The sequence below is a fragment of the Apium graveolens genome, chromosome 9 (genome assembly GCF_009905375.1).
Source record: "Apium graveolens cultivar Ventura chromosome 9, ASM990537v1, whole genome shotgun sequence".
Classification (NCBI taxonomy): Eukaryota; Viridiplantae; Streptophyta; class Magnoliopsida; order Apiales; family Apiaceae; genus Apium; species Apium graveolens.
Genome location: NC_133655.1, coordinates 285,681,618 through 285,753,706, shown reverse-complemented (window position 1 = coordinate 285,753,706; position 72,089 = coordinate 285,681,618). Strand labels below are relative to the sequence as shown.

Genomic DNA, 72,089 nt, shown 5'->3' with positions numbered 1-72,089 from the left:
TATCATCCGTTGAAGCATTAGACATCCGTTGAAGCTTTGTTTCTTATCCGTTGAAGGTCTTCAATATCCGTTGATACTTTTTCACTTATACAAATTACAAGGCATGAAATTATTACAATTAGCCCTCCTATTTGTATATCCATTAGTAGTCAACATGACTGATAGTTTCCTACAACACTAAGAATTACAACTTGAAACCAGAGAATGAAATGTGCTACAATACTAAACTTATTGTTAAGTAAAGCTACTCCTTCAACGGATAGCCAAGATGTCTTATCCGTTGAGGCTACAAACCTAGATTTCTACTTAAGTGTTTTGCTTAACTTATCATCAAACTAATACACATATTCCTAACATATTGTTTTTACTCTGAGATAGCAAATCTTGGTTTTAGTCTTAGACCCGTTATGTCAATCTAATCCAGCTAATTATATTATTTTTTTGTTTAATTTTATTTTAGTCTGGAATTAATATTATTATGTTTTATCCGAATTGATACTATGTATATTTATTTTAGTCTGATGACATTAATCTCCAAACGAATTTACTTTCAATTTATTTTGTTTTAGCACGTTATTTTTTATTTTGCCTGATGACATTATCGACTAAACCAATTTGGTTTCAAATTTTTATTAGTATTTATTATTTTATTTTAATCTGAGCCTGCAAATCTAACTAATTGTACGTAATTTTTATTTTTTTTATTTAGGATTGAATCAATAGTATAATTTTAATTCATATTTATATATTTTTATTTAAATCAAATCATTAGGTATATTACAATTCTATTTGTATTTATATAATGAGAGTGTATTATTTTAAATATTACTATAATTACGAGACCAGACCGACTACCAACCAAAGTTTCATTATTTCGTCTTTATATAATAGTATATAGATATATATATATCTTATAATTTACTTTTGCGTGTCTTTTAATTCTCCTAAACTTTTGATTAAACCATTGATTCCTGTTATACTTCTACATGTATTATGATTCTATTAAATTTTATTTTATTTTTGTTATCTTATACTTCTACATGTCGTATGATTCTATTAAATTTAGTTTTATTTTTGTTTCCTTATACTCTACCTATATTAAGTTTGGTTTTATTTTTATTTTACCTTTTGGCTTTAATCTTTGCCTTATGTATTACAGTGTATATTTTATAATTATACTTTTGTATGTCTTTTTTTTTGCCAAATTTAAATCAGATTTTCATTAATAACTTGAAAGAGATTCAATCGGATAACCCCCAACTGATCATACAACCAGGTTGAAAAACAATAGAGCTAAATAATTAGCCGTTTTGTTTCCGGATTGCTTAACAAACTGAATACAATATTCTGAAAATTAAAAATAAAGGTAATGGTTTTCCCGGACAATCCAGGATGCATCTCCCCCGAAAATAGCAGTTTCACAATTGACCCTCACATTAATTCGATTGATAGTGCAATGTTCAGAGGACTCAGTTGCAACAACTGAGTTTAGAGGCCTCATGTTATGAACAAATATTTTTTGTGAGAGGTAAGCACATGTGATTTTCACCACCGTTCCAAGCGCACCCCAACTATCTACCTGCCGGACACCAGCTATAGACCTGCCGAAAGTGTTGTTGATGCGAGATATCCAGATCTCCCAATGCACCATCAAATTCATTTTCAACAAATTCAAACTCAAAATCTCAGAATTAACAACAAATTGTAATATGTTGTTAGGCGAGAGATTTTGAATCCAAAAACTGAATTTTATTATTATAAATCCAACTCTTACCTTAGTAGATCTGAAAACTAAAGTGAAGAACTGTAATGGATTTTTCGAGTTTTGTAAAACAAATCTCGATTTTATGAGGAAAAGGTAAATAAAGGAGAAGATGAAGATGAATATGGAGGTAGAGATGGTAGAAAGGGTGAAAAAGGAGGTTGGGCGGTAGGTTAGGATGATGAATACATGACGGCCGACTCTCATGCCAGAGAGAAACGGTTTACTTTTGTATGTCTTTTAATTTTACTAAATTTTTTATTACACCATTTATTCCTGTTGTACTTCTACATGTATTATGATTCTATCAAATTTAGTTTTATTTTTTTGTTATCTTATATTTCTACACGTCGTATGATTCTATGATTTAGTTTTATTTTTGTTTCCTTATACTTCTACCTATTAAGTTTGGTTTTATTTTTGTCACCTTTTGGCTTTAATCTTTGTGTATTTAATTCACTTATGTATTGCTAATTCAATATATTATACGTGTTTGGTTTCATCAATTTATGATTTCACCCTTTTGAATTTCATTATAACTCTAAATGTATTATTTTTATTCTTTTTTACTTCCGTATGACTTATATGTTATATGTATTTTTTTCCCGTTTTTTAATTGTAATTTTTATATTGATTTCAACTCAGTAATATTATATATGACTCAGTATTATATTTAATGAAATAATAAATTTTTTGAAATCATATAATAATTATAATCTTTTATTATAATCATAACACCGGTACTCAATAGTTCGGTTGAATTTTGTGAGTAAAATTTAGAAATTTTGACATGACACTTATACTATTATGATTTTTAAAAATTATTTAAATAAATTAATTCGGGCTTAGCACAGGTTATCAACTAGTAATACTAATATACTATTATGTCTTTGTTCAATTGTTCGTTTGACACGTTTTTATCAGAATCTGCTCTAACAATTACATTCAAAGTTGTCAAATATTTAATCAAAATTAGATCCGAAATACATGTCTTTAGTAGGTCATATAACAATGTTTCTAGTTTGGGAGGCTGAAAAAGTTGGTTATTTTGGTTGACGGGATAGCCAACAAGAGTGTCATGGCACATGAGACTTTAGCACTATTTTCGACGTCCTCGTTGGAGATGCTCTAAATAGCGTGTACTCCTTGATTTTGATCAGCCTACAACTTTACATACACTATTTTGTCATTTATTCTTCATGTTGATTATATATGCCTTTTTTATTGTTCGTCTGGTGATGAAGTTTGGAATAAAATCTAAAGGTTATATTGCTCGTATATGAGGTTTCTTTGTAATCTAAATAATTACTTAACTCCTAATTAACTTGATTCTTATACATATTCTTACTTTACTTGTCACTAAATTATTGGAATCAGACAATTTTCTAAATTTATCTTGCTTCACCTGTCAGCAATGTATGAAACTTAACAAATTGGGTTAACTACCTAATTGTATGATGTAGCTCATATAAATAGATGCAATCAGTTCTTTCAGTGTGCAGTGTGCATAAACTTCACATCTCCCTCTCTCTCTCTGATCTTTCAGCGTGCAGTGTGCATAAACTTCACATCTCTCTCTCTCTCTCTCCCTCCCTCGTTCGGTGTATTCGTTTCATATATAGATGGGAGAATTGAAACATTTTCTTCATGAGCATAAGCTAATACTAAATGAAGCCGAGCCTGTTGTTTGCAAGGATGTAGAATGTGATATGTGTAGACAGCCAATAAACAAGCTCATAGACGCATTTTATAGCTGCAACATCTCCCTTATCGATGATAGTTCATCAAGTAACTGTGCAGGTTTCTTTTTGCATAAACTTGTTCTGAGTTGCCCTCCACGTTTACACACCCTATGTTCCCACAACACCCTCTAAGCCTCCTTTCGCGTCCATATAAAAAAAATTATTATTATAAGTGTTATGCTTGTGTAGGTGTTTCTCAGGGCTTTATGTATGTTTCCAACAGCGAAAAAGTTTGTCTGAAATGCGTAAAATCTGAACTTAGATCTCTAGAGGGACGTACCCATGATCATCCAGGTCACAATCACCCATTAACCTTAGTCCAAAGGCCAGCTTTGTTCCTTTGTGATGCTTGTAACACGACAGCTACAGATTTGTCCTATATCTGTAACAAATGTTGTTTCTGGATACACAAGAGTTGTGCCGATGCACCCATCACCTACCAATGCAAATTTCACAAAGAACACACCCTAATCTTGGACTACTCTCTTCCCCAAGAATATCGTGAATTTTTCTGGTTGTGCGGCATATGTAGTAAATTTATAAATCACAGCTACTGGGTTTATTATTGCGCAAATTGCAGATTTTTTGCTCACGTGAAATGTGCTTCATTACCTGAGATGTTGAGGTTGATTTACCGTTTCCTCTTACTATATCTGATATCATGATTTTGATTATCTATCAAATAAATATTTAGTTTTCCAACATTGTTTGTTTTACTCGGAGTTATTCTGACTGGGGTTTTGTTCTTCTTTTGGCATGTTAAAAGTGACGAGGATAGCGGAGAGTCCAATTGATGCACTTTCCAGCGCATGATGAAGCATCACTACATAAAATGATGCGCATTGTATCATGAAGGCAACAGATGATGCTCTCCTGCATAAGTTCTGCCACTACTGCGGAGCCTTCGTCTTATATCAGCATGGGCGCATAAACACCAGCTGACGCTCAAGAACAGAACTCAAAAACTTTGACCCTTGACTTGAATCATAAATTAGAAGATACTGATTGCTAAGTTGCGATGGTGCGCTAAGCCAATCTCCTGGTTGATGAAATATTCTATGAATGCAAATCAGTGCATTTTTTCTCCACGATCATGCGCCCTGTTTCCGGAAAAGATGGAGCATCATCTAGCAGCACCAAGTCGATGATATTTCACTAGTACGAGAGTTCAATGAACTAGGTTGTTATACGATGCCAAAGGTTGCCAACATCCTTGGTAATGGGATTTCTTGTCGATCAATAAGAACAACTTTATTTGACATCGGGTGTGCTTCATTACCGAGAATAATTAAACATGAAGGTCATCGACACCCTCTTAACCAATTGAAGTATCCAGACGATGACTTTGCAAAGCATGTTTGTTTGAATATGCATTACGTAAAGAAAAAATCATGTATGGGTGTGAAAAATGTGGATTCTACATAACATGTATGGTGTGCCTTAAGACCACATATGATGAAACATCGATGGGATCCGCATCCTCTCTACTTGATTCTGTTTGTCAAGAATGTAGCTGATCACCCTCACGATTTCGATTAGTGGAATTTTGCTTCCGAAAATATTGACCCAACCACTTGGTTTTATCACTGCAATACTTGTGATCTATCATTTCATATCCACTGTATTGATCCATATTATCTGTTTCAACATGAAGCTTGGTGCTACTAACATTTGTTGTGACTCGCATCCTCACCCGCACGGCCTCACATTGTTCTAAACAAAAGAAGCGAAGATGCAGCACATGCGGTGAAGATGCAACCGGCGTGCCAGTTCTCGAGTGTTCACCATGCAAAATTGTAGTGCATATTCACAAATGTGTAAAATGATAGAGAGGAAAAGTAACAAACTCTATTGAAAATAACAAACTGTATTTACATAATGATATGAATATTAAGGATTAAGGGAAGTATAGACTTTGACTAAGCGTAGCATTAGTCTTCTTGTTGTTGAATACCTTCTATATATCAAAAGGGTGTATTATCTTCATCAAGAGAATTGAGAAGCACTGTAGTCGTTTTCATATTTTCATATTGATTTTCACAATATGAAACATGCAGAACAGAGAGAGTTACATATACAATTAAGTAGTTAATCCAGCTTTTTAAGTTTCATACATCGGTGACAAGTGAAGCAAATACAAAATTGTCTGCATTCGAATATTTAGTAACAGTAAGAATATGTTATGTTAAATTGAAGAGGTAAGTGATGAGAATACATTTAGAAAAATGTCTGCAGTCGAATAATTTAGTGACCAGTAAGAATATGTACGGAAACCTCGGACACAAGCAATGGCATTATATTTTATATTCCAATTTATCACCAGAAAAGCAATAGTGCATGTTAAGATATTTTGATCAAAACCAAGTAGTACACTTATGCTCAGGTATTTTCACTTGAAACAAGTTATTTCACTTGCAAAAACACATGTGGTTGAGATCTCCTGATCCAATGGTTCATGAATTACAGTTTTGGCAAGACAAAAGTGCACAAAAAAATCGAAAAAAAAAAAAAATTCTGAACTTTGCAATATATCTACATTCGAGAAGTGCAGCTCTGGCATCCGATTACATCTTCACTGCATATCTTGCATCTTCGTATCTTTTTATTTACAAGCCATGTGAGGCCGTGAGGGTGATGATGTGTGTAGCTAAAAAATGTTGGTAGCGCCAAACTTCATATTACAGAACAAATATATGGATCGATGCAGAAACTGTGAAATGACAGATCACAAGAACTGCAGTGATAAAACCAGGTGTGGCCTTAAGGCACACCTTATGTGTATGAAGAATTCACATTTTTCGCATCCATACATGATAGCTTCTTGTTTTTTCTGGTTCATATTCAAAAAAACATGCTTTGCAAATATAATCATGTGGATACTTTAATTGGTTAAGAGGGTGGCGATGAGCTTCGTGTTTGATTACTCTGGGTAATGAAGCACACCAGATGTCAAACCTCGTTGTTTGATTCCACATGAACAATCCCATTACTAGGAAAGCTCAACCATGGCATCTGAAAGTAGCGAATTCATTGAATTTGTTTCCATCAGCTTGCCTGCTAGATGATGCTCAATCATTTTCGGAAATTGGGCACATGGCCTGTGGAGAAAAAAACTGCATGAATTGCATTCGTAGAATATATCATCAACCAAGGAGATTGGTTTAGTGCACCCATTGCAAATTAGCAATGCATGATCTTCTAATTCCGGTTCAAGTAAGGGGTCAAGGTTTTGGCATTCTTGTTTCCGAGTGCCAGCTGGTGTTCATGGCCCCAATGGTTGATATAAGGTGAAGGCTCTCCAATGGCAGAAATATGCAGGAGAGTGGCCTTCATGATACATTGCTGCATCATTTCATGTAGTGATGCTTCATCGTGCGCTGGGAAGTGCATCAAATTGGACTCTCCCCCTCCATCATCACTTAAGCTATTCCAAAAGAAAAACATGACCCAATCAGAATAACTCCAAGTAAAACAACAATGTAGGAAAACTAAAAATTTAGTAAAAAACCATAGGAACAAGAAAAATGTTAATAGACATCACACATTAGACATCAGTTATGTTTGCCACTGATGTTAAAAGAATTTATAAGATCATCCCGTCCTTTTCTGATGTCATTGTATTTCGAAGACAACATTTATTTAAGAATCGATGTCTAAAGTTACCAAAAAAAAATTCATTCGCGCCCATCTTTAGATTTCCCCCCCTTAGTCAAAATTTTCACCCAGTATCCCAAAATTTCATCACCCCGCTCATTAGTCAATATTTCGGTTCCCCCCATTATTTTCCCTCTTCGGACATAACAATTCCTCACCATCTCTCTCTTAGCACTCCTCTCTCTCTCATCTCTCGACAAAACACTCCCCTCCCCCCGTTCACTTTCACCTCGACAACTCACTTCACCATCTAAATTCCACTCATCTCACCTATTCTCACCATCTCACCTCCGCTCACCATCTCTCTCTGTGTTCAACATCTCAATTCAGCTAAAGCTCGGTTGTTAAGCTTGTAAGCTTATCTCATCTTTATTCTCAAATCGACTAGTCTTCGATACATGAAGACAAAATTTGTAAATTGGGAATTTTTTTAATCAAAAACCCTAATTTGTTAAATTGGTTTTTTTTTTCAAATTGAAACCCTAATTTGATTATATGTCCGGTGTATGGTGCTTTCATTTAATTCAATATATTTTGGAGTTATTAATTCTTTCAATTTGTTGTATATATACCTGACCTTTTTTTGCATACGGTAGTGGATTTAATCTTTAGGTATTCACTTGTTTAAAGTTGGATAAAAGTTGCGTTGTGTTACTTATTGGTTTATACTTTTGTGTTTGTATGTTATATGATTTAATTTTTAAGTTAAATTGTGTTTGTCAATTTGGGGATAATACGAATGGTGTGTGTCCACATGTTGGATTTTTTAAGTTTTTGTAGCTTTGATTAGACATTTTTGTGTTTTTTCTGTTGGCTAATTATGTAATTTTGTTGTTGTAATTTTGGTTGAATGTGATGTGGAACTGCAGGACCACATTTCAATCCGGAAGGATTGACACACGGGTGCTCCTGAAGATGAAGTCCGTCATGCAGGTGACCTTCCTGAAGATGAAGTCCGTCATGCAGGTGACTTGGGAAACATTATTGCTTGTCGATGGTAATGGACTATTCTGTTGCTCTGTTGCTCTGGTCAGATTGGTTATTACGGACTAGTATTTATAATATACATTCGACATATTAGTGTATTTAACCTTGAAATATCTTTGAGGAAGTCAATTATGTGCCTTAATTAGTATTCCAACATTGCTCTTTATTCCTCGAAACAAATGATAAGAATCTTTCCAGGGCTCTCTATTGTGGTGAAACTAAGATGATAAGAATTATGCTCATGATTAACTTTAAGCACTCATTAGGGTCCATATTATAGATGCCAATCAAATTTTTGTTTATAAACTTATCCTTACTGATACATTTGCCTTCTATGTAATAAATGCAGGTGTGGCAGAAACAACAATTGTCGAGACACAGGTATTTCTCTAGACCTTGGTAATTTGACACTTTGATATGTTCTAATTCATTCTCAGTTATAGTCAGTGTTGTAAAAAGCGCAAATCGGACCTAAGCGGTGAAGTCACCTTCTAGCGCTTAAGCGCTAAAGCGAGCGCTTAAGCGGTTTTAAAAGCGGACGCTTAATCGGATTATAAATAAATAAATAAATATGTATATGTTAAAAGTAATGAATATTTTTTTAAATAAAGAGATAACATTCACGTATTATAATAAATCAATAAAATAATCATTCACAAAGTCATAATCAACTTAAAAAATACAAGTAACATTTAAAAATATCAAATTATACCTTTTTAAAAATAGATTTATTTTTTTCTAATTATTTTTAATTCCCCTTTTAATTGGTCAAAAACCGCTTAATCGGTCAAAATCCGCTTAATTCCGCTTAGAGCCGCTTAAACCCGCTTAAATTTTATTAAACGCTTAAATATCCGATTTCGCACTAATCCAAGCGTTTTGACCTCCGATTCCGCTTAAGCCCCCGCTTAAGCGTCCCTTAATGTGCTTTTTACAACACTGGTTATAGTTGAATGGGATATGTAGATACCGTTTATTGGGCCAAATGTAGTAATTGGAAGAGCCTTGGTTGTTCATGAACTTGAGGATGACCTCGGAAAAGGTAATATTTTATTTTTCCTCGTTTTGAACTTCTGGTTTGCATGCCTGATATAATGATATGTGAATCTTATGTATAGGAAATTAGGAACGGATTTAATATATCTTCCGTGTGCAAAGATTTGTTTATTCCATGTTCTCACTTGCATTTGTTTATCTATTTAGGTGGTCATGAGCTTAGCCTTTCCACTGGCAATGCAGGAGGTAGAGTGACATGTGGTATGTAATAAGCAAACTCCATTATTTCTCATTACAAATATATTATTACTTTTGCCTTGCATTCTCCTTGTGTATATAGTACATGGTATAGATTGTGTTGTGTTATATTTTGATGTAATGAATAATTATGTGTTTACAATAGTTTAAAAAAAGCTTAGATGCTTGGTAGACTACTAGAATTATATATGATAAATCAGTTATGCAGTGAAATTCTTCAATCTGCGTGTTGATATATTAATCTAAAAAAATGTCTCGTTTGTTTTATAAGTATGTAGGGCTGCTTTAAATCTTGCACAAGCTCTTGAGTATTGTACAATGAAGGGACCTGCTCTTTACCATGATCTTAATGCTTACAGGATAGTCTTTGATGACGTAAGTAAACTGTTAGGATTGTTTTGGTCATTTTAAAGCTTTTATACCTTGGTGCTTCTGTTTACTAACTTAATGTATTTCATCATTTCACAGGGTTGTAATCCAAGACTCTCTTGCTTTGGGTTGATGAAGAATAGTAGAGATGGAAAGAGTTACAGCACTAACCTAGCATTTACCCCACCAGAATATCTGATAACTTGTATTTATTCTCTGCAACATTTAATATTATCCTTGTAAATATTTTTTGGAATTTTCCAGTTCTTTCTCACAATATCTAACAGAATTTTTTTGTTGACTGAATTTTGTTTTGTTCCCTCCATCACCCTAGTTATGGTATTATAAGAAGCACTCAGTTATTAACCTATACAAATTATGTAAATAAACATTATTAATAACTCTCAGACTAACCAATAAAGTACACTAATAATTATTGAAAGTCTTACATCAGAAGACATATTATAGACGCTGGCATATTGATCATACTTGAGTGTACTTGAGCATTCTCTATAGATATGAAGTATCTAGATTGCATGAGATGATTAACCTTTACAAGGATTAAGTTTATAACTACAGAGTACACATATAATTTATTTATATTTTGACACCAGAGTATACATAATAATTCTTCTAAAAATATGATTGATACTTAAAACACCTTCTAATGTCAATTTATAAGATTTGGATTTAAATTATTTGATATACTTGTAAATAAACTTGTCTTACTAGTAATCTGTTGAAAAATTAAATTTAAAAAAATCAAGCTTTACAAAGAAAAAAGTTTCAATTTCATATTTTGGTGCAACATAGAGTAAGTTAAAAAATACATGAAAGTTCATTTTGTTAGTTTGGCCCAGGTAATGTGAACATTAAGGATCTCCTCAGACCCTGGCGCTTGAAATCGGTTTCCTGCACCCATTTTCATTTCATTTTGTTATGGGCCTATTAAGATACTTTGATAAGAAATATTTGAAGGAATCACCATGTTCAGTTTTTTCTTGCAGAATTGAATGGAGACATTATTTTGTATGAAAAACTACAAAATTTTCTAGCAATCTTGCTGGTTGAGGTGAAATAATTGGCTAGTGCACATAATGTATTGACAATGTGTTTCTTGGGACCAGTTTTGTTTTCTGCAATGCCATAGACTGTAAAATTTAAAACAAACACGTACTCTAGTTATTTCATATTCGTATTTAAGTGACTATGATATTCAGTTTTAAGTTTTAGCTGTCACTTAATGCTTGGATATTGTGTCATTGTTGTGTGAAAGACATGTATATCTTAAATCATGTAAAGATTTATTTTTGTATGCCTTTAATGTGGTGTTACCTAATACTAAGTGTTGGGATTTTTATTTATAGACGCTGGCCACAGTTTAAGTTGGGATACACAAAATGTAGAGATGCTGGTTGATTTTTTGAATAATTATCAGAACTGAGATCTTTCCTACATAAGGCAGAGGACATCGCATACCAAGCTACTACATATGTTTCGTCCCGAACGACGTATCAGCTTAAACATTTGAATTCTTAGTTTTCTTACAACTTGTATCATATGTCCTGTGCTAGAGTGTATTAATGATGATAGATATGTTAGTTGAATGACAATTAGTTGAATGTATTTTATGAATGGTGCAATGGATAGATATTTTGTGACTGCAAGGTTTTTAATTTTGTTTATGCATCAATTTTCTTGTAACAAAACTGATGTCTAATAATTAAATATACATCACTTTTATTGTGGAAATGCTTATGTGAAAGAATAAAATAGACATCACTTTTGTTGTGTTAAAAGCGATGTCTAAAAATACAATAGACATTAGTTTCTTTGGGTTGAAATTGATGTCTAAAAATTGATAGACATTACAGTTTCTGAAAGAAATCGATGTCTAATAGGCTGAAAGACATCGGTGTATGGCCGATGTCTAGAATAGACATCACCGACATCAACATCGGTTGCAAAACAACATAGACATCGGCCAAAAACCGATGTCTGTGGACATTTTTCTTGTAGTAAATACTAGGAGGAACTTGTACATCAACTTCTCACTTGATGAAGCACATTTCAGGTGAGCAAAAAATCTGCAATTTGCACAATAATATACCCAGTGGATGGGATTGATAAATTTATCACAGATGCCACATGACCAGTAAAATTCACAATATTCTTGGGGAAGAGAGTAGGCCAAGATGAGAGTGTGTTGGTTGTGATATTTACTTAGGTAGGTGATGGGTGCATTGGCACAACTCTTGTGTATCCAGAAACAACATGTGGTACAAATATAGGACAAGTCTGTAGCTGTGGTGTTTGGACTAGGGTTAATGGGTGATTGTGACCTGGATGACAACGGGTACGATCCTCTAGAGATTTAAGTTCAGATGCTACACATTTCAGACAAAAAAATCGATTTTTAGAAACATACATAAAGCCCTGAGAATAACCTTCACAAACATAACACGTATTATAGTAAAGTTTTCTATATGAACGTGCAATGAAGCGTAGAGGGTGTTGGGGGATCATAGGGTGTGTAAATGTTGAGGGCAACTCAGAACAAGTTTTATGCATAAAGAAACCAACACAATCACTCGATGAGCTACCATCAATGACGGAAGTGTGGCACCTATAAAATGCGTCTAGGAGTTTGTTTATCGGTTGTCTGCACATAGCACATTCTACATCCTTGCCAACAACAGACTCAGCTTCATTTAGTGTCAGCTTATGGTCATGAAGAAAATGTTTCAATTCTCCCATCTATGTATGAAACTAACACAAAGACACACACACAAGAGGGATATGTATGTTTACAAAAGGAAAGCATATATGAAAGGTCTGTTTCTACCTTTTTCTATGTAAAGGGAGCTACAAAACACAATTAAGTAGTTAACGCAGTTTATAAGTTTGATGCATTGCTGACAGGTGAAGCAATGCAGATTTAAAAAATTGTCGGCATTTGAATAATTAATTGACAAGTAAGAATATGTACAAGAGCCAAATTGAAGAGTGAAATGATAAGATTATAAAGAAACCTCAGGCACAAGCAATAACCTTAACATTTTTATTCCAATATTAGCTAGTATATAATCAACCTGAAGAAAAAGAAAATGTTGCAGGTTAAGATATTCTGATCAAAACAAATTAGCTAGTACCTGCTACTTATGTTCGTTGCTTAAAAATGAAGTCGGGTATGTTCTTTACCTTAGAAAGAAGTTACTCATTCTTGCAAAAGCACATATGCTTCTGGTATAAGAAGTCCTTACATTCGAGCAATTTTACTAGTACCACATTCCTTACTTTGTATAAATAAGTTTGTATGTGGAGAATCTCTGAACCGATTTTAGAATCATTTGGGTTCGAAAAAAATTACCCAGTGGTATAGTTTTGGATTAAAAAATCGATTTCTCAAATGACAAAGACTATGATGAATATACAAAATCAAGAGTACAGGCTATTCAGGTCTCTTTTGCCTAAAAGAAATGGTTTCTTGAAAATGAAGTCTTGTGCGTCGTTTATCTTACAAAGAAGTTAATTATTACTTGCAAAAGTACACAGGCTTCATCAAGGAATTTTACTAGAACCACATTCCCTTACTTTGGAGAATCAAAGTAAGCTAAGGCAGTCATATGTTTTCTTCTTTTTTTGACACAGCGAAGCTAAACATTCCTTGCTTTCGAGTATCAAAGAAGTGATCCCGTTTTTCTTTAGGCAAGCCGAGACTGCAAAACCCTCAATCTTACTTTCTAAGTACATGGCATTTTATACAGTATGCAGTTGGCTCAACCCTTGCCTATTGAAGTTGACATTTCGTTTGATATTGTTCCAAAAATTAGTCAGAATTGGACAGTAGAGAACTCTCGAAAGCACCAAAGATGAACACGACCTAAACTAATCATCATGAATGCTGTAATTAGCTGCGCTTGCATATTAGCATGATACAGATTAATAAGAAAAAGGTTTGAGTCTAGCAGAAGAATAAATTACTGTGACATTATGAAATGGAACTTAGCATTCAACCTCAATTTGTAGTACCGTGTGGCCTAATTATTGTCGTTACTTTCTTATGCAGGGTCATCAGTACCTATGCCAGAAGCAAGAAGAACGACTCAGCTCCCCCCGGAACCTGTTGTGGAATGGCCAATTATCGGTCACCTTCATCACTTGTTCGGAGCCATGGCAGATAAAGTTGGACCAATCTTCATGTTGCAACTAGGAGGTACTAGATAGCTCGGAAGCTAGTGACTTGGAATAATTTGTAAAATACAAATTGAGCATATGCACACCTGCATATATGTGAATATAATCTGATTTTAACACTTTTGTTTCACTTATGCACTGTTCTTGTTTACCAGAAATAGATTCAAGAAATTATCATGGCCATATCACTGTTAGTACAGCCAGCCTGCAAAACGCACTACTGGTTTAGTACTCAGAGAATCTGTTAGTGGCTCTTTATTCTTGATTGCTGAACTAAGATGACTGCTATTGTTAATGTTGAAATTCTGAATTTCATAAATAATCTATAAAGATAAACAAATTTAAAAGGAAACAATATCGGATGCACTTTATATTTGCATGATGAACATTCCAGAACTGGCTTCCCAGTTACATCTCCACCACATTCCTTGCAACTTAGCTTCTTTTATTCAAAATCAATGTGAGGCCGTGAGGATGTGCATCGCTATAAATGTTAGTGGCGCCAAGCTTCAGATTGGAGAGCCAATCATATGGATCAATACAGTGATTATGAAATGATAGGTCACAAGTATTGCAGTGATAAAACCAACCGCCTGGATAAATCTGTTTGGAGCAAAATTCACATTCGTACTCGTGAGGATGATCAGCTACATTCTTGGAAGACAGAATCAAGTAGAGGGGATGTGTATCCAATCTATGTTTCACCAGGTGTGTCAGCCTTATCGCACACTTTGTATGTACGTAGAATTCACATTTTTCACATCCATATATGATACAGTCTGTGCCTTCTTCAAAGTCATTCGCACATGCTTTGCAATAATAATCATCACCTGGAGACTTTAATTGGTTAAGAGGGTGGCGATGAGCTTCGTGTTTAATTTTTTTGGGTAATGAAGCACAACCAATATCAAAACAGGCTGTTTCATTCCACAAGAAAATCCCATTTCCAAACATGTTGCAACCTTGGCATTTTTTAAAATCTAGTAAATGGACAGCTCGTGCTAGTACTCTTTCATCCAGCTTGCCTGCTAGATGATGCTCCGTCTTTTCTGGAAACAGGGCGCATGATCTGTGGAGAAAAAAATTGCATGATTTGCATTCATAGAATATTTCATCAACCAAGGAGATTGGCTTAGCGCACCCATCGCAAATTAGCAATTCAGTATCTTCTAATTTTCGGTTCAAGTAAGGGGCCAAAGTTTTTGCATTCTTGTTTCCAAGTGCCAGCTGGTGTTCGTGGATCATTTCATGTAGTGATACATTGCTGCATCATTTCATGTAGTGATGCTTCATCATGCGCTGGGAAGTGCATCAAATTGGACTCTCCGCTATCTACTTCATCATCGTCACTTTCACTATATTTCAAAAGAAAGAACAAAACTCAGTCACAATAATTCCTAGTAAACCAACAATATTGGTAAACTATACATATTTAATAAGTAATCAATATCAAAGATATAAGAAATAATAAACCCAACATCAACCTCAACGTCTCAGTTGATGAAGCACATTTCACGTGAGCAAAAAATCTGCAATTTGCACAATGATAAACCCAGTAGGTATAATTTATAAGTTTACCGCATATGCCGCAGAAGCAGCGATATTCACGATATACTTGGGGAAGAGAGTAGTCCAAGACGAGGGCGTGTTCTTTGTGGAATTTACTTTGGTAAGTGATGGGAGCATTGGCACAACTCTTGTGTATCCAGAAACAACATGTGGTACAAATATACGACAAGTCTGTAGCTGTAGTGTTACAAGCATGACAAAGGAACAAAGCTGGGCTTTGGACAACGTTTAACATGTGATTGTGACCTGGATGACAACGGGTACGTTCCTCTTGAGATCTAAGTTCAGATATCACGCATTTCAGACATACATTAAAAAAATTTAAAAATATTTAAAAATATTATCTAAAATACTAGAACTCAGATTTCTTCATTTGGATGTAATATCATTCATAAAAAATGTGTCAAACTCAATATATAATATTTTTAAGAATTTCGACTAACGATAGAGTGATATTTTTGATATAAATTTTTAAATGAGTGAATGATTTGAGTCAGTTTTGTAACCAGTGACTCACTTGATACATTTGGACGCAGTAAGTGAGCTACTTGATATTTAACCCAAAATTTTAAAGAGAAAATCACAAAGAACAATACTTTAAGTGCCTCAGCCGTAATCCTTCCTGAGATACTTGTTAACAGCAATCTGTGTAAAAAGAAATATACGTATAGGTGTGTGCGTGCAAAACAGATAATCAAATGACAGAAAAAGAACGGAAATAGGAAGCGTATGGTGAAGGATATAAAAACCCGAGTCCAGTGCGAAAATGTCTCCTTAAAACTTATTAGCCCACACCGTATTGTGCGAGTAAAAAACCTTTCAGGATAAAACGGATTGCAGTGGCGACGCCGAAGATCGGCACTCTCAGCGAGCTTGAAAGCGAGCAAGAAATTATCACGGGTTAGAGGGTAGATGTTTAGGAACGGCTGTATATTTGTGTATTTAACCCTAACACCCTAAAGGTGTTTATATAGCTAGGGAGGAAAAACTTGTGCGCTACATAATTATCATAATTAATTAAAACGCGTTAATTAATTAGGTCGGTAGGTCAGTGGTCAATTAATTATAATTGATTAATTAATTCGACCGACACAAAAAATAAAAACGTAAGTCAATTTATTTGAGCCCAGGCCCTGCGGAAAATAAAAATTAGCAAAACTAGGTTGTTCACGAACCAAGCCGAGTCGAGTTTTAGTATAAACGAGCCGAGCTTTCATTTTTTCTCTGACGAACCGAGCCGAGCCGAGCTTTTTTACCGAACATAAAAGGGTGTTCGAGCTCGAGCTCGTTAACTAACGAGCCAAACTGGAGCTTGTTCGCGAACACATACGAGCCGAGCCGAGCCGAGTAGCTCGTTAACAAATAAGTAAAAAAACCAACCTTGTTGGCCAAACCTAACCAATTCAAGCCTGTATTTTTTATAAAAACCAATTGAAGCCCAACCCAGTTATCAACTTATTTAATATAAGCCCAACGGAGTGTCATCCAAAAGCCTAAACATGTATTACCAATTCGCGTGCTCTCTGTTCTGTTCTATGTTCTCATTCTCATTCATCTCTCCTTCTTTCTTCCCCGCCTAAATCTCAATTATGCCTAAATATTTATTATGTTGTAACTTAAATGCAATATAGAGAATCATGTCAATAAACTGCGGATTCTATATCAGGATTTTATCAACAAAGTGCAGCTTCAGATTTGGGGTTTTATCAAGAATTGAAGGATATGTAAGTGGGTATTTGAAGATAATTCTTTGGGGTTTTATCAAGGATCGAAGATTATTTAAGTGGGTATTTGAAGATAACTGTTTGATTTGATTGTGTTCCAGATTTAGTTTTAATTTGATTATAAACACCATCATCTCTCGTTATCTCTCTGTGTATGTGTATATCCGTATATGTATATAAATTAAGTGGTGTAAATATAATTAAAAATATTCAGAAATTATTTATTTTTTCGAGCTTTAATGAGCCGAGCTCGAGTCGAATAAGCCCTTAACGAGCCGAGCTCGAGCTTGTTCGCGAACAGCTCGGTTCGTGAACAGCTCTAAACAAAACTAGCCCGGCGTTATTTCATTCTTAAGTGACCATCTTTGGATAATCATATCTCACTCATCTTTTTTTTTTAGTAAATCTCACTCATCCCTTAATCATTTTGAGTGGTTTAAAGTGTTTCGGAAAGCTCTCGTAAAAGAAAACACATTCCAAGCGTCACTCGTTGCATACACGCAACAACCAATCATTCAAGCGCGGCTCAAAATGACTCGACAGTGTGGGTGTGGGGTGTAATACCCACATTTTCTAACAATAATACAAGTCATTGAAACTCTCTACTATGTCTGGTAAAGCTAATTCAAATTTGGTGCGATAAGCAGATGCATTTTTAACTTCAAAGACTCTGTCAAAACTTCGACAATCTGTAAAAACACAGTAGAGCTACATTGGCCACGTCAGAATAAATTAAGAAATACTCCCCTGACTTATCAAGTCAGAAAATATGTAACTCTCTCTGTTTCTGCATTGTTTCATATTGTGAAAATCAATATGAAAATATGAAAACGACTACAGTGCTTCTCAATTCTCTTGATGAAGATAATACACCCTTTTGATATATAGAAGGTTATTCAACAACAAGAAAGACTAATGCTACGCTTAGTAAAAGTCTATACTTCCCTTAATCCTTAATATTCATATCATTATGTAAATACAGTTTGTTATTCTTCAATAGAGTTTGTTACTTTTCCTCTCTATCATTTTACACATTTGTGATTATGCACTACATATTTGCATGGTGAACACTCGAGAACTGGCACGCCGGTTGCATCTTCACCGCATGTGCTGCATCTTCGCTTCTTTTTGTTTAGAACCAATGTGAGGCCGTGCGGGTGAGGATGCGAGTCACAACAAATGTTAGTAGCACCAAGCTTCATGTTTGAGAACCAATAATATGGATCAATACAGTGGATATGAAATGATAGATCACAAGTATTGCAGTGATAAAACCAAGTCGTTGGGTCAATATTTTCGGAGCAAAGTTCACAACTGAATGCGTGAGGATGATCAGCTACATTCTTGACAAACAGAATCAAGTAGAGAGGATGCGGATCCCATCGATGTTTCATCATATGTGGTCTTAAAGCACACCGTACATGTATGTAGAATCCACATTTTTCACATCCATACATGATCTTTTCTTTATGTGATGCATGTTCAGACAAACATGGTTTGCACAAGTCATCGTCTGGATACTTCAATTGGTTAAGAGGGTGCCGATGACCTTCATGTTTAATTATTCTCGGTAATGAAGCACACCCGATGTCAAATATAGTTGTTTTATTGATCAACAAGAAAATCCCATTACCAAGGATGCGGCAACTTTGGCATAGTATAAAACCTAGTTCATCGAACTCTCGTACTACGAAAATTCCATCGACTTGGTTGCCTGCTAGATGATGCTCCATCTTTTCTGGAAACAGGGCGCATGATCTGTGGAGAAAAAAATTGCATGATTTGCATTCATAGAATATTTCATCAACCAAGGAGATTGGCTTAGCGCACCCATCGCAAATTAGCAATTCAGTATCTTCTAATTTCTGCGTTCTTGTTTTTGCGTTCTTGTTTCCGAGTGCCAGCTGGTGTTTATGGCCCCAGTGGTTGATATAAGGGGAAGGTTCTGCAGTGGTGGCAGAATTATGCAGGAGAGCATCTGCTGCCTTAATGATACATTGCTGCATCATTTCACCGAGTGATGCTTTATCGTGTGCCGGAAAGTGCATCAAGTTGGACTCTTCACTATCTGCTTCATCGTCGTCACTTTCACTATATTTCAAAAGAAAGAACAAACCCCAGTCAGAATAGTTCCTAGTCAACAATGTTGGTAAACTAAACATATATTAAGGTTTAATGACGTTTTAGATCTTAAGGTTTGCACCAATATATCCATTAGCTCCGGTGGTTCAAAACTGCTTATTTTTCATCCTAAAGTACTGAAACGTGTCTTTTAATCCTTGGACTAGGTAAAAAATGATGTAAATTGGCTAGTCCAAAAGTAAAAAGATACGTTTTTAGCATGCCAGAGGCAAAAATGTGAGTTATTGAACTACATGGGATGATGAGTATATTGATGTAAAACTTAAGGTTTAGAAGGTCATTAAGCCATCTAATAAATAAATCAATCTGAAATATATAAGAAGTAATAAGAGGAAATGGTATATCAACCTCAACATCTTAGTTGATGAAGCACATTTCACATGAGCAAAAAATCTGCAATTTGCACAATAATAAACCCAGTAGACGGGATTTATACTTTTACCGCATATGCCACATAAGAATAATGTATGGTATACTAGGGGAAGAGAGTAGGCCAAGACGAGGGGGTGTTCGTTGTGAAATTTACTTTGGTATGTAATGGGTGCATTAGCACAACTCTTGTGTATCCAGAAACAACATTTGGTACAAATATAGGACACATCTGTAGCTGTAGTGTTACAAGCGTGACAAAGGAACAAAGCTGGGCTTTGGACTAAGGTTAATGGGTGATCGTGACCAGGATGACAACGGTTACGGTCCTCTAGAGATTTAAGTTCAGATGTTACGCATTTCAGACATACATGGAAATTGTCCGCAGAACCATACAGAAAGTGTTGACTTTAATCATAAGCTTGTCTGAATAAGCTTGTTTATGTTTACGTTAGTTTGTTTTGTATTAACAGCTAGTTATGACTTGGTCATATAGTTGTGGAGTCATATTAGGAGTCTCTTTGAATAATGGTAGATAGTGGAGTAGTTATAGGAAAGTAGTTCCTTCTTTCTTGCATCTAGTTTTATCTCTGTATTCGATATATATTAGTGATGCCGCAGTGAAATAAATATCAAGAACTTAGCTGCACTTTGTTTTTCTCGTTTCAAACTTACTGTTAGCTTTACATATATCAGGAGGGCACTCTTATATTCAAGAATTTGGTATCAGAGCAAGGTTGCGTGGTGAATGCCAAAATATATGCCGAAAGCTACTGAGATGGAATCGAGCAAAATAAAAGAAGGCGGAGTGGGTCTGAGTTATCCGATGTTGGCTAAGAGTAATTATGCTTCATGGTCTATGAAGATGAAGGTGAATATGCAGGCACATGGTGTGTGGGATGCTATTGAACCTAAGAACCCTAAGTCACCGGTCGAAGAAAGAACTGACAAGGTAGCATTGGCGGTCATTTACCAAGGCGTACCTGAAGACATTTTGCTGTCACTGGCGGAGAAAAACACAGCAAAAGAGGCCTGGGATGCGATTAAAACCATGTGTCTCGGTGCGGATCGTGTGAAAACGGCTAGGATACAAACTCTGAAGGCGGAGTTTGAGTCATTGAGTATGAGTGAGATAGAGCCAATTGACGAGTTCTGTATGAAACTCAATGGTCTGGTGACAAACATTAGAGCTCTTGGAGAAGAGGTTCCGGAGAGCTATGTAGTAAAGAAGTTGTTACGAGCTGTACCAACAAAATTCCTACAAATAGCCTCGACGATCGAACAGTTTGGGAACATTGAGCAAATGTCCGTTGAAGAAACTGTTGGGTCCTTGAAGATTCATGAGGAAAGATTGAAGGGATCCAAGAATGGTGGTGGGGGCGGTAGTCAACTTCTTCTCACGGAAGAGGAATGGACACGAAGAGAAGCTAACGAGGGTAAACTGTTGATGACTCGAGAATAATGGTCAAGGAGAAATAACAGAGAAAGTGGTGGCGTTTTCACAAATCAGAAAATTCCAAATAAAGAAGGGGGACGACTGGTTCGAGACAAGTCTAGAGTTAGGTGCTTCAACTGTCATCTGTATGGCCATTTCGCAGTTGAGTGCAACAAACCTAAGCGTAACAAGGTTCAAAGGGCTGAAGTTAACATGGCCCAATTTGACGATGATGAGCCTGCATTGCTATTGACTGAACATGATGACAAAGATGTAAACATGATGTTGCTAAAAGAAGAGAAAGTCACACCAAAACTGAAGTTGCATGGAAGTGAAAAATCCAGTGATTCTGACATCTGGTACCTTGACAACGGTGCAAGTAACCATATGACGGGTCAGAGATCAAAATTCAAGATGCTGGACGAATGTGTCAAAGGCCAAGTAAAATTCGGTGATGGTTCGATGGTTGAAATTAAAGGCAAGGGCACTGTGAGCTTGAAGTGTAAAACGGGCGAGGAACGTGAACTACACGAGGTATTTTTCATTCCTTCCTTGTGCAACAATATAATTAGTCTTGGACAATTATCGGAAGCCGAAAATAAGGTTGTCTTGAATGGAGAATATTTGTGGATCCATGAAAAACAAGGAAAGTTGTTAATGAAAGTTAAGAGATCGACAAATCGATTGTATAAGATAATTATAGAAAGTGGTGAACCAAAATGCTTATTGTCAAGGTCAAATGAAAATGCTTGGTTGTGGCACTTTCGGTTAGGACATGTCAATTTTAAGGCAATGGAATTGATGTCAGCAAATGACATGGTTCGTGGTTTTCCAAAGATTGTGTCTCCGGAGATGACATGTAGTGGTTGTTTAATGTCGAAACAGACTCGAAAGCCATTTCCTACTAAGTCGAAGTACTCAGCTAGTAAGGTACTTGAACTTGTTCATGGTGACATATGCGGACCTATCACTCCTTCCACTCACGCAGGTAATCGTTATTTCATGCTCCTTGTTGATGATTATTCACGTATTATGTGGGCTTACTTGCTAAAGAGCAAGGATGAGGCGTTTGAGGCCTTCAAGAAGTTTAAGGCCAAAGTTGAGAATGGTACAGAGCGAAGGATCAGAGTCTTTCGAACAGATCGTGGGGGGGAGTTCAACTCCAAAGTTTTTTCTGACTTTTGTGAAGATAATGGAATTGTGAGACATCTTACGGCTCCATACACTCCACAGCAAAATGGCGTGGTGGAGCGTAGGAACCGTACTGTCGTTGAGATGGTGAGAAGTTACTTGAAGCAAATGCATATGCCGGCAAACTTCTGGGGTGAGGCAGTGCGTCACGCTGTCTACGTGTTAAATAGGTTGCCCACTCGAGCACTGTCAGGGGTGACTCCTTATGAAGCCTGGAAAAATGAAAAACCCAATATTGGGCACATCAAGGTGTTTGGATGTAAAGCTTACATGAAGGTGCAAGATAAGCTGACTAAGAAGCTAGATGATCGAAGCTTGAAAGTTGTGAATTTAGGCAAAGAGCCAGGAACAAAGGCGTACAGGCTGTATAACCCAGAAAGCAACACGGTGTTAGTCAGTCGAGATGTTGTTTTTGTAGAAACTGAAGCGTGGCCATGGGAAGGACAAAACGGAGAAGAGCAGTTGCAACAAGAAAAGTTGATTGTGTTGGGAGGAAAAGAGAATGACGAAACAACTCAGAGAGAAAGTGATGGTTATGAAAGTCCTGTGAGGGAAGAACGAAGAGAAGAGCTAGACTTTGAGGATGAAAACGTTGATGGAAGTACAGAGCCTAAAAAATATAGAAATGTCACTGAAATTTATAACAACACAGAACCTATTGAGCTGCAGGAGGAGCTATTACTCATGGGAGTCGAAGAACCTGTTAATTTTGGTCAGGCAAACAAAGAAAAGTGTTGGAGACAGGCTATGAAAAACGAAATCGATTCTATAGAAAAAAACAGGACATGGGAACTGACAGAACTTCCAAAGGGGAACAAAGTCATCGGGTTAAAGTGGATATTCAAATTGAAGCGAGATGCAAGTGGTAATGTAGTGAAGCATAAAGCTCGACTTGTGGCAAAGGGTTACACACAGGAACATGGCGTTGATTATGACGAAATATATGCACCTGTTACAAGGCTCGAAACAGTGCGTATGTTGTTGGCCCTTGCTGCAAAAAAATCATGGCAGGTGCATCATATGGATGTGAAGACAGCGTTTTTAAATGGGGAGATATGCGAAGAAGTCTATGTGATGCAACCGAAGGGTTTTGAAAGAAAAGGCCAGGAATCAAAGGTGTACAAACTCCTCAAGGCACTGTATGGTCTTCGGCAAGCCCCTCGTGCATGGTATTCGAAGCTAAACAAGTGCCTGGAGAGACTTGGATTTCAGAGATGCCCATATGAACACGCTGTGTATACAAGGAAAATTGAAGGTAATATTCTGGTAGTTGGCGTTTACGTTGATGATCTTTTGATTACAGGGACTAGTATCAGTATTATCGAGGAGTTCAAGCAGGAGATGAACAAACAATTTGACATGAGTGATCTCGGCAAACTCACATATTATTTGGGAATAGAGGTTGAACAGGGAAACGGATTTATCAAGCTAAAACAGTCAGCTTATGCTCATAAAATTCTTGAAAAGGCGGGGTTGTCGGATTGCAATCCTACAAAGTATCCACTAGATCCCAAAGAACAAATCACGAAGGATGAAGGTGGTAAATTGGTCGATGTGACTCAATTTAAAAGCATGATCGGAGGTTTGAGATACTTAGTACATACTCGACCGGACATAGCTTTTGCTGTGGGCATTATCAGTCGATTTATGGAGCATCCCACTGTAATGCATATGAATGCAGCAAAACGAGTTCTCAGGTACATTAAGGGAACGTTAGATTATGGATTGGTATACTCAAGAGAGAATAGCAATAATGTTTTGACAGGATATTCTGATAGTGATTTGGCGGGTAATATAGAAGATCGGAAAAGCACTGGTGGAGTGGCTTTTTATCTGAACGATAGTCTAATTACCTGGATGTCTCAGAAACAGAAATGTGTGGCTCTATCTTCGTGTGAAGCCGAGTTCATGGCTGCGACAGCAGCAGCATGTCAGGGAATTTGGTTACGGAATTTGCTGAGTCAGATTACTGATGAGAAGGTTGGTCCAGTCACGTTGTATATCGATAATAAATCAGCCATAGACTTGGCTAAGAATCCGATGTTTCATGGTCGTAACAAACATATCGATATACGTTATCACTTTATACGAGAGTGTGTTGATCGCGGTGAAATAGTGGTGAAGCATGTGGCAACAGAAAACCAGAAGGCTGACATTCTAACCAAGGCGCTCACGACAGTGAAGTTTGAACGCATGAGGAAGCTGTTGGGAGTGAAAGAGTTAACTCAACAAGCTTAGATTATGGGGGAGATTGTTGACTTTAATCATAAGCTTGTCTAAATAAGCTTGTTTATGTTTACGTTAGTTTGTTTTGTATTAACAGCTAGTTATGACTTGGTCATATAGTTGTGGAGTCATATTAGGAGTCTCTTTGAATAATGGTAGATAGTGGAGTAGTTATAGGAAAGTAGTTCCTTCTTTCTTGCATCTAGTTTTATCTCTGTATTCGATATATATTAGTGATGCCGCAGTGAAATAAATATCAAGAACTTAGCTGCACTTTGTTTTTCTCGTTTCAAACTTACTGTTAGCTTTACATATATATCAGGAGGGCACTCTTATATTCAAGAGAAAGCCCCGAGAATTACTTCTACAAATACAACAGCGATAAGACTGTTTTTTTTAGATAATTTACACTGAAAGAGAGTCAGAGGGTGTTGCGGGAACATAGAGTGTGTAAATGTTGAGGGAAACTCAGAACAAGTTTTATGCATAAAGAAACCGACACAATTACTCGATGAACTACCACCAGTAGCGGAAGTGTTGCACGTATAAAATGCGTCTATGAGTTTGTTTATTGGCTGTCTGCAAACAACACATTCTACATCCTTACCACCAACAGCATCAGCCTCATTTAGTGTCAGCTCGTGCTCGTGAAAAAAATGTTTCAATTCTGCCATCTATGAATGAAACGAAGACAAAGACACAATGCACACACACAGAGGGAGGGAGGAAGGGAGAGAGAGAGAGAGAGAGAGAGAGAGAGAGAGAGAGAGAGAGAGAGAGAGAGAGAGAGAGAGAGAGAGAGAGAGAGAGAGAGAGAGAGAGAGAGAGAGAGAGAGAGAGAGAGAGAGAGAGAGAGAGAGAGATGTGTAGTTTATGCACACTGCAGCCAGAAACAGAAAGATCGGTATTTATGTATTTACATAGAGTGAGTTACATAATACAATTAGGTAGTTAATCCAGCTTTTTAAGTTTCATACATTGCTGACATGTGAAGCAAAATCCATTTAGAAAATTGCCTGATTCCAATAATTTAGTGACAAGTAAGAATATGCATGTTAAATTGAAGAGTTAAGTGATGAGAATACGTTTAGAAAATTGTCTGCATTCGAATAATTTAGTGACAAGTAAGAATATGTACAGAAAACCGCAGACACAAGCAATGACATCTATATTTTTTATTCCAATTTATCACCAGAAAAGCAATATTGCATGTAAAGATATTTTGATCAAAACCAAGTAGTACACCATACAAGCTATTTATGTCTCGTTAACCTAATAAAGTCGTTGCTTACAAATAAAGTCTTGTATATCCTTTGGCTTAGAAACAAGTTATTTTCACTTGCAAAATCACAAATGCTCAGGTTCAGGTTCGGTCCGGGTGGAGTCGGTTCGGTCCGGGCGGAGTCGGTTCGGTCCCGGCCGAATAGACCGAAAAACTGAATAGTAATTTTTCTTAGACCGAATCGAACCGAAGTTATATTATGGAGCGGACCGAAATAATTCGGTTTGATCTGGTTTTGGATCGAATAGACCGAAATGTTTTTCAAAAATAAAATTGCATTAAAAATTAAATCACAAATTATGAAATTTAAAATATAATTAAAATAACGTGATATGTAGAGTTCTAATACTCCATAAATGTAATTAAAATTTAAAAATTTTGATTATAATTTTTAAGATATATGTAAAATATATATAATACAAAATTATAGTATTTATGATTTGGTTTATTGGGTCTATTCGGTCCGGACCGAAATATTTGTGAAAAGAACCGAACCGAATTTTATTTCGGTCTATTCGGTCTCGGTCAATTCGGTCTGGACCGAATAGACCGAATTTCTGAAAAATTTAGGACCGAACCGAATTAGGTTCAGTTTTTCAGTTTCGGTTCGGTTTTGTTCAGCCCTACGTAGAACCAGGATTCTGAAACAACAGAAGCTAAAGTTTTGGATAAGAAAAATGGTGGGAAATAAAAAATAAGTGTGAATGGAGAAGTATGAGATAGTTGTTTAATGTTGTGAGAGTAAAATTAATGCATAGAATGCAGCAGAGATTCTGCCAGACTAGAGAGAGAGAGTGCTGAATTTACTTTGATTTTTATTGTAGATGCAGTTGGCTCAACCCTTTCCTGTGAGAGTTGGCTCGTCTTAATGTTTTATTGTACATTACTTAGATTTTGATTTACTAAGAAATCTGCTGACACGATCGATTTGTGCTGCTCTATTTCAGTGACTGTGATGGAATGGTTTTGTATAAGATATAGACCCGATTACTGAGAATGTAAAGATCCTGACACTTTTATTTCGGTTACATGCATGCATCTTGTTCGGAGGGGGCGCTGGGAGAGCGCGTGGTGAGCCACCAGAATAAAGGCTCACAAGTTTTGAACACCATGCATAAAGCTCTGAGAATAACCTTCACAAACACAACACGTATTATAGTAAAGTTTTCTATATGAACGTGCAATGAGGCGTAGAGGGTGCTGGGGGATCATAGGGTGTGTAAATGTTGAGGGAAACTCAGAACAAGTTTTATGCATTAAGAAACCAACACAATCACTCGATGAGCTACCATCAATGACGGAAGTGTGGCACCTATAAAACGCGTCTAGGAGTTTGTTTATCGGTTGTCTGCACATAGCACATTCTACATCCTTCCCAACAACAGACTCAGCTTCATTTAGTGTCAGCTTATGGTCATGAAGAAAATGTTTCAATTCTCCCATCTATGTATGAAACTAACACAAAGACACACACACAAGAGGGATATGTATGTTTACAAAAGGAAAGCATATATGAAAGGTCTGTTTCTACCTTGTTCTATGTAAAGGGAGCTACAAAACACAATTAAGTAGTTAACGCAGTTTATAAGTTTGATGCATTGCTGACAGGTGAAGCAATGCAGATTTAAAAAATTGTCGGCATTTGAATAATTTAGTGACAATAAGAATATGTACAAGAGTCAAATTGAAGAGTGAACTGATAAGATTATAAAAAAACCTCAGGCACAAGCAATAACCTTAACATTTTTATTCCAATATTCATCATCAAGCATACAAAGAAAAAGAAGCAGCCGTATATAATCAAGAAAAAAGAAAATGTTGCAGGTTAAGATATTCCGATCAACACGAACATTTTTATTCCAATATTCATCACCAAGCGATACAAAGAAAAAGAAGCAGCCGTATATAATCAAGAAAAAGAAAATGTTGCAGGTTAAGATATTCTGATCAAAACGAATTAGTACCTGCTACTTATGTCCTAGCCAACTTGGATTACAACAAGTTCACCACAGTCCCCCAAAAGATAATAATTTGTCGGTGCAAATAGTAGTAATACTTTATGTTATAAACTGAACAGAATTCCCAAATCTCCTCGATGCGGGACTTCTGTTCAATTTATAATGTAAAATACTACTACTTTGTGCACCAACAAATCATGATCTTTTGGGGGTCTGTGGTGGGTTAGTCGTTACCCAAGTTGATTGCATTTAGGACAGTAGGCTTCGGCTTACTTTCAGAATCGGGATTTGACCCGGTTTTCGAAAAAGACTTGGGATTTGACCCGGGTTGTCACTTATGGTATCATAACCGACTCTCGAAAGCTTGATGCGTCAAGTTGCCGGAGGTGAGGACACGAAGGCTGGTGGTATTATCCCACGATGACAAGAAATCCGTAGGTGGGGGCAATTTTACTAAAAGTCCTTGTACTCGAGCAATTTTACTAGAACCGCATTCCTTACTTTGTATAAAAGAAAAGTTGTAAATGGAGAATTGCTGAGCCAGTTTTAAAATCATTAGGATTGGGAAAAAATCCGATATAGTTCCTTGACATTGTACCAGAGTTCAGGTTGGCAGAGGACTCAAGTTCGATCTCTGCCACCCCCAACATTTCTCACAATTTATGAGGGACACGAAAGGCAAATTTATGTCCCAAAGATGGGCGCTCGTGATCCACTCTTCGACCCATAAATGGGTTTTCGATAGAGGGGAAGTGTTAGAATAATATAAGATCCTCTAAAAGTCATTCTCTAACACCGGTTTTAGAGTAACTGGTTTCTTGACAAATCGACTTCACAAATCGACTTCTCAAGTGACAAAGACTATGATGAATTATAGCATGTGTCTACTCGAATTTTTATAGTACAAAGGTGAGGGGATTACTCCTTACTAGCAATGAATTCTAATCACAGTCAATGTCGAATGATCAACACCTGTATTATGAATTCTGAAATTTCGCTAATTCCACGTGTGATAAATTGTTTTTTTTTTTTTTTTGAATAAAAGATGATTGCATTACTAGGAAATATCATACAAAAGGGTCTCCAACAATATACTTGGAGGAGACGTAATCACATTTGGACAAGTTAAGGAACAGGGTAATTTCGCCACTAGATGAGCAGCCCTATTCGCTTGCCGTTTGACAAAAGAAACTGAAAAACCTGGTCTAGCATCAAGAATACGACGACAGGCATCCAATATGAAACCAACTTCCAGCAAGATTTCAGGGGTAGATTGCAGGGCCTGTACTGTGAGGAGAGAGTCCGACTCGATGATCACGTTGTCATGGTTTCTAGTTAGAAGCCAGTTTAAACCTTCGAGTACTGCAAGGGCTTATGCCTCAAAAACTGAGGTGACCATAAATTTGTTAACTACTTTGCCGCATATAAAGGTTCCTGAATGATCCCGAAGCACTAAACCAACAGAGAATGAAGAGGCTCCCAAGCTTACAGCTGCATCAACATTAAGCTTTAAAGAACCCAGGTCTGGTTTCCTCCATTTAACTGGACGTTGAATGACAGAAGTAGAGTTAGAAGTCTGTCGCCTAGCACGGTCATCCAAAGCCTCCTTCCAATCAGATATGTTTTTAATACTCCATGACATGGCCGTTGCTGCTGTAACACTTTTATTCTCCCAAACTCTTTGATTTTGAAAAAACCAGACTCCCCAGAGAACTCTAGCAATGTTCAAAATTTTGTCCGAAGAGGATGAAGCGAGCTTAGTGAGAAGCCAGGAAGAAGGCGACATCTCCGTGGATAAATCATAACTCATACCCATATGCTGCCAACAAGCCATCGCAAATGGACAAGTAAAAAATACATGCAACAGATCTCCAACCGTAAGATTGCACATAGGGCAGTTTAGAGGAAGACTCACTCCTTTGGAACTCAGTCTGCTCCTTACAGGGACATTATTCCTACAAAAACGCCAAAGAAACAACTTTAACTTGTGAGGGAGATCCAGCTTCCAAAGGTTACTCCATCCATTCGACTGGGAGATGGAACCTACACCAATATTGCGAGCATGCCACAATTGATAACCTGTTTTGACGGAGTACTTACCATTTGTTGTTTTAGACCATGCCAAATGATCTGTAGCAGGCAAAGCAGGAATACGAGTTGATAGGATTAACGAAGCATCAATACCAGAAAACAGATTCCTCACTTTGTTAGCATCCCATTCCCTTGAACCAGGCAAAAATAACTGATTCACTTTCATATTTCTGTCAACATACGGCCGCGTTTGATCAACTTTAAAGTCATTCTTCCCAACAAGCCACGGGTCCTGATTACATTTAATCGTTCCACCGTCGCCTACTACCCATCTATACCCCTGTAGAACCTCATCTCTAGCTGTAATGACACCCTGCCAGATGAAACTTGACCCTACACCTCTCCTAGCATGAAGGATGTGGGAATCTGGGAAGTATTTCGCTTTAAAAAATCTCGACACAAGAGCCTGAGGTTTAAAGATAAAATTCCAGACATGTTTAGCGACTAAAGCAATATTATATCCATAAAGACTACGAAAGGCCAGGCCGCCCTGACTTTTAGACATTGACAAACCATTCCAAGCAATCCAGTTAATACCTCTCCTATCAGTAGACCCTGACTGCCACCAGTAGTTGTTCATCATCACCTCCATTTCCGCACACATGGATTTCGGAAGTAAAAACGAAGACATACAGTATGAGGGGATCGCTGTAGCCACATTTTTGATAAGGACCGTCTTCCCTGCACGAGATATTTTCTTAGCCTTCCACCCTTGCAGACGTTTCCATAATCTATCTTTAATGAATCCGAAAACTCTTTTTTTCGATCTTCCCACCAAAGAAGGTAACCCCAGGTACATGCTATTCTGAAGATCATTGCTGACCCCCAAGATAGAAGATATCTCAGTTTTCATGTCGTGCTTGACATTTGAACTAAAAAAGATTCCGGATTTTTGATAATTGATAGATTGCCCTGACCAACCTGCATACTCCTCCAGAATATTTTTAACAGCCATTGCCTCATGGCTAGTTGCACGAAAGAAAAGAAAAGAGTCATCAGCGAACAAGAGGTGCGAAATCACCGGGGCTGAGATGCTGACCTTGATACCATGAACAACATCTTCAGAGACAGCCTTAGAGAGTGCTAGAGACAAACCTTCCACACAAAAAAGAAAGAGATAGGGGGACAGTGGATCGCCTTGTCTAATCCCTCTTGAAGGAGTAATAGGACCAATCTTTGCACCATTGAAACAGAATTCATAAGAAACTGTAGAAACACATAACATCATCCAGTTTACCCATTGAGAGCAAAACCCCATAGCTTGCATTCGACCCTTCAGATAACTCCAATCCACTCTGTCATATGCCTTAGAAATATCAAGCTTAAGAGCCACATCGCCAACGTTTCCCTGAGTTGACTTCTTCATGTGATGAATTAGCTCAAAGGCAATCATAACATTATCATTAATGCTCCTATCCGGCACAAAAGCAGACTGATTCTCTGTGATAATTTGAGGAAGAATTCGCTTTAACCTGTTTGCTAAGACTTTGGATAAGATCTTGTATAAAACATTACAAAGCGCTATAGGACGGAGATCCTTCATGCAGCAAGCGTTCTCCTTCTTCGGAATAAGCACAACATTTGTGTCGTTAAGATTAGCTGGAAAAGAATTAGTGCGCAACCACTCTCGACAGCAAGAAAAAACTTCATGTCCCATAATAGGCCAAAAGTGTTGGAAAAAGGCCGGATTTAGACCATCCGGGCCACTAGATTTATCAGGGTGCATCTGTTTAACAGCTGCAGTAAACTCAGCAAAGGATAAATCAGCCACTAGCAATCGATTTTGAGCATCTGTCACACACCTATCCGCTTCATTCCCCTGAAAGCCAGAAGAGTTCTGGTCACCTCTGAATATGTCAAGGAAATAATCTTTAACAATGTTGCACATACCGTCCTTATCATGTACTTGAATCCCACTGTCAGATTCTAAAAAAGGAATGTGATTTACCTTTCTTCGCGAAGAGGCAGAAGCATGAAAAAATTTGGTGTTGGCATCCCCTTCCGTTAACCAAAAGATCTTTGCCCTCTGTTTCCAGTAAACCTCTTCATGAAGGAGAAGTTCATTCAACTTATCTCTCTCTTCAAAGTACATCTTCACCCCATCACTGTCAATACGATTCACAAGCGCGGATAACAACTCTTTTTGCTTCTTCACCTTGTCGCGAAACTTATGAAAGAAGGTCCTCCCCCATCGAGCCATAAAATTTGACACTGAAATAAGCTTTGGGATTATATGAGAAGGAGGAAGAGAGAGCCAATACTCAGATGTTTCTTTATGAAAATTTGGCTCCTGGAGCCAAGTATTCTCAAATCGAAATCGAAACTCCTTCTGAGTAAAAGCCACACTATATAAGTCCAGAAGAATAGGATCGTGGTCTGAAACAGAAGTACGGATTACTGAGAGCTTACACATAGGAAAGGAATGCAGCCATGATCGAGTAGCAAATGCCCTGTCCAGTCTTTCCTTCACCCAATTACTAGTACCCCGAAACTTCTCCCAAGTAAAGCTACCACCTTGAAGACTGATCTCAGCTAACATAGAATCGTCAATAGCAGCTTGGAAGCCTGCCATAAGTGACCGAGCTCTAGGAGTACCCCCCCACTTATCGGCATCATAAAGCAAATCATTAAAATCACCAATTATCGCCCATGGAATCTGAGCCATATCAGCCAACCTACGAATAATATTCCAAGATGTTCTCCTACGATCATTCTCAGGACACCCATAGAAACAGGATAGGGACCACACAGCAGCCCCATTATTAAGAAAATTGACATTAACATGATTTCGAGAATAACTAGTGACTTCACAGTTCACATTATTCCGCCAGAAAATCGCTAAACCACCACTTCGGCCAACTCTATCTACAGAAAAGCATTGAGCAAAACCAAACTTAACTCGAATTTCTTCAACTTTATTTGCATAAGAAATAGTTTCGGATAAAAACAGGAATTCAGGTTTATGAGTCCTAATCAGGTCACCAAGAGCTCGTACTGTACGAGGAAGACCCAAACCTCGACAGTTCCAACTAAGGACATTCATTGGGGCTGGCTAGCTTGCCTTGCAAGCTTAGCCAAATCAGAATCAGAAGAAACTAGACAATCAACATTAGAAAGACTAGTTTCAGGTTTTGTTCCCCCGTTGCCACCTTCTATTTCCATGAATATACTCTCATCTGGGCCTCTCCTTCTCTTATTACGTTCCTCTATGTTAAGCCCAATCAACTCCTCTTCAGAAGGCCCACTATTATTTTTAAAAATTGTCGCTGCTGTAGCCCCGTTTTTACTCCCATAACTGAACCCCGGATTAGTAGCTATAACAGATAATATAGAGCTAACATTACGCTCATGATTACCAGTTTTTATCACTTGTTTACCAGAATCCCCCGAAAATTGCTGATTGAAATTTGAATTCCCGTGAAACACGTCCCAATCAGAATCTCTTTCATCACGGAGAAATTTGCTACGATCTTGCCCAACCGATTTCCTTGCCGGAGCCCTGAGCCATGGCCCCCAATCTCGGACGACATCCGTGGTACGCACAGAAAGTTTCTTGGCACAGAAGCGTTCTGTATGAGTCACCAGACCACACACAAAGCAGAAGTCTCCAAGTCTCTCGTACTTGCACTGGACATTACATTCTACTCCATTCTTCCTGCATATCTTCTTTTTACGTTTTAGAGGTTGCCTCACATCAATACTGATTTTGATACGCATACATTCTCGCCATATGCTAGAATTATTATTTGGATCATAAGAGATAAACGAACCAAAAAAATTACCAAGTTGCTTCCCAGCTACCTCTGTCATTAATCCTGAAGGAACACCAAATAGCTGAATCCAAAACTGCAGGTTAACAAGGGGAACTTCCAGGGGGTCTTCACCGGCACCAATCTTACTGAGAACCAGCATAGCACTATCAAAAGACCAAGGCCCTCCATTGAACACCCAATCCATATCATCCTCATGATAAAACTGAAACAGAAAAATACCTGGCTTTAGATCCTTGATACTTATTCCTCTTGCAGGACGCCATATATCTGCAACATTTGACTTCATACTCCTAATATTCAGGTTCTTCTCTGTTAAAAAATGACCCACAAGACAACACTCAAACTTGTTCGTTACATCTTCCGCTTCCTCATCAAAGATGAGTTCTGTGTTTTCCTCATCTTCAATTCCCATGTCAGCCAATCTCTCATTTAACTCCTCAACTCTCGCCATACCAAAACTCTCACGTTCTTAGGAGAAGAATGGAGAGAAAAACAAAGGCTCTCACTGCATTAGGAGAGAAAAACACTTACGTGTGATAAATTGTTGTAGCGAAGTATATACTAGCAATGCTGTTGCGTTTGTATCAAATGGAACGCAAAGAAAAACACCATTTTAATAATTGTTACAATCAGCAGAGAAATAAAATATAATCAAATATAAGCTTTGATAAAAATTTTCACGCACCATTCTAATTAATGTCAATATCTTATAAAAAATAAAAACATATATAATTTCACATTTGGTCTTTCTTGAGATTGTTTAAAAAAAGTCAAACTTGGGTTTGACCACGAGTACTAGGAGTCAAAATAGAGTTTCGATCAATTTTTTATAAAATCGATTTTAACCCAATTACTCAAAAACCAGATTCGTCGATTCGGCCGATTTATAAAATTAGTACTCGGCCGATTCAATGATTTTTTAAATAGGTACATTTTCACGACCCGTCGTAAGTGGACACGTTGCATATGTTTTTGGTCCGTTATGTTTAATTTGGTTTTAAGTCCTGAGAAAAGGATGATTGCCAAATACACCACATTTTTTTAAATCGGTGACCTAAATACCAAATTTGAGATATTCGGTCAAAAATATCAACGAAATACGCTTTCTTATTTGAATACGCAATCTTATATGAGGTATTTAACCTAATTTTTAAAATTTTAAAATCTAAAATACGCTTTCTGAGACGGGGTATATCAGATACGTTTTTTTAGACCGGATACATGCACGACTACCCAATCTCAGATCGGATCTTTCATCTATTTTTTTTGAAAAATACATTTTACACAAAAAATATTGATCTATTTTTTTTTACTTTGTGGTATTGCAAATATATTCTCAAATATCGTAATATTTCAAAATTTTAAAATAATTGAAAAAATACATTAACAGATGGTAAAAATTCAAATATAAAAAATATTTAAAAAATTATTAAAGTTAAATTAAGACACAAATATTAATAAACCAAAATCAACTAAAAATACAATTAGTTGTATCAATTTTTTTGTTTGTATTCGAGATTGATTTTGGCTGTATTCGAGATTGTATGTAGTTGCATGAAATTGTAAAATTGCATCGAGTTTGCATCTAATTGCATCGATCAACATAAAATCGTATTTTTAAAAAAATATTGTAATTTCTTTTACAAAAAATTTAAAGCATATTTTCACAATTTTATTTGGAACTTAATAATATTTTTTGCAAAAATCTTTTTCTAACTTTAGATATTTTTTTATGAATAAAACTTTAGGGGAGACGACTAAAAATACCATATTTTTAGATCATATGACAAAAATACCATTTTATGAAACTGTTAGCCAAAAATACCAGCCTAATATGGAATGAATGTTTTAATACGCATTTGATGAATGTGTATCTGTAAAAAAATTAAAAATAATATATATATATATATATATATATTTAAAATAATCAGTAAACTAGATTCACATTACGGGAATGCCCATCACAACTTTTGAAATAATTTTACATATCTTTGTAATACGTATCACCAATTTATGTTTTTTGATTCTTTTGATTTTTTTTAACATTAGTTACCCATTTATAAAATACGTATATTACTAATACCCAGATTGTAAATACATATTTTAATAATATTTTTGACCAAAATTTTAAAAAGAAATATTCTTGTCACATAATTTAAAAAATTGATATTTTATCATTTTTTTTCAAACTTTAGGCAATTTTACCCTTGAATTTACAATCAAAAGTGTAACTCCAAAATTCAAACACTCCAAAGCATAAAATTTGAACACAAAGAACAACTTTTTCTTGGTCCCTCCTCCAATTGCCGCCTATACATACGATTCAAATGTATGTATATCAAACCCCATTTGGCGGCATCCCACACTCAATTCTAATCTAGGGTTTCTCGCTTAAATAGCTTCAAATTAGGGTTCTTGCTTCAAAATGTCAAGCAATTCGCCTCGGTCTCGCATCAATCAGGTGTGTGTTTAGCCCCAAGTTTCGATTTTGTGCAAAACCCTAGTTTTTTCTCGGTGTTTTATGTGCCCGATTTGTGGGTTTGTGTGTTTTTAGTTGTTTGTTGTGTATTTTGTAAGCATCTGTTTGATGATTTGTTCTTGATAGTGGGTTGGTGATTTGGTATTGGGTTGTGATTTATAACGATAATATCGAAATGTGTTGAGATTTATAATGTGAGAGAGATAGAGATTTGGAGAGGGAGAGGGAGAGAGAAGGGAGGGTGAGAGACAGAGAGAGAGATAGAAGGGAGAGGGAGAGAGGGAGAGAGAGAAGGGAGGGGGAGAGACAGAGAGAGAGGGAGAGGGAGAGTGAGAGAGAGGTAGAATTATGAAGTTTGTGTTTATCGCATTGGTCAAGTGTAGGAAAATAACGGTGGGTTGCATATATTGAAATTTTTGCATACCTTACGGATTCAGGAGTTCCGTGCACGTTGATGTTCATAATGTATTAATTATAATGATTTCTGATATTTAGGGAACACATGGTATGGATTATGCTGAATTTAGCTGACCTTTATCAAGTAAATTATGGTTTAAATTATACCGATGTTGCAGCATTCTAATTCGTAGATACAGTTTTTTGAAAATGTGTTTTCATGGGAATGGTGTATGATTGTTTTTTTCCTCCTAGCTGAAATTTGCATTCTTATTAATGATTACGTATATTCTAACAAATTTTCATTTTGATTAAGCGTTTTTTTGTTACTCTATATAGTTTTATGCTTCAAAGAAAAAGAGAAAGGAGTCCTCACCTCTGTTAAAGTCTAAGCTGGTCGAGAAAGATGCAAGGATTACTCTTGAAGCATCTCCTGGTGGCAAGGGTTCTTTAGATGGCTTCTTGGTGACTTCACAAGATGATGTACCTCCTGCAGGATCATTGCAGACTAACAATTGCTCATCAGCTAAACTAGATTTTGTTAAAAGGAAGTTGGAATTGGAGGTTAGATTATCTTTAAAAGATGAGAATAAAGAAATTTATTTACCAGGTGAAGGACATTGTCAGACGGCTAAAGCTTCTGGAGAGGCTCAACCGAAAAAGCCCAAGACATCTGATATCGGAGATGTTATTTCCCAAGATCTTGGAAAGGATACTTCAGATTCTACGCATGGTTTGAAAAATCCTGAACTCAAACAGTTCGCAGCTGACTTTTTGTCATTGTATTGCAGGTACTGCATTAGTATTGTTAATATTTTGTTTTGTAATTGTATTTCAACAGAGATTTATTTACAAGAGTTAAGTTGATGCTTTATTATATAGCTTTTTTTATCTTGCTTTTACATATTTTTCAGTCCTCAGAGAAGGGAGCTAGTTTTGTAGGCAAAAAAGGTTAAGCTAGCTTAGTTAATTGTGGAATATTTTGTGCTCACATCACATGATTGTCTTCTCCTACAGCAAAGAAGTTCCACATAGTGCAGCTAAACGACAGGCTAGCCCCTCTTCACTTGGTTTGGAAGAAAAATTGCCAAAGAGGAGGCATTTTAGTAATGATGGGTGCCAGACACTTACCGAGGGAAAAAATTTTAATGAACAGGTTCACTCTAAAGTCATTGCTAAATCTGAAGTAGTTGCGAATACTTTTCCAAGAGAGGTAAGCCTCATCTTTGTCGACCATAAAATCAATGTCAATATGCATAGCTGAAGAAGCGTCACTTGATTTTTAACAGGAGATTGTAAATGATAGTGCCATAAACTTTCAAGCGAGCTTAAGAAAATGTAATAATACATTGGTGGATATGGCTTCCTGTGATACACCGGGGCCCCTAATCAGCAATGGTGGAGTTCATGAAACACCCAAGTCGACGCGTGGAAGCTCCATATTTTCACCTGGAGAAACTTTCTGGAATGAAGCAGTCAAGATAGCTGACGGTTTGTTGGCTGCAAATAAAAACATTCCTGTTAAGGTTGTTGAAAAAATAAAAGGTACCGATGAATCGTACAAGACAAGGAACTTGGACATTCTGACAAATGAGCATAGTGCCAAGCAGTCAAATGTGGTAGGACGTGAAGGTACAAAACGAATCTGTGATGAAGGAAGTGCTTCGTTAGCACTACGCAGGGAAGATGAAAAAAAAATAGAAAAGGTTGTCTCCCCAATGCCTGTTAAGCATATTGATTTCTCTTCTGAAGAGAACATTTTTCAGAAAGAAGCACAACTAAATCAATCTAGACAAATACCTGTAGGAAATGAACAAATGGGAGGCTATTCTACAAACCATAAGCCTCTGAAGAGGGCTCATATCACATCCCAAATGAGTGATGAATTGCCTGAATTACAAGTTAACACAACACCGAGAATTGTTGATGATTTGACCGGGGCTAATGGCAGCATCACATATAGTACCCCAAACAACGAATTCAAATATTCCAATGCCACTCACGGATTTAGTGAAGATAATACTCCATCAAGTTTCCTATGTCATAAGGATCGTCTGGATATCATCAATTGGCTTCCATCTGAAATTTGCAACACATATCGGAAAAGAGGAATATCAAAACTGTATCCATGGCAGGTAGAGCTTTTTGATCAAGATGGATTTTGATCACTACAATTATTGTTCTTCTTACTTGATAATGGATAAATATTATTTGCATAATTTTGTAGTGTTCTGTGTTCACCTGTTCAATTGCTTTTATATCCTGCTTGAAATTGTTATTGATTTTTCTACAGTAGCTAGTTTAATGTTTTTTTTTTAATTTTGTAGCGCATACTAATGAATTTTTATAAAGAGCACTAGAAAGCATAATCATTTATGAAGGCCGTGTATCTGGTGTTGTTAACTTGACCATCCAGTGTGTCATCATAACTTTCTTCTTTTCAGGTTGACTGCCTTCAGGTTGACGGTGTTTTACAGAGAAGGAATCTCGTGTATTGTGCGTCTACAAGGTATTCTGCATGCATTATTTAATTTTATTTTAAATACCATCATAGAATTAAAAACAAATATAATTCCGGGTGAAAGAGACAGCTAATTATGAAACTTTTTCCTCCAGTATAATGCATACACAATAAAGTCCGATCTCTTTTTGTCCACAACTATTACTCATCTTCAGTGCTTAGCACTCTTGGATTATTTCTTTTGAAATTTATCGTTTTAGAAGTTGCATTTCACTTTGATGGGATTCCTTCTTTTGGCTCGATATCTGTTAGAAGTTCAATTGGAATATGGTTGAGCATCTAAAATTCTTCCTTTGCGATGAGTCGGTGATGATGTTTTCATATATTATTTACTTCTTAAATCCATTACGGTATCGTGCACTGTGTTCAGTAGAATGTGTTTCATGAGTGTGTAAATGCAGAATGTTTATTGATTTCATTCTTTGATTGTCCTCAGTGCTGGTAAAAGTTTTGTTGCTGAAATCTTAATGCTGCGGCGTGTCTTGTCAACTGGAAAAATGGCCCTTCTTGTACTACCATATGTATCAATTTGTGCAGAAAAGGTGAGCTCATTGCAATACCTGTGCTTGATATTACACTTTTTTCTTTGAGGGGCTGGATTAATGTCTGGATGTGTGCAGGCTGAACATCTCGAGGCCCTTCTTGAACCACTTGATAAGCATGTCCGGAGTTATTACGGAAACCAAGGTGGTGGAACTCTTCCCAAAGATACCTCTGTAGCTGTTTGTACAATTGAGAAGGCAAACTCATTACTTAACAAATTGTTGGAAGAGGGTCGGATGTCAGAGGTTGGAATTATTGTGATAGATGAGCTGCATATGGTTAGTATTTATAGGTTTCGTAATTATTTTTTCTGAAATTCCACTTGAATTTTCCTTTAAAATTTAGTTTCATCCCGCATAAGTTCTCACTTTCAGTTTTTGGTATTAAAATTGACCTGAATTCTTTGTCAGCACGTCAATTGCTAATTCTGCAGAAATCCTTGACATGTATTTTTTTAAATGACATATTTATATGATGGAGTTACATAAGTTTTTCTTCTATTCACACGGACTCTTACCTCCTTGCTATTCTAATAATATATAGTAAAATACAGATACGATACTGTAGGCACTGTTCTAATATTTGTTCTTTTAAAAACAAATGTTTACGGTCTTAGGTGTCGTTTATCTAGTGTAATCTGCCTATTAAGCTAGCAAACCAGACACTTTAGACAGAAAAAATGGATACATCATGGTTAACTCCTACTTTAGGTTTAAGTGGATAGATGTCATAAAAAGTTGAGCATCCTGATTAATCCATGTAGGGTTCTAAATGCTATAATTTAACACCCTTTGCTGATCTTAACCATTGGCATATTCATGGTAATAAGTTTTGATGCTGTGACTTAATTCAGTAGGCTTTGTCCATGCGATTTTCCTAGGGCCAAGACTATGTGGCCTTATGCAAGCTCCCATTATTCTTGTGTGTTCTGGGCAGTAGCGAGGGCATTGAATGATAAAAGGAGGTTCTTGTTGCATTACAACAGTTCAGTATTCCCTTCCACATCTCTCATTCTAATCTATAAATCATATAATTTTCCCACCCCTCTTCTTTTTTAGGTAGGGGACCAAAATAGAGGTTACCTATTAGAGCTCATGTTGACAAAGCTACGGTATGCTGCTGGTGAAGGCAGCACAGATTTATCTAGTGGTGAAAGTTCTGGTACAAGTACAAGCAGTGGTAGAAATGATCCTGCTCATGGTATTCAAATTGTAGGGATGAGTGCCACCTTGCCAAATGTTGCTGCAGTTGCTGACTGGCTTCAAGTAAGTATAAATTGATAATGTACATGCATCCTTCTTCCCAATCCTAATTTATGTCTTGTTGGAGAAGTCTGAGCAAAATTTATGTATCATCTAACCATTAAATTACAGCAAAAGTAAGACGAAGAAATTTGCAATATAGGAAAGTCTTTTTGATCTAAGCAAATAAATAAATGTTAGGCTAAATCTGAGGTCTCTGAAATAAATGGATTGATAAAAGAAAGGTAACAAAGAAGACAAATATCAGACATCAAGGGAAACGAAGTTAAGTTAAAAAAAAACTCTTTTGAGGTGTTCTTCTACAAACTCCAATCAGTTGGTCTTTCTTTTAGCTCAACTACGAAGTTCAGTAGCACAAAAAAAAATATGCTGCAGTATCCTGTATGGTAGACACTTGATTGCTTTGAATATTGCATTGCTACCTGAGATCACATCTCTATATATTTTATGTAGGTATCAAGTTCAAATATCTTTTTGAATGCAGATATTTTACACAAACTTATTATATTATCTTTTTTTTAATAAGGATGCATCTTAAACAAGCAATTTCAGTTCCTTTCTGTTTTTTGTTTAGTACAAGTTTAGCACTCCTCTATCTTCCCCCATCCCATATGTTCACAAATATGACAGCTTTGTATCTGAAGCTATCTGTGCCACATTAATACGCTATCAAACCATTTTAATCTTTTGCGTTCATTTGTACAAACAATGAGCTTGCCCTCTTTCTTCCTTTTCAATAAGAAACAACTACGAGGAGGTATAGTATATGTTAAATATTAAAATCTAATAGTTTTCGCCAAGCTTGAGATAAATTTGCACTGTTATATATATGTAATCTGTAATTCTTGAAATACAGGTTTTCTTTAGAACAGTTAGGCATGTGCGTATATATGATCAAATCAAAGAATTATTGCTACTTAGTAACATTTTTGAGCAAGTGGCAAAATACGAATTTGTTGGTGTACTTTGTGGTATATGTACATGTATGACAACATATAGGTGAACCGGGTAGGCGAGCATGATAAAAATGTCCATTACCTGCTCGATAGAAACATTTTCTTCGCCTGTTTTGCTGCTCTTGTATATATTTTCACTCATGTTTGCAGGCAGCATTATACCAGACAGATTTTCGACCTGTTCCACTTGTGGAATACATTAAAGTCGGAAACACAATTTATAACAAAAGTATGGAAATCATCAGGACCATTTCTAAGGGAGCTGAGCTAGGCGGTAAAGATCCAGATCAAATTGTAGAATTATGCAATGAGGTTAGAATTTTCTTATATTCTATGTGGCCTTAATGCTTTAGCCTAAACAACTGTACATCTGAAATGGAACCATGTCAACAGGTTGTCCAAGAGGGTCACTCAGTGCTAATGTTTTGTTCGAGTAGGAAAGGATGTGAATCAACTGCTACACATATTGCAAAATATATCAAGAAATTTTCTGTCAACTCTTGCAGCGACCAAACTGAGTTCAGTGACATCAATTCTGCCATAGATACATTGCGAAGGTCTCCGGCAGGATTAGATCCTGTACTAGAAACAACTCTTCCTTCTGGTGTTGCTTACCACCATGCCGGTCTTACTGTAAGTGTATAATGTCTATCAAATTTACCATGTTGTAGGTTCTCTTACTAAATCAGGTTCACTCTGTGCTAGTATTAGATGTTTCTCATGTTCCTTTAATGTTGTATTGTTATCAGCTGGTTTATACCTTTAATTCGTAACTTCGTGGTTTTTATCTTGGGCACACTCTAATACATCACATTTTGTTGATGCTGTTCTTATCATATTTTACATTTGAAGACATAAGTAATATGTAATGCAGGTTGAGGAAAGAGAAGTTGTTGAGAGCTGCTACCGTAAAGGACTTGTACGCGTCTTGACTGCAACATCAACATTAGCTGCAGGTGTTAACCTGCCTGCCAGGAGGGTTATATTTCGACAGCCTAGGATTGGTCGTGATTTTATAGACGGAACAAGGTACAGGCAGATGTCTGGTCGAGCTGGACGGACAGGAATAGATACCAAAGGCGAGAGTGTATGTGGTTCTGTGCACCTCTAGTATCATTATACTACTTATTTGTCATGGCAATAGTACTGCTGCTCCACAGAAACTGTCCAAAAATTGCCACTTAAAAAAATACTTGTAAGCCATTCTCTCAATGGCTAGATGTCTGATTACTGCAATTGTTTTAAAATATTTTCATTCAGGTGCTAATATGCAAGCAGGAAGAGGTTAAAAGGATAAGGGGACTCATTAATGACAGCTGTCCACCGTTGCATTCTTGTTTGTCAGAAGATAAGAATGGGATGACACATGCAATATTGGAAGTCGTCTCTGGTGGAATTGTTCAAACAGCGCGTGATATTCATCGTTATGTTAGGTGCACTCTCTTAAATTCAACAAAACCATTTGAAGATGTAGTGAAATCTGCACAAGATTCTTTAAGGTGGTTATGCCACAAGAAGTTTCTTGAATGGAGTGAAGATACTAAGCTGTATAGCAGTACACCTCTTGGCCGTGCATCATTTGGCAGTTCTCTGTGTCCTGAAGAATCACTAGTAAGATTCACACACTACTCACTATTTGTATACTAATCTTCAAGTTTCATGTTAAGTGCTATCAGTTCTCAAAGTTTTGTTCTATCTGTAATTGTGTTGTAGTCCTTAAGTGGAGTACTGCTGAATATACTCTAATAGTATATTTCAAAACTATACTTTTAGATTGTGCTGGATGATCTTTCACGGGCAAGAGAAGGATTTGTACTTGCATCTGATCTGCATCTAGTGTACTTGGTAACACCCATTAATGTTGATGTTGAACCAGATTGGGAATTGTATTATGAAAGATTTATGGAATTATCTCCACTTGATCAGGTAATTTGGCTTCTTGTTCAACAAAACTTGGTGCATAATTATGCATAAATTTTGAGTATCTCCTTGTTAGACATTGGATTAATCAATGTTATATTCTACCTGAAAGTTGAATCTTTGCGTACTGTACGATTGATGCAGAACTAAATTAATAGATTGTTAAAAGTAAGGGACAAACCGTCTCCGCAGAGACTCGGTAGAAACACAAATAAATACTCATACTATTAAATATTCAACAATTCAAAATACTCAAATCTGATTATATAAAATGGTTACTAATTTCATCTCCTTATAAATTCTATCTTTTATCAAATAAGAAACTAATCCTAATAATTCTGTAGATTTCTAATAGATAACTGTTACCATTTATTTATATTCTAGAATATTCCTAATAGATCATACAGCTACTAATTACAAATGTACTTGTATATAAATGAAAATATATAAAAAAAATTAACAAGCAATTTATTCATGTCTTGCAATGCTTCAAGCATGTACCACTTCTTACATTGCTTCAAGATGGTTGAAATCTGAGAAGTTATTTTAAATTTAACACTTCCTGTTTATAGTCCAGTCACAATAATAAGTAATTGTCAGGGGCATGTGAATGCCAAATGTATATGTATCTTTGTGTGTAATTATATTGGAGACCCTAGACAGAAGATTTAAATTTTACACTTTTTTAAGTCCAGATATCAGCAACTGTTACCTTCACACAGAAGGTCATGTTAATTCATTATGGAAGTTAGAATAATAGAACACATATCGTCCCATAATTCTCAATCGCATAAAAGAGATATATTCTAGAGAGATCTGTCATGCAGTCATGCACTTTTGCGAATTGCTTCCTTAACATTGCAAAACCTCTCTTCCTTAAAAGGATTTTTTTGCATGTGTGTTGTTACTGTCACACTTGAATACCTAATCATTTTGTATGTAATATCCATCAATATCCTGTAATTTACATGTGACATATGTTTAGAGCCTGCACTTCATTAAACTTCCTTGGTTTTCAGTCAGTAGGAAACCGTGTGGGAGTACAAGAACCCTTTTTGATGCGCATGGCTCATGGTGCTCCAGTGCGCACCTCAAATAGAACAAGGGATAGCACAAAAGGGTTCCAGGGAAGGTCTGAAACTAGACATGGTGTATTAAGCTATGGCGTGCTTTCTGATGAACAATCACTACGAGTGTGCAAGCGCTTTTATGTTGCTCTTATTTTGTCAAGACTTGTGCAGGTAATCTTATTTTAGTTTTTGGTTGTAGTATGGAGTATGAATTATCCTGCATTACATGAAATTGTTTATTGAAGTAAAAGATTTTATACTTATTCGTACTGTATAGCCAAACACATGCATATACTAGTGTTTGAGACTGCAAGGGACCATTATCTCAATATATGTGCTGTTCATCCGTTGATAAGACTCTGCTTCCAATATATTATATTCGTCAACTTCACAAAAGAAAATTGGATAATTTGTTTATCTGAAGGCTGATGCAATTTTATTTTCTAAATACAAAACCGGAAGTAGTTGTACTGCTTGAAATAATTTTAATATTACTCCCTCTGTCCCATTGAATTCAATACATTACTTTTTGTTAGGCTTTTCACTGCTCATTTAAAACATAACTCCACAATATTTTTTTAAATTTTTTTTCCCTGAATAAAAGTTTTATGTTTAAACTTTTATTCAAAAGAAAAAAAATTAAAACAACATTATGAAACTATATTTTATAGAAGCCTCAAAATGTTTTGCAATTCCATGGGACGGAGCCAGTGTTACAGATTTCGGAAATCGGAACTATTCAGTTGAGGTACCGATTTACGATTTATCGGACGATTTTTAAAAAATCGGATGATTAATCGGCGATTTATCGGAAATCGGTCAAATCGGACAAATATTTTTGACGGATTTTTGAGCGATAAATCGGCGATTTTTGAAAAATCGGCCGATTTCTATAACAGAGGACGAAGCTAGTAATAAGTATTAAAGCTAAATTCAGATGAATATGTGTATACATATCATTTTTGAATTTAGTAACAAGCTAAGTTTACATTTTTAATTAAATTGGCCAAGTATTGGATATTCCCATTTATGCTTCCTTTTTATGTGCTTTTTTCATTTATGTGTATCACTCCTATGTGGGCTGACAGTACCAAGGTTTAAGGTCTAGTGAAATTTCTATACAATTATGTACAGGAAATACCTGTGACTGAGGTTTGTGGAGCCTTTAAAGTGGCTCGAGGCATGGTTCAAGCCTTACAGGAAAATGCTGGAAGGTTTGCTTCAATGGTTTCTGTATTCTGTGAGAGGCTTGGGTGGCATGATCTTGAAGGCTTGGTAGCGAAGTTTCAGAATCGTGTATGCTTTGGAGTCAGAGCGGAGATTGTAGAGCTGACTACTATCCCTTTTGTTAAGGTATGCATCTCTTTTTCTTAACCTTTTTAAATGCAGTTCAATAGTTTAATTTTAACAGATCAAATTTTTTGTAACTTTTATTGACATTTCACACCTTGAGCTGACAAGTCAAAAAAGTCGTTAAGAATTTCCCTTATTCTTGGTGCTATATGTTATCATCTTCTTGCATTTAGGGATCTAGAGCAAGGGCACTTTATAAAGCTGGTATGCGTACACCTCAAGCAATTGCTGAATCACCGATTCCTGAAATCGTCAAAGCACTTTTTGAATCTTCAGCTTGGGCTGCAGAAGGTAATCTTTTCTTGTATGGAATGAATCATGTCTTGGATGTATTTCATGCCCTTGTATATGGACCCTTTACCTGCATTTTGTTTTCTTGCACATTTTTGTGAAATATATATTTTGTTTTATTTTGCATTATTTTAGTCAATGTGAAGTGCACAAATGTTGTTTTTGGAGTATATTTTGCATTTCAGTCATTGTCATTTTCTCTATTTTCTCTCTGTCCCACTAGGCGCAATATACTTGTATGAAATGCATTATTTTCTGCTCCTTATAAGAAACTTGTTTGTCATTAGTCATTACCCTTGTCAATTTGCTGCATGCATACATATTATTAGTAATCTGTTTCTCTTCAAAAATCTGCTGGTGCTAATCACAAAAAAAGATGTTATGTAAGTGGCGGTTGTTTCAGCGTGGCATTACAAATTTGAAATGAACTTTATTTCATGTATTTTGTGTAACTTTTTTTCCATTGATTATTTTGGATGAAAATGTTTGACTATTTCTAAAGTTATTGGGGCTACCTCCTCCGATATTCACATAGGTACTGTATGCACAACTGTGCAGTTTGGCCTCTGTTTATTAACAAACATAATTGAGCATTGCCTGTAAGCATATTCTGCAAGATCTTCAGTTTACTACATTATGTTAGTAGAATATGTTGGCAAGATGTTACTTTGTAATGCTTATTTAATTTTCTTCACGTTATATTTGCTCAGATGTAATATTTCAATGGTTGGATCTTCATTAGCTCAAATTTCTCGCCAGTTTCGTTTCAGGAATTTTATATGATTCGTGTATCCGTACATATTAAAGGGTATAATGAGCTTAAAATATGAACTTCAACTTTGACATGTTTGATGTATTTAATGCAGAGGGTTCAGCTCAGCGGCGAATACAAATGGGAGTAGCGAAAAAGATAAAGAATGGTGCTCGGAAAATTGTTTTAGATAAAGCCGAAGAGGCAAGGCTTGCTGCTTTCTCAGCTTTCAAATCCCTCGGACTTGAGGTTCCTCATTTACCTCAAGCCCAACTACCAATTGCTGCAGAAAATGCCAGCAGAAAAGAACGATCCACCTCTTCTGGGGAAGAAACAACGAGCAGTATTATATTGAAACCAGTTTTAACCAGACAATCCTTTGAAATGTGTACATCTAAGGATATAGTAAATTCTGATATTGGAGACGAATCAAAAAAACCATTTAATGGTGGATTTCAAGTACCTGGAGCAACATCTGAAGCTGGAAACATGCATGACACAAAAAAGCTTGTTGTAGGATGTAAAGAGTCTGCTACTCTTAGTTATGAGCTTAAAGGTAGTGCTAATTGCATCGGCAATGCAGAAACAGCGGTGTCTTTGCCCCTTAAAGCAACAGAAGTTGGGAACAGGTTAGATAACAAGTACGTCAATAATCTTAGGCAGGATCCAGATGTGAAAGACAATAAAAGCCATAACAATAAGGATCCTGCTTCTGAAAAGGGTCCAATCAATGCAGTCAAAACTCCTGGTGGATTCGAATCTTTCTTGGACCTCTGGGATAGTAGAGAAAATTTCTTTTTCGATATTTATTACAACAAGCGATCTGAATTTAACTCCCTTGCCCCCTTCGAAGTTCACGGGGTAGCAATATGTTGGGAAAATTCTCCAGTGTACTATATCAATCTTCCAAAGGATTTATTCTCTTCAGAGAATGAAAGTAATAATAATGTGTCAGCAAATTTTTCTAATTCTAAGAAGAACTTATTGGCACAAAAACAGCTGATAGAGGTGGCGAAAAGAAGGTGGGGCAGAATTTCTCGAATAATGGGCAGAGAAGATGTCAAAAAGTTTGGCTGGAACATGAAAATTCAAATTCAAGCACTTAAAAATCCTGCCTTTTCAATTCAGAGATTTGTTGGCCTGAACCTTGGTTCTAAGAGTATGGGTCTAGAACTTGTTGATAGCTCGTATTATATGCTCTCTCCGATTCATGTAAAAGGTGGAGTCGACCTTTCTATTGTTGCGTGGATCCTTTGGCCAGATGAAGAGAGAAGCTCAAATCCAAATCTTGAAAAGGTCAATTTTTTAATCATAGTCAAAAGAATAGGTGGATCTTATAATATGTATTACAGGAGTATTTTGCCTTCCAATCTAGTGATATTGTGCAGTTATTTCAATATATAAATATGGTGCAGTTGCGTACTACCTAAGGGAGTATATTATATATATTTGAGAAATAGTTGTAAACAAAGTGTATTATCCTGTTACATCTTAATACTCCATCTGCTGATCTGCTGCATCTAAAGTGCCGCTATACCTGCAGGAAGTTAAAAGAAGGTTGTCCAGTGAGGCAGCAGCAGCTGCTAGTCGTTGCAGTAGATGGAAAAATCAAATGCGTCAAGCTGCACATAATGGTTGCTGTCGGCGTGTTGCACTATCGAGGGCCCTATTTTCTGTACTGTGGAAACTTTTGACTTCTGAAGAACTCATGGAAGCGCTCTTGACCATTGAATCCCCTCTGGTAAGATATTTCTCATTTATTGTTTGGTTTTTTTCATTTTTGATAAATTTGTCCGGATATCAACTCAACACTTCTTATCTTGAACTAGTTGAGATGCCCTAGTGATGGCTTACATAATAGCTAGAGTTTTGTGGCCCGGAAAAGAGTTTTTTGCTAGAGAAATTGCTCCATTAGCTTTAACTAAGAGCCATCCGAAGGGTGTTGGATAAACTTTTACAGTTTTACTATCTAGTTCACCATAAATTTTATATATTTCCTTTTACAGATTAATTTTTTTTTTGGTTGCAACGTGCACACTAAAAAGTATGTATTATGTCTATATGATACAGGTTAATATTCTTGCAGACATGGAGCTTCGGGGAATTGGCGTTGACATGGAGGGATGTATTCGGGCTCGATATCTGTTAGGAAAAAAGCTGAAGTGTCTTGAGAAGGAAGCTTATAGGCTGGCTGGTATGACATTTTCCTTATACGCAACGGCTGATATTGCAAATGTACTCTTTCAGCGGTTGAAGCTGCCAATACCAGAAGGATACAATAAGGGGAAACAACATCCTAGTACTGATAAGCAGTGTTTGGAATTACTAAGGTGAATATAAAGATTATTATTTTTATTGTCTTGTCTAAGTTTACTCAATTCCAAGTCAAAAAGAATGTAAATAAGATCTGCAGTTCCCTATGTATATGACTTTCAGGCAATTGACAGAGTATGATATTGTGGTCTGTTAAATATTAAAACTTAATATGCTTTCTGATAATTAGCAAAAACTAGGTATCTGATATCTGCAATTCCTCTCTAGTGACATACATAATACCATTTGTTATGTTTTTTTCCCTTTATTAATACCCGCACCACAAAACCTTGATCTGGAAACATCCTTTAGTGGTTATATTGAAACTCCTACAATTTGTATGTTGTGCTGAGAAGACTTTTTTTGCTTTTGTTAATGAACATGTATATGGACGAAAATCGTGTCTACCTCGCCTTGTCATTACTTTCTGATACCTCTTTACTGCTAGACTGGCATGCCTGAGTTTTGACTTGTCATTGCCACTATATAATATAAAGTACGGTCGTGGAAACGGGATCTATATATTTTCTGTTAGTTAGCCAGCAAACAACACTTCCTTTTTAGTGTTCAGCAGAAACAAATTTCAGTTGTCAATTGCCAATATAAGTACCAAGATTTATCTACGAACATGTTGATGATTCATCTGATAAAGTGAAAAGTATGTATACATATCACCTATGTCTATTGTTGATGTCACACCCTAGCTTATACAGTAGGATTTTATTTTAGCCATTTGGTAATAATTTTTGCAACTGGTCATGGATTTTTGCTCAGATAAGTTAGTTTGAAGTGATTTTCTCTTTGTACAACTTAGACTGAATCGTTCTCCATGTGGCTTTTTGCTTATCCTTTCAACTTCGATTTGGCTGTTGTTGGCTTAGCAAACTTTTGCAAATTTCTTGAGACTAGTTTTGTGTCCAGCTGTTTGACAAGAAATGTGATAACAAAGGTTCTCTAATATATTTTATAATAAAGGTCGATCACAGAAATTTAAACAAACAAGCACTGTTCACCTACCGAGATTCGAACCCTCAATTTCTATCACGAAGGGTATCCGCCTGGCTAAGACTCGCAGATGAAAATTTGCAGATATCCTTGTATTCTACAAGATCTTGATGTTAGTTCTAGTCTGCACTACTTTACTACTAGCCTGCATTCTCTTTGATGATTAATGTTCACAACTCATGGCTCATGCTACACAGTACATACATGTTAAGTGATGAATTTGTTTATTATAGGCATGAGCATCCAATCGTTCCCATCATTAAGGAGCACAGAACATTGGCAAAACTCCATAACTCTACGTTGGGAGCAATATGCTCTCTTTCGAGGCTTTCTATGAGGACACAAAGATACACTTTGCATGGCCATTGGCTCCAGACGTCAACAGCAACTGGGAGACTATCAATGGAGGAACCTAATCTCCAGGTTTGGATTATTTTTACTTGGTTGTACTCCTCTTTTCCGTCTCTTATAAATTTCCAGTTGCATTGAATTAAGTGGTGTAAGTCTGGTTGCTCTAGTGTGTTGAGCATATGGTGGACTTCAAAATGAGTAACGACGAAAAAGGGGAAGGGACAGATGACGAAAATTACAGAATCAGTCCTCGTGATTTCTTTGTCCCTACTCAGGTAGTGTGTGCTTCTAATCCATCATTATTCGATTGATATTCTTCCCAATAGTTGTACATTCATATGTAATTGTTAACAATTTTTGCAGGAAAATTGGTTACTGCTAGCAGCAGATTATTCCCAGATAGAACTAAGACTGATGGCACACTTTTCTAAAGATCCGTCATTAGTTGAACTCCTCAGTAAACGCAACAGTGATGTCTTTAGGATGATTGCCGCAAAATGGACAGGAAAGGTGGAGTCCTCTGTCAGTTCTACTGAAAGAGAACAGACTAAGAAATTGATCTATGGGATTCTGTATGGAATGGGTGTCAACACTCTCGCTGAACAACTAGAGTGCAGTTCAGAAGATGCTGCAGAGAAAATCCAGAACTTTAAAAGGTCCTTTCAAGGTGTTGCTTCTTGGCTTCAAGAAGCAGTAATGTGCTGCCGTCGGAAAGGGTAAAGCAGTTTCTTGCTAATTAAATATGTTCGCAGTTTTACCACACTGTACAAAGTTCAGAGAAATATTTGATTTTTTTTTGTGTTATTGTTATCATGGTCAATATATAGTTTTCTGAGTAATATAATGAAGTTTGTACTTATTCGTGTGAATACCGTGATACAGATATGTGGAGACCCTCAAAGGAAGAAAGCGTTTTTTGGCAAACATTAAACTCGGAAACAGTAAAGAAAAATCTAAAGCTGAGCGACAAGCTGTAAATTCTATATGTCAGGTATGTTTTATAGTCATGTTTTTTTCATGCTTTTGGTAGTTTCTCTATGAGAATTTGCTTTTGATTGAAAATATCAAATGTTGAATTCTGGTTACTGCTTTTCAGGGGTCCGCTGCTGACATAATCAAAATTGCAATGATTAATTTACACTCTGCACTTACTCAAGCTGTTAGTGAGTCCGATTTGAGCACTGGACTTGAAAGATTTCCCCATCTTAAAGGCCGCTGCCGAATACTTTTACAGGTTTTCCTGAATGCCCCCCCCCCTCTCTCACACACACACACACACTCGTTGCGGTGCTTTAAGGCATGTCTTCAACAAAACCAAATATTTGTAGACATGTTGTAAATATCTGTAGCTGATTCAGAGTTCTCAATTCTCTCAATTTTTTGTTACAGTCTCTACTCTGTTTGTCAGCTCCGTTAGATCATTCGTACTATTCATATTTGAATTCTTGTCGTAACGAGATAACTTTTGTGCGGTTTAGGTACATGATGAATTAGTACTTGAAGCTGATCCTTTAGTTATAAAGGAAGCTGGATTATTGCTACAAAAGACCATGGAAAGTGCCGCTACACTTCTTGGTATGATTGAAGAACATGTTGATTTTAAATGTTGGAAATTAACGATTTTAAATTGCTATTTTTGAACTTCGACTTCAAGAATTGTTTCTAACATCTTTATTTTCCAGTTCCTTTGCCTGTCAAGCTGCAGGTTGGGAGGACATGGGGAACTTTGGAGCCTTTTTCCCTAGAGTAGTTTAAGTATGGAGTTGCTACCACAAGTTCATAAATTAAATGAACTTTGTTTGACCCAGCTTTTTCCCAAATTTAACAAAGTCGGAGTATAGTGATCAGAGCTTAGTATGCTCTCTCGTGTGTTCAACATTTGCAAACCGGCCAAAGTCTGTTGTTGATATTGTAGGATGCATATTAAAATTCCTTGTGGCAATCGCCAGTCCACAACAGGACTAGTACCGAAGATGGGAAGGTCGAGATAAAGCTCCAGCAGGATGTAGATACACGAGTTTCAAGCTAAAAAACGAAGCTCAAGAGGATGATATGCACAAGATAAACCCTTACAGCTTACAATTATTGAAAATTTTGCCTCTCCATTGCTCTACATGCTACGGAAATGGAGGATTAAGAAAAATATTCTTGCAGATAATTCTTTGTTGTGATAAATACTACTAAATAGCATACGCAAACCATGTATTCCATGAGTTTTCTTCTGTATATGTGTAACAGCAACCGCGGATTACTTCATGGAAAGCAAATTTTGTAAATAAAAGAAAATTTGGTTAGCAGATGAATCTCTTCTGTTTTTACATTCAGTAGTCCCTTACTGGCTTTAGAATGTGTTTATGTTTGCGAGCATTGCGTTAGATGCTCATACCGTGTGTATTAGCTGATATAAACCTTCTTGCTTGAAAATCTATGCCATCCTATTCAGGTTCTAAATATTATTTAGGACAGTATGAATTTAGAACTTCTGGCAGACACGAAAAACTAGAGTTTTATACAAATGGCTCACGAATGAATGCCTTCTTATGAGTACAATCCTTGTATGTAAAAAGGTGCAGACGATACATTCTTATATTACATATAAGTTTATATATAATGTGTGTAAAAAGTTTACATACTGAAGCAGCTACCATATCTCACTCCTTCACAGATGTAACATACAAAAGACAGGAGCTTATAACACTCCACATAGAGCAGAACTGTAATCACTAACAAGTCTTGACGAAACCTAGAAGTACCATTTAACTGCGAGGAACCCAGACGACGTGATCCTCTGGAAGAAAATGGCAGACAGGAACACTTCCGGGCTTAACATTGAGCACCTGAAACGCCAAATGTTTGGGATTCCACGAGGAAGTATCCGTGTGACAGATGGCTGCTGCTTTAGCCTTTGTTCCGTCATTTCCAACGAGTGAAACTGTGTAGGCCTTAACATTGTTGGTCTTGTGGCAGTAAAACACAGCATATGCATACTTTTGCTTGTGACAAATCACAGCCTTTTCTGCCAGTTTTTTGGATCCAACAATTGTGTACTTCTGCAGTTTACTCTCCTTCTCGACATCTGTTGAGACAGCGTTAACTTTTTCTCCTAATTTAGAAGTAGTGAAATCAACCATGGACTCCAGTGAAGTTGCACAGAACTTCTCTTCGCCCTTGACTGCTGGTGCTTCGCATTCACTGATCGTGTTCTTCATCGTTTCAGATTCGTACGTGTTCTCTTCTACGGAGAATTTGGTTAAGATTTCTGGTAGCCTTGCAGATGAGAATGGAATGGAATCAGCAACCTTTTTAGGCAAGAAAGTTGCTGGAGTACTAGACTTGGTGAAATGAAGATTCATGTTTGTTCCCTGGTGCAAATCTTTCTCCAAGAAAAACAAGGCTACATTGGGATTATCATGAAGCTGATCTGCAGAGGCAGCATAGTTATACATGAATGGGTTTTTGCCTGCATGGACACCAACATAAACAGGCTTGCCTTTGTGTCCTGACCGGACAACTACGCCTCCTTTGCCAACGCCAACATTAGTACGTTTCCCTGGCTTTCCGGTGCTTACACCAACACCAGATCCTTTTCCAACATGTACATTAGTGCCTCCACCCTTGCCTGTGTGCACACCTACGTTGCCTTTTCCGACGTTTACCTTAGTGCCTCCGCCCTTGCCTGTGTTGACATTTACGTTTCCCTTTCCTACGTTAACGGCTGTGTTTTTCTCATCCAACCATTCTACAAATCAAGATTTTTTTACGTTACAAACATGTGTGACTAAAGCGGGTGCTGAGTAACCAGCTCATCTAAAACCTTAAGGCGTCACAGAAAGGCCCCAATAGGATCATATCAGAGTAAGGTCCCGATAGGATCATATAGTTAACAACAGGGCTTAAGATTTATGCAGAAGCATTAACAAGATTTATACATGAAGTTTGATGAGTTCACTAACCAGGAGATTGAAGAAGTTGACTAATGGATTTAGGCATGGGAGTGTTAGGCAAAACTGATCTCCAGTAGTCTTCAGAAGATAGATCTGCATGACTTGCCACAAATACTACCTGCAACACATCGTAACGACACATTAAAATCGAGAAAAAAAATATTAAAAGTTTCGTCGAAAAGAAGAGAATGATTTGAAGTATAAACTTACAGAAAGAAGTGCAAACAGATGGAAGAGATTGAACTCCATTGCAGCAGATATAACTCAAGACTGTAAAGCTATTGAAGTATATGTGATTGCATGAGAAGAAGGCAAGTGAAGTTGAGTATTTATAAGCAAACTAAAATATGTGTCATCATATAGTAAATGTAACAAGTAAAAGCAACATATCACCTATATTTGACACCTCCTTTAATTATTTCAACTGTCACTGCCTTATTGGCTCACAAAATTAATTCCAAATGTACAAATGGCCAGACAATTAATTGTAAGTTTGGTTCATGTCTTGTATTTCTTCTCTTAACTAGTCTACATATTTCAAGCTATAGGGGCAATGTTAATATAACTTGTTCACCCTGTAATAACCTGACTTACTGTCAGATTTTTTAGTTTCTCGTAGGCTGAAACCCTGTGGAGGGAGCGAGTGAGATACCACTAGGGGTAAACGAGTCAAACTGTTCGTGAACTACTCGAACTTGATACGTAAATATTTGAATTCGACTCGGTAGTAATCGAGCCGAGTTCGAGCTCGAACTTTTCGAATTTTTTACCGAACCGAGCTCGAACTTCAAATTACTTGGCTCGTAAGATTCGTGAAGCCTTATCGAGCCTCTTTTATTTTAAATTTTTTATATTATAAATATATTTTCACATAAATATTTTATATTATATATAACTATATTATATTTTGTTGAACTCGAGCCGAACCGATCTTATTTAGAGTTTTTTTTAATATTCAGAGAAAATCAATCCGAGCTTTCGAACCGAATTCGAGCCTATCGAACATTTTTACGAGCCGAGCTTCGAGCTTGAAATTAAAGGCTCGATCGAATTCGAGTTCAATCTCGACCCTGGACTTTTTTAATCGAGCTCGAGCCGAGACTAAAAGTGTTCGACTCGGCTTGATTCGATTACACCCCTATTTAAACCGCTAGATTAAGAGCTATCGGCAATATCGATTTTACTCTCTATACATCAACATTTTCAATATTTTTTTCCATGAAATTTGAGTTCGTGTTAATTAAACTCGACTCAACTCGATTGAAACCATTACGACTTGTTTCGTGGCTCTCGAGTGCGAAGGAGACATTTGACAGTCAAATGGGGATCCCATAAAATCAAGAAAATAAATGGACTACATACTGAATGTAAGAATGAACAGATGCATGTGTCATAAATTTTGTTAGACTTTTTCAATGAATCAAACTTTGAGCTTAACCTTCAACTGCATCTAAATATTTATTAGGTTCAGTAGGAGTTGAAAGATCACATCTTCCGTATACAAGCCATCACGGATCATATTTACATATATATTTTCAACAATGTGTATATATTGAGTTGATCAACATGCAGAAGTGCAGGCTATAATTCTTGTTTTTTTGTATCAATTAACACAATATGAGTTATAATGCTACAGTCTAAATGGTCAATTTGGATCTCATAATATTTCATAAATCGATTAATAATTATAATAATTATAATATAGTTTATATTTTATATATTCTATTTATATTAATTATTATATATATAATATATTATATTTTTAAATTTTCGTCATACTAGTAATTTCAATTTCAATTTTTATTACATGTGTTAATTTCAAAAATTAATAATTCCGCTAAAATTAATTTGTAAAATATATTTTTAAACATTAATTTTAATTGTATATTAAGTTTTAGTATTAAATTCGTCGCATCACTTTTTTTAATTATTTAACATTATTATCTTAATGTGTATTTAAGGGGGAAAATTTATTAATATAATATTTTAGCTTTCTTCGCATTATAACAACAAAATTTATTTATATTTTATATTAAAATTTATGTTTTACCCCTCATTATTTTAGTTATTTTTGCGTAAGAATTCAAAGTTAGATTTATCAAATTGCAATTTCTGAAAATATATATACAAAATTAATTTTTGACCAAAATTAAGGAATACAAAATATAATTCTCTCGACGACATTCATTAAAATCCGTTGTACATAATTATCTCTAACAATTGTGCCATAAAAATTTCATCTAAAAATGTCTCTATTTTTAGGAAATGTGACGTGAAAATGTTTTATCCATTACACTATTTACTCGTGATATTATTGTCGAAATCATATTTCATCGTAAATGTCTCTCTTATGTTGGTTGTTTCATCGTACATGAAAATATAAATTTTCACAAGGATTTGTAACTTTACTATAAAAATAATTAATATCTTCATTGTCAAAATTCAAACGCTACTTGATTTTGAACCGTACATGAATTGAGATCCATATTATTAATGGGAATGCTACTAGAAGGTCGGTGCTTATAACGTTCACTTCCTTCATTTGAAAAAGAAACCTACTTGTTAATTACTCAAAATTTTAAGGAAATTTATTAATATTTTATAATTGAAAAAATTAAAAAAATATTTTATTAAAAAGTATTTAATCTACTTTAATATATAATTTTTAATTTTTTTAACTAATATAAAAATAATATTTAATGTTTAGTCAAAAATCATTCAATTAAACTACTTAAAAAAATGGGACAACTAAAATAACAACGGAGGACATTTTTATTTTTTCTCTAATTTATATATTAGATGTTCTAGTTTTAGGATAACGAAACTTCAAATAAGAACATGCAAGCCGATTACTTTACACGTAAAAAACCAAAATACCCCCTTTGTCCTGGTGCTCAAAATATCATTTGGTGGGAGAGAGTGCCTATTTTACCTACTAAATACGCATTACCATCTTGCACATTTTTTTCAAGAACCGCTACAGTAAACAGTGAATACGCATGTCTGATATGCGTATTCTTTGCAAAAATTTAAAAAAACAGAATACACATCTGTAAAATGCGCAGTTCGTCGATATTTTGGGCAGTTCTTTTGTCGTGTGTATTCTGGGCACTTGAAATTGGAGAGTAGTATATTTTGGACATGTTCATCACATTTGTTTTCACCACTTGCGTTGCATATTTTCCAAAATTAATTAATATGAGACTAATGACAATCTGAATATAAGCAAACAAGATTTATGGCTACATATTTTCAATTTTTTTTGAATAAAAGTAGACATATTAAATTTTAATTTAAGAAAAAAAAATTAAAAAAATATATCGAGATATAACTTTTATACACCTTGAAGTACGCGTAAAAAGTTACTTTTATTTTGAGACGGAGGGAGTACGAAACTTATATATATCATAAATTTTCTAAATTAATTTCAGCGAGGGCCACTGAAATTTCTAGAACACCGACATTAACTAAAAAAAATTCTTTTTTACCATTAAATGTGCACTCCAGCTTAATCTTGAAATGCAAGTTAAGGCATGTAGCCCTGTAGGACTAATGCAATTAACTAGTCAACTAAGTAATTTAATTACCTACTTATTGTGCACTAAACAAGTTACAGTACTAAAAATGAAGTCAAACATGCTAATTAAGTTTACATCAATTCTCAATTTTGTGCTAGCTCCCAAAAACACCAGTTTTGTTTTCACCCGAAAATAATTGTTGAGCATTATTGAAAATAATAAAAAAACTACTACAAAATAATCTTTTATAAAATTTAAAATATATGTAAAACTGCAATAGATTTTAATATTACATGCAGAATAAATGCTCTCAGCTTAAGAATTAATTTGTTCAAATTATCAAATCATACTCCGAATACAATATTAATAACAATTTTCCTCGAGTAACAACTCATGGGCACATAAGTTAATTTTAGACCATTTTAATTGATGGAATTATTGTGAATCCGGGAATTCACCATTATTATAAAAAAACAATCAAGATATATTAAATTTATAATTTTATGCGCCTATCACGTGAAAATTCGTACATCTATAACCACGTTATAAACTTTAACTTTTATGAGTTTTGATAATTTGAGTGAGCAACATTAATATATGGTTACTTGCTCATGGAGTCATAGTACGTTGAAAAACACATTTCAACACATGCAGCTGTTGTCCAAATTAGGATGATTTAGTTAATAGTATTAAATAACACAAAACTTGTATTCCCTCCGTCTCATATAACATTTTGACCGATAATTAGAACAAATTTTTATGTTATTTTAAAATTTTAAAATATATATTTTAAAAAAAGATTAAATATATTTTCTAATAATACAACTTTTGAATCATATTTAATTATAAATAAAATGTAATTTATTGTTAAAATATACAAAAATTGACCATATACTAGTTAAAACAAGATACATAATATAAGATGGAGGGAATATTAAATATCAAAATTACTTATAAAACATGTCAAAATATAATTTGCGAACTAATATAAATATGTGCAGTTATTATGAGAAAAGTTATCATTTATAAAATATTTAAAAAAGAAATTGGTAACAATTTTTTAGACCTCTGAACATTTTTTGTACGATAATATATTATTAATAATATATTGGCCTTGTTTGTTTTGATGTAACCACGGTAGCTAACGTACTTGAAATTCCTTATAACTAAAAAGAGTTATTTGGTTTGGTGTATTTCAGATTAGGCAAGGAAACTCGAAGTTTCAAGTTTTTTATAGTTACCACAAAACATTGAAATTTAGTAACCATTGTCCACCCTGGTAAGTTATATAGATATCCAATATAAAAATATTAACTACTTACCAAATTTAACTACGTAATTTATAGTTGCATAATAATAAACCAAACATAGGTTTTTTAATTACCTAAAAATTTGTAACTGTAACTCAGTTACGGGGAAGTTAAAGTTGGTATGTAACCTCGTAATTGATGACACAAACGGGACCATTATAATACACCGGTTACTTGCCGATATTATGTTGAAATTAAGCTCGCGACGACACACATGATGACACACCATTTATATATTTTGGAACATGGAGGCGGTACGCAGTAAATGTATGTGTGGACTTTGTATCCTGTACTTGCTTTGACTATGTAGCTACTTCTTTACTCCATACTTTGTTATTGTCCTTGCAGATTCATATATAAACACGTATATGTATTTTGTGATGCAATAATAAATCTTTCTCGGGCAGCATCTACAGCGTACATGTGGGAAATGATATGTGAAATGTGAATGCCCATGCCAGGGCCACCATAAGATTTTCCTCTATATTTTAGATGAGCCGGTCCGGGGTATCATAGCAATTTGTTCGGAAATTCAGGTTCGATTTCCTATCACCTTCAATAATATTTTTACGGAACAAAGGTATGGTAGTATAAGATCTTAAAAGGTTTTGCTCTAAAAATTAGATGAGTCTTCTTCTAATAACTTAAGATTTGAGATGGGTTTGTTAATTACTCAACAAATTATTTTAGAATTTGTCGTACAATTTAAAAATTCTTAATAAAATCTAGATAAATTTAAAAAAAAGTGATTAGTTTGACTTTTAAAATTTAATTCATTATTATAGATTATTTTTGAAAGACTGTTATATCAAATTTCATAAAATATTAAAATATATTTGATATATCATTTTAATTCAATAAACCCTTACTTTGCTACAATTAATTTCGATTTTCAAAATTTACCATCCAGATGTTGGCAACTTAGCATACATACCACTTCCCTTTCTTTCAACTTTTGATATTTATACTAAACTATAATAATCTGAATAATGTATAATTTGGTTCAAACTCCATTTTGGTTATCCCCCACTTACAATCGTCAAGTCTTCTTAATCAAATGATTAAAACCGTTAGATCCAAATGTTAAAGTAGTGCACTAACCAAACTCCCAGGTTCAATCTCTTCGACAATAAATATTAATGTTATTATTTATACTGATACAAATAAGTTCATTGGTTCGATTCTCAACAAGAACAAACATTATCCAAATATTAAAATAATGCACCATCAAGTTTGAATCACTTCAATATCCAAAAATTTATATTATTATTATAAAGATACAAATAAGTTCCCAGCCGCGAATCAAGCCAATAACAAATACTTATATTATTATTTATAAAGTAATAAATAAAATTAATAGTGCAAGTGTTAATCATGTATTTTTTATACTATTTGATGTTACATTGAAATTTTACACATACAAATTAGAAATAAAATTATATAATTATTAATTTTTTTTTTAATTATTTATATTAAATTTTAAATTAACATCATTTATTAAGCAAAAAAAAAAATCGAAAATACGTGCATTGAACGAGATATAAGTTAATAATTCGTAAACTAATAAATAATACTTATTTTTAATAAATTTCGTGATGATAAGCGTTAACTTTAGAGATATAGTATGAACGTAGAGCTTTATTACAATCAAATTTGAATTTATAATACATGTCTGGACTTTTATAAAAAATCAATATAAGTTAAATACCGAAAATATCATTATATATATATATATTCTAACATCCCCTCAAACTCACGATACTTCATCAAAGAGAATATAGAGTTTGTCATAAAAGAAATAAAATCGCGAAATAGAGTGACCCTTTGTAAAAATATCAGCAATCTAAAGCGAAAAAGGAACAAAATGCAATGAGATGGTGCCTTGCGGCAGATGATGCCAAGTTAGATGACAATCAATCTCAATATATTTTGGTTTGCTCATGAAATACTGAATTACGTGCAGTATAAATTGTACTCTTATTATCAAAATATAACGGAGTGGAAGTAGAAAGGTTAACACCCAAGTGAATAAAGTACAGTAGAAAATTTCTTAAACCAACAACGAGATGATTGACGAAGACCATAAATAGATTTATGAAGTCTACAAATAGAACCCGGTTGATGCGGAAGATCGGGAGGAGGTGTCATATACACTTCCTCGTGAAGATCACCATACACGAACGTATTATTAACATCTATCTGAAATATTTTCCACTTGCGAACAGAAGCCACTGCAATTAAGATACGAATCGTCGTCATCTTTTCAACAGACACAAAAGTCTCTTAATAGTCCAAGACATAACATTGAGAATAACCTTTAGTAACAAGTCGAGCCTTATAACGCTCAACAGATCCATCAGATTTTGTCTTAATTTTATACACCCAACGAAAATCAACTGCATGTTTTCTTGGAGGCAATGGGACTAAATCCCATGTATAAGTTTGATGTAAAGCAGTAAGTTCGTCGGCCATAGCATTATGCCATAGAGGATCATGAAAACCTCTTTATATAATGCAGGCTCAGACAAATATTGAACAGAAGTAACGAATGAAGCAAAGGATGGAGAATAAGATGAATAAGCAAAATCAGGCAGGTGGGTGAACTTATGTATGTGAGTAGACTACTGAACCGGCGGAGGAGTCGAAATTTTGGTATAGGATGGAGAAGAATCCGAAATATCTGGTGACGATTGACTGGTTGAAGAAGCGGGTGGAGATGTCAGAGTCCGAGATGTAGATGTAGAAGTCAGTGGAGATGTGAGAGTTTGATATGTAGATATCTCTATAACTGAAGTATTAGAATTTGTGGTTGAAGCATCCTCGATGTTCGTGTCAAAAGGATCAATACGAATAAACTCTTTCTTTGTCATATGATGCAAACTAGCCGAAATAGAGAAAAACTGAATATGTTCCATCAATTTAACATGCTGAGAAATATACCATTTTTACACGAACGCATTATTAACATCCATCTGAAATATTTTCCACTTGCGAACAGAAGCCACTTCAATCAAAATACGAACCGTCGTCATCTTTGTAACAGTCACAAAAGTCTCTTCATAGTCCAAGACATACTCTTGAGAGTAACCTTTAGCAACAAGTCGAGCCTTATAACGCTCAACGGATCCATAAGATTTTGTCTTAATTTTATATACCCAACGACAACCAACTACATGTTTTCTTTGAGGCAATGGGACTAAATCCCATGTATAAGTTTGATGTAAAGCAATAATTTTCTCGGTCATAGCATTCTGCCATAGAGAATCATAAAAGCCTCTCTATATAATGCAAGCTCAGACAAATAGTGAACAAAAGTAACGAATGAAGTAAAGGATGGATGATAAGATTAATAAGTAAAATCAGGCAGTTGGGTGGACTTACGCATGTGAGTAGACTACTGAACCAGTGGATGAGTCGAAATTTTGGTAGACGATGAAGAAAAATCTGAAATATCTGGTGACGATTGACTGGTTGAAGAAGCGGGTGGAGATGTCAGAGTCCGAGATGTAGATGTAGAAGTCGGTGGAGATGTGGGAATTTGAGATGTAGATGTCTCTGTAACTGAAGTATTAAAATTTATGGTTGAAGCATCCTCAATGTTCGTGTCAAAAGGATCAATACGAATAAACTCTTTTTGTGTCATATGATGCAAACTAGCAGAAATAGAGAAAAACGGAATGTGCTCCATAAATTTAACATGCTGAGAAATATATCATTTTTCACTAATCGGGTCAAAATAACGATATCCTTTCTAGGTAACACCGAAGCCCGAAAACACAAGCAGACATAGCAGACAGTTTAATACGCTCAACTATAGGGTTGAGAACAAAGCATGTCCAACCAAAGATACGCAAAGAAGTATAATCAGGCACTTCATCATAAAAAAATTCATAAAAAAAGAAAAACCAGAACTTTGAGTAGCTGAAATTCAATCAATCATATAAATAGCAGTAAAAAGTACTTCACCCTAAAATACACTTAAAACATTAGCTGACAACAAAAATGAGCGAGCTATTTCAATAAGATGATGATGTTTTCTTTCAGTAATACCATTATGTTGAGGAGTATCAGTTCATGAGTTTTGACGTATAGTCCCATCAGAAGCAAGCAAGTGACGAAAAGCGTTAGAGAGTTGTATTCACCTCCCAAATTACAACGAAAATATTTAATCACAACTTTATGTTGAGTTTTTACATGAGTTCTAAAATCTTTAAAAATATTCAAAAAAGACATATATACGCTTTAATAGATAAATCCACGTATAACTAGTAAAATCATCAATAAATGAAATATAATATCTAGATCCTCCTTTTGTAGGCATAGGAGCAGGTCCCCACACATCAGAATGCACGATTTCATACGGAGCGAGAGAATACGTAACACTCTTATGAAAATGTAAAGCAACAAATTTCGCAATATCTGATGAGCTTTAAGTTGTCCTAAGGCTCCTGTTGAAACTAAAAAATGTAAGTGGAAACATGACCTAAACGAGCATGCTATACGTAGAAGTCAGAAGACAAATCACTCAAACGAAAAGAGAATAAATCAACATTAGGAGTTCCCACAACAAATACATTGAGTTCATCCAAAACATAAAGTCCTACTTGCTTACGACCTTTCCCAATTATCTTTTGAGATCTCGGATCCATAACACAATAAATAGTAGAAGAAAAAGAAACCAAATAAGAAGGTTCACGTAATTGACTAACCAAAACAGGATTTAACTTGAGATTCAGAATATAATAAATATCAAAGAGAGACACTGTTGGAGTAACTACAGAACCAACAACTCATAACAACAAGGAGTGTCATCAGCAGTTATGATGGATAAAGATGAATCATCAAAAAATGAAACGAAAGATGACCAATGAGGATATATGTGATAAACTGCACCCGAATCCAGAATCCATACAAAAAAAATATATTTGAAGTACCAGTTGACAAAAGACATGTTGACGATGAGACATACATGTGAAGATATTGCTGAAACTAAACTCAAACCAAACCAAATCGGAAAGAAAGTCAAATCCAAATTCAACACCAAATTCGAACTGTAACCAAATTTAATTTCCAAAATGTATCAAATCCTATCAAGAAACCAAACCCGAAATCAAATACAAACTCAAAATAACCAAACCTAAAACCAATTTCAGTTCCGATTGCAAATCCAAAACTCAATTCTCAAACAGATAAATCAGTTATTACAACTGTAACATCCCAATAATCGAGTGCTACAAAAGCCAACCAATCAAATAACCCAAATTAAATGATCAACAACGATGGAAAGAATGAACTAAAAGTAAACAGTAAACCGTTGGAACCATCCAAAAATTGATTTATGGAGCTCCAAATACGATCTCCACCCTTCAACATTTATATATCGATGCAAAGAAGACGTGGTTAAAATTTTAAGATGATACCGCAGTTGAAACTTCAGAAATCGTAAAAACAAATTGGCGGGTAGAAAATTTTCTGCGAATTTTCAAGAAAATTTTGTTGTTATAACGTTACTCTATCTATTTATAGATTCAACTAAAATTACTCGATCATCCCTAAATTTGAAACTCAAATCACTTGAAACCTAACTCTTAATATCATGCTAACTTTAAAGATATAATGCCAACGTAAAGCCATATTACAATCAACTTAGAATTTATAATAAATGTCTGGACTTATATATAAAATCAATAAAAACTAAATACCGAAATAACCTAATATATATAATATAATAATAATATAAACATATATTCTAACAATAAAAATCTATGGTGAAAATGCTTACCACCCCCATCATATTCTAGTTGAACATATTCAAAATTTTCTCTCACCATTTATCATTCCTTGCATATCTAAAAGTTTATAATAAAATTAGAAACCGGTTTATAATCATAATAGCACTTATGGGTATCAAGAGGTGGCTGGTTTATGAGAGCTAGCTTGTTTCCGCCACATGAATCAAGTCGAATGCACTATGCGAAATCAATTTGAGTTAGATATTAGTTGTGTATTTGTAATAAAGATTACAGATTCATGTCAATTTCATATTTCTGTTTAATGATGAAAATAATAATGCAAACATGTATTAGTGGTGTAGAGCTTAGAGAACGATATATAACAAATGCAGCCAAATAATGGATACATGTGGCTTTATTGTGTTCTTCTTGATGTCTTAAAGATGCAACTTGATTATTTTATTTAATTTCATCTACTCATTCATGCATGCATTTGATTTACTTTTTTTCTTATATATTTTAATTAGTTTCTTTCGGGAAGATCACTACACTTAAAAAAAAAATAATGATATAAATATCAGTAGTTAGTTTTAGCCAACTTAATTTAAATTTGATTTTAATGCAAGTTCAGGATGCCAACTCAAATATTAATCTTACGAACAATCTCAGGACTTTAGGGACTTATCATCTCAAGATCTCTGACTGATGCTCGGTTTATCGAGAAAGAAGAAGTGTACTATTTTCTATCTCTTCTGCTCTCTCTAAAATGGGCCATTAACTATTGTTTGGATCCAGTTAACGATGCCCATCTTTAAACTAGCCCATCTTTATTTGCAAACTGATTTTTTTTGGAACATGGTATCTTACTATGACTCTGTTTGGGATTGATGTTGGAAATTATTGTGCCGTAAGAAAAAATGCTATTGAAAAAAGTGCTGTCATAAAAATTAGATGACTGTTTGATATTTTTTTTTAATTTATACATATTTTGAGATATAATATATAAAAATAATATTTTTGAAAATGTTTGATGGTGAAACTGATAGTTCTTGCTGCAAAAGCTGAAAACAGTTTTTTCCAAAAGTATGGAGACATATTTTTACTAACCGCAGCTTTTAGATCAAAAACGTTTTTTAAAACCGCAGTTTTTAAAATTTACCAAATACCTTTCTGACAGTTTTTCGGCTCTAAAACAGTAATACCAAAAGGAGCTCAACGAATATATACGATTTACTACTTTTTTTTGAATAAGCTCGTATTACTTATACAATATTGTTTGTTTAAATAAATTTACTAGGTATGACAATTTTAAGGATATTTTATGAGATTTTGTTTACTCGTAGCGCATGCACATATTTAATTGGTTATTTTTCGAGTTTTTAGAAAACCAATAGATGTTGACGGAGAATTCGGAATCGGAATTCTAGAATATTCAGTTTTAAAAAATTAAATAAATTATTATGTGGCCACAAAAAAAACTTGTTATTATTATGCATTCAATTTTGATGAATCCTAAATATTCATCTTTTGATGGAAACTCACGTAAATTTGAGGTTCATGCAAATGTAATGACATCAATATATATTAGGGCTATTAGCTAAAAGAACTTATATTAGGTTGGAATAAAAATAATTTGATCCTCCTAAAATTTCTAACTACTTAAATGGAATATTAGAGAAAACTTAAAAAAACTTTTGTATTAAGCAAATAATGGCCCACCAACATATATATAATCTATTTTAAATCATTTGTCTTTGAATATCTAATGTTTAGGGAAAAAAGGAAATCATAGGTAAATATGTAAAATAAATTTATATAACCATTCATTGAGATGTGTTAAATTAGCAAAAGAATTTCATCTTTTACCTCAGTAAACAAACAAGGGCTGGTTGGACCCAACACGTTTATCCGGAAGACAATGTGAGTATGTGACACAATTTAATATTAATTTATATTTTTTAACAAATTTCAATTAAGTAGAAATTGATTCCAATCCTTTTTTTAATTCGAGGCGACCAACGTTATAAAAATTTATAAACAAATACAAATGAAAGTTTAATGAAAATTATATCATTAAATAAAAAAGTCAAAATCTATCTATTATTATACTTATTATAGGTCAACATGAATTTTCAAGCAATTTAGTAAATTACATATTTACCCTCAATTACATTAATAATGAAAAATATATGTTTTTCATGAGAATTAAACCCATGACCTTAACATTAGAAAGAACTATGTTCACATTTTCAACCACTACACCAAAGACATTGATGATATTTTTTCAGAAACTCATTACCTACATGCACAAAAAACTAATTACCTTCATTTAATTTAATATCTTTTCCGGATAAATAGATATCTACCTACCTATTATACATGTTATAGATATTCATATCTCCGACCACTAGACAAAAGAAATTTATAATATTTTTTTAAGAATCATTAATTACATCCACAAAAAACTCATTAATTTCATTCAATTTAATACTGTTTCAAGATTTAATAGATATAAAAGTATTATTTAATTCATCCCCACTAATAATAAAAAATTTATAATTATTTAGCCAATATATTATATTTAATATAAGCCATAATGTTTTTTATCAGTTACAAAAATACTAATATACACTCTCCTAATTTAAAACTTAACTTTTCGACCAATTATAAAAGGAAAAATGTACTCTCTCTATAAATATAATTGTGAAACCATATAAAACTTTCATGTTATATCAACTTTAATGTTTAAACCAGATAAAACGATACTACAGCTCTGTTTGGGATTGCTGTTAAAAATTGCTGTGCTGTTAGAAAAAGTGCTGCTGAAAAAAGTGTTGTTACAAAAATCAGATGACTGTTTGGAAATTTTTTTGATACGTATATGTTTTGATGCAAAAAATTAAAAATAATGATGTTTTTGATAAGGTTTGATGGTGAAATCAGCATCTACTTCCCGCAATAGCTGAAAAGCAGTTTTTTCTAAAAGCATGGGGGGCTTGCTTTCTCTGCCAGCAGTTTTTAGGCCAAAAGCACTTTTCCGAAAAACAGCTTTTAAATTTTAACAAACAGCTTTTTAACGGCTTTTCAGCGAAAAGCTGCTGTTGCTGTCTGCAACAACAATACTAAACACACCCTACATTGTAAACAATACATAAATAATGATAATCAAAAATTGGAATTTATGGGCGATAAAACTGATTGTACTTAAAAATCCAGATTCTAAAAATAACTAATAAATTGAATTTATTAATTTTTAAAATTTTATGTTAATCTAAGTAATTTTTAATGTAAAACTATATGAAATATACATATATATATATGATCACCTATAGAGTTTTAGGAAAAAAAATATACATTGTAATATATACAATTTATGATATTACTTATATATGAGTTGAGTAATATATTTTTAAATCATTTTTAAGAATGTACTGATATCATCACCTCTAGCGACATATTCCCAATATCACCATCACTGTCAAACCACCTGCCACACAACACTACAAAATTTATCATAAACCCCAACCGATATCACTAAAAATCTTTAATAAGAGCACATCAACACTACCAAAATGACAAAAATAACTAAAATCTGAACCCAAATAAACAAAATTTGAAATACAAATTACCACAATTTTCGAGATCTAAAATTTTGAGTTTAGAGGTATTGTTTATGGTGTTGTCGATGGTAGAGGATATGAAAATAACAATTATTGGGGTTTTATAAACTCATATCTATTGTGGCAGTATGAAAAATGAAATAAATGAGTTCACAGAAGTGTGGTTGGGAATGAAGATGGAATTCAGAGACACATTTGTTCGTAAGTAGTTACTGGAATGCTGGATTGATGGTCGATTTAAAGATACGAACGAATAGCCGAGGAAATATGTGTGTATATATAATACACATATGTGTATATGTGTCAAGAACGATAATGACAATGATGATGTAAAAACGGAAGATATGTAATGACAACATCACTCTTACAAAAAAAAGTGTAAAATATGGAGGGTGCATAAGTATGTAGGTGAAGTGTATATTAGATTTAAATGTATTATTATTATGATTAAATATATTTATAAAAAATAAGAATATACGATTAGTTCTTAACTCTAATTTGAGCACTTATATACACATCCACACAGGTTAGTCTACTTACTCAATGATATGTTTTAGAAACTTTATATTGTTTTGTATTTCTATGTTACACTTTTTTAATTATATATAAAATTCCTAAGAAATTCTTAAATTAGAGTATATTGTTATGATTACACATGAAACTTATATAAGAAGCTCAACTTAGTATCACTTTTTAAAAATATATATATTTATCCATATATATCACATTAATAAGGTATAATATTTCAAAAATAATAGCATATGATATTTCAAAAAGTACGAGTTATCTATTTCAACAATCAAAACTGTCAAATTATACGATTTAAATGAAATATGTGCTTTGCACGGGTTATCATGCTAGTTCTGTTTAAATTATATACTTCGTATTTATTATTATAAAGTAATTTACTGGACCGTCTTATGAAGCAAATAAAACTGAACATTAACAAACATTATCTTAAGCCCAATGTAATATTCGTGATATAATAATAATAATAATAATAATAATAATAATAATAATAATAATAATAATAATAATAATAATAATAATAATAATAATAGGACTTGGATTAGAATTAGAATACGTAATTCTATTATATTCTTTACTGAGAAAAGGTTTATAAAGAAACTAAAGTTTAGAGTCTTATCCGTATTTATATCACCCTCATGTTTTATATTTATAATAACCTAAAGAAACTGGAGAGAGGGCCGCCTGAGTAAATAACAAAGTGCAGAGGGACTCGCGAGGGAGCATTAGAGGGGTTGTGTCATTCATACACTTACACGAAAGGTAATCTTATTTACCATGCTTTTGTTCCTATCATATAATTCAAGTTTATTTGTGCTATTATAATACATGTGTACAATACATTTGATACTTATTTTATATCTCTTTTTGTTTACCTATTTGATCACATATTAATGTGTGGTTCTGTTAAGGGCTATATATATGCTATTATTGAATCCGATGATTATATATATATATATATATATATATATTTATTTATAATTTATACCAAATTTTAATCCATTATTATATATGGTTGTAATTATCAAATTAGTTTGCTAAACTAACACAAAATTGAGGAACCTATGCTCTGTTTTGACAGGTCTCATGGGTACATCGTATATATTATATTAATTTTACTACTTGTTATTATGTGTAACTTTGTGTATTGATGATTTTATATTATATTGAGACTTTAGCATGTTGTTCAATATTAAGGTGCCAAACTAACCATATGATTTGTACGAGGTAATAGGATCAAAGCTTGAGTTTGTTTTAATTACTCCCTCCGTCCCAAAATGATGTTCCTATATTGACTTTCGGTACTGTTCACGGTAAGCGATTGACTATTAATTTACGTCTAATCTATAATATCAAACATAGTCATGAGTGATCTCGTTGGATTCGTATTTATCAGTACTTTAATACAGTGAAATTTTTATATTTAATACTAATAGAAATTTAAAAATATTAACGATCAAAAGTGTGTATTGACAAACGTGTCCAACACAAAGAGGAAATGTTTTTAGGGACGGAGGGAGTATTAAATTCATGTTATAGATAGTTATGTTGGGGTAATAATATTTATAAATATTATAATATGTTAGGCGGCCATTTATGTAACTAGCATAGGTTGAAAACCAAGTCAGGGACTCCAGGAAGTATAATTTAATATATTATAAGTATTCTGGACTAGTGGGTTGCTCTCGGGTAGTACATGTGTTCATATGCCATGGAAATAAATAAATATATTAATAAATAAGTGAGTTTAAACAAGAAAATGTATGTTTATAATAAATTTTATTTTGTTATTTAGATTGGGGATCGAAAATTTAGCTGCTCGCTTGTGAATATTATTAGTGTTTGAGATTACGATTTCAAGGTACGGATTCCGTCCTTTTTTTTTATTCGGCGTTATTCCTCTTGTCCTTTATATTTATTTGATTCGTTCAATTCTACTTTCTGTTCATTCTGTTAATATTTGTTTTGACCGTTTCAACTTCTGAAAATTGTTTAGATACTTGTTTATGCGATTTTCAAAAAATTATTTATGACACCCTCTGCTTTGGAAATCAGAATTATTTGTCACATGTGATTTTTAAATTTTGCGAAAAATAATATTTTTCTGATTTGGACCCTTAGTGTGATTTAGGATATACCGAGTTAACCAGCTGTAGGGGTACTACAGCCATGTCATTGCGGCACTAGTGACATGACACTTCCGTGATTGGTCACGGCGTATCTTTCTGTTAACTCTTGGGAGGAGCTTTTGCGCAATTGATATTTGTCAGGATACGTGGGTGCACCCAGAGTTTGATTTGTGATTTGATTTATGGTGACGTCGTATATGACGTAGACGTTATCGATTATGTTGCACACATTAGGTACCTATGATTATGATATATGTATTTACTATAGTAAAATAATTTACCAGACCGTCTAATGAAGCAAATAAAACTGAACATTAACAAACATTATCTTAAGCCCAATAACCTCAGCTAGCCCAATCACTTTTCTATATA

General features: G+C 34.8%; 5 protein-coding genes across 6 annotated transcripts; 2 read left to right on the top strand and 3 right to left on the bottom strand.

Moving 5' to 3' along the window:
* Positions 1 to 6,690: 6,690 nt before the first annotated feature.
* On the top strand, positions 6,691 to 10,011 carry LOC141686499 (superoxide dismutase [Cu-Zn] 1-like). The gene is made up of 9 exons (XM_074491532.1): positions 6,691 to 6,780; positions 7,864 to 7,900; positions 8,013 to 8,064; positions 8,099 to 8,146; positions 8,487 to 8,526; positions 9,112 to 9,187; positions 9,349 to 9,402; positions 9,671 to 9,774; positions 9,868 to 10,011. The coding sequence occupies exons 1-9, from the start codon at positions 6,691 to 6,693 to the stop codon at positions 10,009 to 10,011; spliced, it is 645 nt and encodes a 214-aa protein (XP_074347633.1).
* A 4,389-nt stretch (positions 10,012 to 14,400) lies between these two features.
* On the bottom strand, positions 14,401 to 15,210 carry LOC141686498 (protein VACUOLELESS GAMETOPHYTES-like). Its single transcript, XM_074491531.1, has one exon. It carries the CDS (start codon positions 15,208 to 15,210, stop codon positions 14,401 to 14,403), a length of 810 nt encoding a protein of 269 aa, XP_074347632.1.
* A 2,976-nt stretch (positions 15,211 to 18,186) lies between these two features.
* Positions 18,187 to 20,144, bottom strand: LOC141683068 (uncharacterized). Its single transcript, XM_074487768.1, has 2 exons — positions 19,749 to 20,144; positions 18,187 to 19,349 (listed from the first exon to the last, which is right to left on the bottom strand). The coding sequence occupies exons 1-2, from the start codon at positions 19,754 to 19,756 to the stop codon at positions 18,281 to 18,283; spliced, it is 1,077 nt and encodes a 358-aa protein (XP_074343869.1). The 5' UTR covers positions 19,757 to 20,144; the 3' UTR covers positions 18,187 to 18,280.
* Positions 20,145 to 35,969: 15,825 nt separating this feature from the next.
* Positions 35,970 to 54,035, top strand: LOC141683601 (helicase and polymerase-containing protein TEBICHI). 2 transcript variants are annotated; one of them, XM_074488338.1, is made up of 26 exons: positions 35,970 to 36,186; positions 36,940 to 37,391; positions 37,618 to 37,813; positions 37,890 to 38,735; positions 39,045 to 39,109; positions 39,558 to 39,663; positions 39,742 to 39,942; positions 40,723 to 40,929; positions 42,033 to 42,194; positions 42,276 to 42,515; positions 42,757 to 42,969; positions 43,143 to 43,493; positions 43,656 to 43,808; positions 44,822 to 45,043; positions 46,007 to 46,225; positions 46,399 to 46,516; positions 47,383 to 48,563; positions 48,811 to 49,008; positions 49,338 to 49,597; positions 50,819 to 51,008; positions 51,104 to 51,211; positions 51,300 to 51,652; positions 51,819 to 51,927; positions 52,033 to 52,170; positions 52,415 to 52,511; positions 52,619 to 54,035. In XM_074488338.1, the coding sequence occupies exons 1-26, from the start codon at positions 36,151 to 36,153 to the stop codon at positions 52,684 to 52,686; spliced, it is 6,489 nt and encodes a 2,162-aa protein (XP_074344439.1). In that variant the 5' UTR covers positions 35,970 to 36,150; the 3' UTR covers positions 52,687 to 54,035. The 2 variants fall into 2 exon arrangements, with proteins under 2 accessions (XP_074344439.1, XP_074344440.1); XM_074488339.1 differs by lacking the exons at positions 35,970 to 36,186; positions 36,940 to 37,391; positions 37,618 to 37,813 and having other exon boundaries at positions 38,170 to 38,306; positions 38,407 to 38,735.
* LOC141683602 (BURP domain protein RD22-like) lies at positions 53,425 to 55,244 on the bottom strand. The gene is made up of 3 exons (XM_074488340.1): positions 55,091 to 55,244; positions 54,890 to 54,998; positions 53,425 to 54,675 (listed from the first exon to the last, which is right to left on the bottom strand). The coding sequence occupies exons 1-3, from the start codon at positions 55,127 to 55,129 to the stop codon at positions 53,693 to 53,695; spliced, it is 1,131 nt and encodes a 376-aa protein (XP_074344441.1). The 5' UTR covers positions 55,130 to 55,244; the 3' UTR covers positions 53,425 to 53,692.
* Between the last annotated feature and the right edge of the window lie 16,845 nt (positions 55,245 to 72,089).

Coding starts and splice junctions, on each gene's coding strand:
- LOC141686499 (XM_074491532.1), top strand. CDS start 6,691: ATGCATGATCTTCTAATTCCGGTTCAAGTAAGGGGTCAAGGTTTTGGC. Junction 8,147..8,486: donor GACTTGGGAAACATTATTGC/TTGTCGATGGTA, acceptor CTTCTATGTAAT/AAATGCAGGTGTGGCAGAAA. Junction 8,527..9,111: donor CAACAATTGTCGAGACACAG/GTATTTCTCTAG, acceptor TGGGATATGTAG/ATACCGTTTATTGGGCCAAA.
- LOC141686498 (XM_074491531.1), bottom strand. CDS start 15,210: ATGATCCACGAACACCAGCTGGCACTTGGAAACAAGAATGCAAAAACT.
- LOC141683601 (XM_074488338.1), top strand. CDS start 36,151: ATGTCAAGCAATTCGCCTCGGTCTCGCATCAATCAG. Junction 43,494..43,655: donor TGTGTCCTGAAGAATCACTA/GTAAGATTCACA, acceptor CTATACTTTTAG/ATTGTGCTGGATGATCTTTC. Junction 46,517..47,382: donor TTCAGCTTGGGCTGCAGAAG/GTAATCTTTTCT, acceptor TATTTAATGCAG/AGGGTTCAGCTCAGCGGCGA.
- LOC141683602 (XM_074488340.1), bottom strand. CDS start 55,129: ATGGAGTTCAATCTCTTCCATCTGTTTGCACTTCTTTCT. Junction 54,999..55,090: donor ATCTGTTTGCACTTCTTTCT/GTAAGTTTATAC, acceptor GATGTGTTGCAG/GTAGTATTTGTGGCAAGTCA. Junction 54,676..54,889: donor TCAACTTCTTCAATCTCCTG/GTTAGTGAACTC, acceptor CTTGATTTGTAG/AATGGTTGGATGAGAAAAAC.